The sequence below is a fragment of the Pinus tabuliformis genome, chromosome 8 (assembly GCF_031772625.1).
Source record: "Pinus tabuliformis cultivar Carrire ecotype Pingquan chromosome 8, CPIR1, whole genome shotgun sequence".
NCBI classification, from domain to species: domain Eukaryota; kingdom Viridiplantae; phylum Streptophyta; class Pinopsida; order Pinales; family Pinaceae; genus Pinus; species Pinus tabuliformis.
Genome location: NC_142294.1, coordinates 597,883,910 through 597,955,998, shown reverse-complemented (window position 1 = coordinate 597,955,998; position 72,089 = coordinate 597,883,910). Strand labels below are relative to the sequence as shown.

Sequence of the window (72,089 nt, the reverse complement as noted above, 5' to 3'; positions counted from 1 at the left end):
TTCCACTTCTCCCATGAGAAGTTAAAAAATCTGTTATTTCCCAAACACTTTCTAATTTCCAGAAAATTAATAATATTACTTTAATAAACAGAAAATAACAATATTGTTCAGTTTCGTTTTCTTACAGCGGTAAATAAAATATTTACATTTCTTCTGGGGTCATTACACTTGTCTAGAGGAAGCCTCGGTTTTCAATGGTCATGTTCCAATGAAGTTTCAATCTCTTTTGAGTATGTCCAAGTGTCTTGTCTAGAGGAAAGCCTCGGTTTTCAACGGTCATGTTCCAATGAAGTTTCAATCTCTTGATAGTGTGTAGAGTACTCGAGTGGACCAGTTATATCTGTATAACAGAATCAAACTAAATAGTTGGTTCAAATATAATACATGCTCCCAGATTAAAATCCATGTCCTGCTACATATATAACATGAATATGGATATAGAACCATGGAAATTTTGTATATTTCCCAATGCTTGAAAAAATTATGGTGTAAGAGATATATAATATTCCAAAGATGTCAGTTTGCAGGGAAAACATTAAGTTAGTTTGGTTGGATATAAGTTTGCAACAGAATTATAAATGCTAGATTGTTTATACTTAAACATTCACACTCTTATAACAATAGTCCCTTGAAAAGTTATCTTGATCCATGTAATCATTTTTAATTGACCCACAAGCTTGATCATTTTATCAGGCTAGAATTATAAGAAAATACTACTTGAAGAAAGATGACGTATATTAACTTGACATTTGTTAAGAAACAAATGCCAAAAAAAACAAATAGACTAAAAACTTCATTGTCAATATTGTTCGTATGAGCAGACATAACAGGTAGCATTCCTTGATATACTAAATACAACGCTTTGTATCTTCTCTTCACTTATAATTGCAAAACTAACACTATATTGCTTGGGCTTGACGAACCAAAACACAGAGTGACCAGAGATTTAAAAAATCTCAATCTTTGATGAGCCATGAACTTGAATCTCAAAGAAAACTTATTTTTCTCCAAACTAAATAATGTAGTTGTACACAGATATCTTCCATCATTCTAGAATTTCTTATTGATAAGCATTGAAATCATTCCACGATATGGACTTTGCTATTTTGTGATTAGGAATATGGAACCTAGGCTCCTTGGGAATGGTTGGAAGCTTTGATGATTTGTTCAATTTGTAATCACAAGAAGGTCTTAGTTTGTTTAGACATCTTGTTAACAGAAACATAAACATCTTGCTTAGTACAATAAGAAACCATACCTTTTGGGAATGAAAGGTCGGTCAAAGAAGGGCATTGGTTGAGCACGCGGAACCAACTCTTTTCTTAACCTCTTGATCTCCTCTTCTTTAGCTAACTGTTGAATTTAGTTGTAAAGTGCATGCCTCACTATGCTAATTTATAGGTTTCAGAAAAACAAGATAACAAAACGACCCAAGAATACATACCTTCTGCAATCTCTCCTGTTCTAGCCTTTCTTGCTCTATGGCTTTGAGTCTTTCTGAAATCTACTTGATTCACCACAGAAGAAGATGATTAAAGGTTGTGTACATTTAAAGGGCATTAAAAATCATAGAGAGAAAAAAATTATGCCTTACAATGCAGTCAAATTCAACACGGTCAACTGCCCTTATTTTAGTGTGAAGCTTCACATCCAATGGTTTAGTGCTTTCTTTCACAAGGGGCTTTATCAAACATTGTCATTCCAACACAGATGCAAAAGATTCAGATGATGCCCAAAGATCTTTTATCGATACAAATATACAAAATTTGGACTCTAGTAAACATATAACTTTAATTCAACAGTAACCTATGGCTCATCTGTTGTCCATGGCAACCCTTGTGCAACTGGAATTCGAAGTTTTTCCTCCTCACCGAGCATCTCTCAGAGCTTCTTCATGAACACTCTCTCTTTCATGAGGCCTCTTTGCTGCAAGTTGTTAGAACTCATTACATCATGGAAATTTATTTCCATTTTGGATAAATCCAAAGATGGATAGGCAAATGCATTTATTTCCAGGCGAAGAGAAATCAATAACAAGATTATGAGGAAGGTTGCAGAGCATGCATTATGGGCTAAGAGCAAGAGTATGAAACATGCACACTACTAAAAATACCACTAAATTAAAACATTTCTAGAATGTTAATCTGGTTATTAGTATGTTTGTTTAAGAGATTTTGTCACGCCCCTATTAAACTAGGACACTCCAACATGCAACAATCAACCCAATTCCAGGGGATTGTTAATTTGACTGGGGGACTCAGATTACTGTAGTTCCCTTCATATTACCTTACATAATATGATTCACACTGTGAGAAGCATATTTTTAAGATTACGGTCAGGATCAATTATAGAACTTGTGTCAAAAAATTAACAAAAGGAAGAAAACAATTGTTATTCATAGACAGGAATTAGGATACGTCCAACTGTTTACAAAAAGAAATAGATCAAAAGTGCAAAGTTAGTTCTAGGGAACCATTTACAAGGAAATCATAGAAACAATTATAAGGAAGTCAAGCAAGTTCTAACCCTAGACAGGGTTGAAATGAAAGAGAAGGAAATGAACGTTCTATTCTTAATGATCTCCTCTGATACAGTACATGCCTACATTATAAATAAATGTAAATGTTCCTAAACAAGAAGTGATCAAGGAACGCTACATAAAACTACATGTGTGAGAAATGAATTACCCACAAAAACTAAACAAATTGGCTAAGTTTTGTGTTTGCATTTTACATCCATTTGGAGCTTGAAAGGTTGTGCAGTGATGACCTTAAGTTGCCTCTTCCATCGCTGCATACCATTTCTCACTAGAGATCCTTGTCCACTGGAATCCAAGCTCTGGAAAGAAGCATAGTGTTACAGTTGTGAGAGGTTACATCATGTTAACATCTTCAGAAAAACTAATGTACAAGCAGTAAACTACGAGTCATGGGAGGAGAGTGTGTCAAGTTAAAATTGCAGAATGCCAAGGCTTCAGTAGATTGGTAAGTAATTTTCCTGTCATTTTCCCCTTTTTTAGCAGAACGATTCAATGTTGCATTTCCTGGCTTTTATTTCATCTTTATTTGTCAAACAATTTGTCATCTATCAGTGCATTTCAAGCATTTTAATGTATGAAGTAAAGCTTAATGTATTGAACACATCTTTGAGCAGGTCCCTTCAGCCAGAGGGTTTTTCTTACTCTCGAGGAAAAACAGGTCCCATGCAACATGAAGTTCATTGATACCAGTAACAAACCTGACTGGTAACTTTCTGGTTCCGAGGCCCATATATTATTTTTCGTTTTCATTGTAGGCCATTTCTTTATGGCTATGGTTAAAACCGATTACGAGTGTGAGACTGTGCCTATGTTTATGTGGGAAATTAGGGGGAGCTAAGTTGAAGATGTTGGTGCACAGGTTTTTGCATATGAACCCTCAAGGAAAAGTTCTTGTCATCAAGATTGATTATAAGTGGATTCCAGACTCTGATGTTATAACCCAGATATTGGAGGAAAAGTACCCGGAACCACCTTTGGCAACCCCACCTGAGAAGGAAACTGTGTATGTATTCTCAACTCTTTTCAATGTTACATTTTTCCATAATCTATAAGTTAATGCTAGAATTATGGATCTATTGCTTCAGAAGTGAAAATGACGTCACAAACCAATCAGAAAACAACCCAAAAAATCTATGTACTATTTGTTGCTCCATAAAACAACCCAAAAATCTACATCCATACATCAAAATACGGTTCCAGATTCCATAGCTGCAGATAGAGTATTATTGTGGGTAAGATCACTGCAACGTGATCAATATAACAACCAAGAAATGAAGCAAGTCCGCTCTAATGATTTTGCTACACAACATTTACTGGGGAGGGCCAACAACTGAGTCCTTTCATATAACTCTTGTGTATTAATTTCTCCCAAGTTTGCTGAAAATGCATCCGCTCCGTCTATTTTTGCACTTGCTACTGTTGTTCTCACTGGCTGCTCCTTTGGGATACTTGCAGGTTAGAAGATGTATCGTCATCTGTGATAGACTGATTAATTGCTCCCAACTGCTCCTTGAACTCTGAGTCTGCAATTTGTCTATTTTTTTTACTTTATCCATCATCTGTGATAGACTGATTAATTGCTACAAACTGCTCCTTGAATTTTGGGTTGGCAATTTGTCAATATTTTTTGGTAGCATAACCAACTCTTCATGCCACTCGAAGCCGGATATTCATATGATATATGGCTTTAATTCGCTCTGCCATTCTCTTTATCCAACTGTTACTGACACAGACGTTCATGGTGCTCACTGCCCATCTTTATAAACAATCTATTCGTTGTTGCATGAATCACTACCATCAAGATTTCCTCACCTTGGTTGCTTTCACAATGCCTTTCCACATAATTTTTCTGTTCAGAGGCAGGCATAGAGTGTGAGAAACTCTTCGTCTATTATTCTTCAATAGCCATTTCAAATCTTAACAGTTGCCTCTATTATTCCTCAATAACCATTTCAAATTTTAACTGTTGGCCGATAAGGATAGCTGCTTCCAAACAAAGACTCGTTTTTCTCCATAGCATTCATTTAGGAGGCCTAAAATCTGAGTCCTTGCATATACACCCTTGTGTATTAATGTCTCCTTAATTTCCTGAAAATATTTCTACTTCGTTTGGGTTTGTAACTACTACTGTTGTTCCCACCATATGTTATTTTTGGATATTTGTAGCTTCGAAGATGCATCTTCCTATATGATAGATTTATTAATTGCTGCAAACTGCTCCTTAAAATTCTTGATTGGGCAATTTGTCATCATGTTTTTCCTTCACTGTGGTTAAAGGATTTATCCTTCAGCATACCCATATCATTTATGTTACTTGAAGGTATAGATCTTATGATATATCTCTAATTCACTCTTCTATTAAATTTCTTTCAACATAAGTTGCGAGAACACGCAACAGAGTGGGAGTGTCATTTACCAAAAAACCTCATAAGTAGAGTGTCACAAGAGCATCTATTTTATATTTATGTGTATATTTATATTATATTGCATTTGCATTCAAAAGAGGCATGTAGAATGCTAAACTAGTTACCCCAGGGCAACCACCTTGAAGCCATCACTTGTATGCATAAGACCACACTACATAAGACTGAATAGTTATACACCACTAAAATTTAAATTTGTCAATATATATGGCATACATATTTACAAATGCATTCCTCATATTATTTTAACAATTTAAAAAATCTATCAGCCTGTCTTTGCACCTTTTGCGGCAATTGCTAGTAGACCAGATTGGTGATACTCCGCACTACCAACACTCCAGGGGAATGCAAACCACCAACCCTTTTGAATGAAGATTCATTCTGCTCAACCTCTCTTCATTGAACTCATTTTCTCATGCTTCCCAACTCATTATTGTAATAAGTAATGGCATTTGTGGGAGAGTTCTCTCTGTGATTTACTGCAATAGCCAAAGTACCATCCAGTTGAGTAGTTCGCTGGGAAGGAGGACATTTATTATGTTTTGAACCAACTTGCCTCTTCTTTATTTGATGTTTTCCAGTTCAATCACCACTTGATCTCATGTCATCTGGCTAGGTGGAAGACTTCACTTCTCTCTCCCCTATCTCCTCATTTAGGGAAAATCCCATATGATTGTTGAGTATTAATGTTGATTGAGATTCTGCAAGTTTTAGTCAGAGATTTTGTTCACTCTTCTAATAAGAGCTGTCAAATACTTCCCATCCCACTGCAGAGAAAAATAGGTGATGTACTTTCATTTTAAAAGGGTTTGAAACTTACCTAGTATTTTCACTAGTATTCATGACATTTTTGGGCTTTTATTGGGAACAAACAGTGCTACCAACCAAAAATAGAGATGGTATCATCATTAAAATTTATGTTTATATTAAAGAGTATATTGATTTTGTTTTTGAGCCATTTTTATATTGAGAGTTTAATAAGTTTGCAGAATTTTATTTTTATTTCAATTATTAATTATTATAAAGATGGTAGGGGTTTTTATTATAAAAAAATAAAATGACTCTACTATTGCATTTGCAGGTGCTTCGGGGAATCAGGCAAGGCAAGGCAAGTGATAATGAAGAAATACTAAGAGTGCACACATTTCTATTTCAGGTACGCACTACATTTATTTTATTTTATTTCAGTAAGTAGCTCTCTTGGAAATGGTTGAGCAATGGTATAAAACTTGCCTTACAGGAATTTATTATTTTATTCTTAACAGGAAGAAGGATGGGTGGTTTGGTGTGCCTCCAAGAAATGATTAACTGCCCAGAAAAAATCTAGTGATAGAGACTTTTCTACAACTTCAGCTTGTTATGAAGTTGATCATAATAGTTCATTACCCGAATTAGATTCATTGGATATGAAGCTTCCTCGAGAACTATATCACCACCAATTTGGATACCAATTGCAGCAATTCTTGGGCTGCAATAGGAGATGGAGCCAACTCGAATTGTGAAAGCCAATAGTGGAGAAGATAATTATGTAGGCCACCAATAGATTGAGAATTGGCCTATATCATGTTGCCAGGAACTATGTCAATTTTTCATCTTTTGTAAAACCTTCATGAAGACAGAATTTCCAATCAATTGTAAATTCAAATTCATATACATTATTACAATTCTTTTTTATCAAGGAAGCCAATTCCAATTATACAAGGGTATTGAAATTGTGGTTTAACAACTGGATATGAATTTAATTTCCACCATTTAATGTGATTGAAGCTTTGAATTTCTATGTTAGAGAGTAAACCCTCTTGTAGGATGGAGAAATCTAGAACATTTCTTTTTTGACTCATAATATGTCTTAAAATGAAGTTCCAACTGAGGATCCTGCATGTTCAAATGACGTGAATGCATTTTCAGAAAATATAAGTGTGTTGCCTTATTATTTTCAATGTTGCTTTCGAGAATTGTTTTTTCATTTAGATTTAAAATTACTTTGTTGTTAGCATTAAAAATAATGGATTTATTTATTTTTTATTATGTTGGTATCCATAAACAACAAAGATTTAAGGTAATTAAAATCACTATTTGGGAACTTTGAATGTGAAACTACTTTGAAAGAACATTCAAAATGATTTTATTTATTTATTTTTAAATATTTTTTTATATTGTCTCTAGAGAGACAATAGTTTGAATTATGGACATATAGTCTCTATAGAGACAATATGTTTTTAATCTCAGCTATTGTCTCTAAAAAGACAAAAATGTAATTGTCTCTAAAGAGACAAAAATGAAAGTGTCTCTACAAAGACAAATGAAATTGTCTCTAGAGAGACAAATGAAATTGTCTCTTAATAGACAATAATTCTTGTCTTTATAGAGACAATAATAATATGTGTTCTATATTGTCTTTATAGAGACAAATTTTTGAGACATTATATTTTGAGACACCTTCTTAAAGACAATATTTAAGACAACACACAAGATTCTTTTTGTCTTAAGTTAAAACAATTGACTCAAATATTGTCTTAAAACCCCCTACATGTAGTAGTGCCAGCATCTCCAGAAAAAACAGATTGACAATAGAAAACACAGAAATGGAGAGTTGAGGCCGGATTTCTGTTCGATGAAGACGTTATTGCTGCTTAGGAAACACGGATCCCGAATTGATAACTCCTGCACCATCTAACCCTTAGGGTATTTGGGACCACTGGTGTTTATGTTATCATGGAGAGACTGGAAAGGAATAAACGTACTGCTATTATATAGTTGAGGGCAATAACTGTCAGGGGCAGAATGGAGGTGGGGCACACAGTTCATATTAAGGTCAAGTAATGGCTTATAAGGTTAGGGCTTGCCCAATAGCTGCCAACCCTGCTGGGTTACATGTGCACATAAAGTAGGGTTCACGGATGAATATCCAAAGGGGGTTTCAGGAATACCCGTGAAACGCTGCACCATGGCCCTGAAATTTGAAGTATCGGTGTTCAGCAGCGTAGTAGGCGCTCTCCTGGAGGCCTTGGATCGTTTCTTGCCCACCTTGGCAGCTCCTCCGGGATTTACAGAGAGACTAGCCGAGTTACTTAGACCTACGATTTGAGGAGGCCATGGCTCCGTGGTTGTCACCGGCGTCGCCTCTGCGAGCTTGGAATTGGTGGACATGGGTGCGGAGACGTGTCCACGTGGAAAATCATGCGCGCCATTGCTTGATATCATGAAGCTCTGTGTTTCTCAGTGGCCGCTGTCGTTGCTTGCCGGCTTCTGCTGAAATTGCGCAGAGGTATCAAACAACTGAGAACTGCCCGCGCTGAGCATTCCAAACGGCGGAGCAGACAGATCCGGAGGCCCCAAGCTGTTGTTCAACAAGAGGGCGTTATAAATGTAATCCTCCCCGGCATTTAACATAAACTCCATTGTTCTGGAAAATTTCTCTTCACGACAAAATACTGTAACGTAAAGAAAAACTCTAGTGCCGTCAAGTCGGATATATAATGTAATTCGTGTTCCTCTGGTTTGTGTGAGGCAGCGTGTTTATACCTCATACCATACGCTTTGTCAACCGGCACTAGGTCACCGCATACTGCGGAGCGTTCACATGAGCAAAGAAAGTTGAAACTTATCGTTGTCGCGAGTGTTCACATTTGACCCGCAATGTAATATAAACAATGCTCCACAAAACATGCGGTAGTTGGACTGCCGTAATCGGACACTTCTATCTGGTGTTTAGCAACCGACAGGAACTTGTCATGAACAATATTTTAGCAATATAAAAAATTGTTACATTTATGTATTTTATAAATCAAGTAAAATAAGAATAATAATTATAGGATCTGAGGTATAGATTAATGTGTTTATGTATTTTATAAATCACGTAACATAAGAATAATAATTTTAAGATCTGAGGTATAGATTAATGTGTTTATATGGTTTTTAGTTCATATTAATTTTTATTTTAGATTCGCTGGAAAATCTCTGAAGGTGGGAGTTAATAGTCGGATTATATTTCTGAACATCGATATTTTATTCACTATTGCATAATTTTTAGAGATGATATTTTATTGTTGAGATATTTGATTTTTTAAAATATATTATTTTTTCATCCAATATTAATATCATGTAATTATAGTCAAAATAGATATATTATTATTTTTTATTTAACATTAAAATTAGTCTTAATCTATATATAATCTAAATTAAAGAAAGGAAAAATAAAAAAATAAAAAAAACATTTTCATTTTAAGATAAAATTTTGATTTCTATTTAAAAAAAACAAAAAACATTTTTTCTTTAATATAAATTTTTATTTTTTATTTTAATACAGGAAAAAACATATTTACTTTTACATGAAAATTTAATTTTTATCATTATTTCAATATATTACATTAAAACATTCTTAGCCACAAATTTCCATTAACTTTTAATAAATATTTGATCAAATCTCTTAAGACACAATAAAGTTGGCCTACCCTAAACTTAGTTTAGCATTAAAAAGAGAAAGATCAAACAAATTTACTCAAGGGTAGAGGGGATCAAATGTTTAAAAACGCAATGATAGTGAGTACTACCTCGGAACAACCTAAATTGGAAATAAAAAAATTACTTTAAGATAAAATATATTTTTTAAATTAGTTTAATATACCATCTTAGATTCTTCTTAACTCTTAATCTGTTCATCCCCTACAATAATTGTTGAAAATGAAACAAGAACATCAAGAACATCATGATTGAGTTGAGGGTCTCACTTGTGTCATGTAGAGTGTCTCCTACATAATAGCAACCCTGGTTGAGTTTATTTTGAGCTGTAATTAATTAATTCAATTTAATTGAGCTAAGGTCAGTTACACTAGTTACAACTGATGGAGGAACTAGCAAGAGGTCATACAGTAGGGTGTTTCTTCATGTGTTCAACCAGTTAACTGATAATTCACTCATAAATAACTCATGTATGTCATATCTGAAAGTTACCCATTTGACATTGGAGTTCGGGGACAATGTACTATCAGTTGTATAATCATTTGAATTCTATAAGTAGTGCATGCAGCCAAAGGAAGACGGCTTGTGAGGAATGCACAATTCATATTGAGGAATTTCCTTAATTAATAGGGGGCTAATTCCCAAGGAAATAACGCAAGGAAATAGGGACTTGGGCAAGCCAAAATTTGGTTAAGTATTGGCCTAGGCTTGTCTAGGAAGCAGTGAGGTAGATAGAGATAATGCAAAGGTTGCTCGAGCTTAAGCAAAGCATTGTAATATTCTCATATTTTCTGACCAATGAAATATACATATAAGAGGGGTTTTTATTATGGATTTCCCTAGGAAATCATTGTGTAATGTGTTGATTCAATTCTTTCTCTTATATGCTTCGTGATTTTGCGATCATTTAATTGTTTTTGCTTATCAGTAGAGTAGATTCAAGTCTATTGTTTTAGTAAATTACAATTACCAATTTCAATCTACAAGGAATTTCTACATGGTATCAGAACAGAAATCACTTTAGAAGAGGAGAATACCAGTTTTTTTTTTTTGCAGGTGAAATCAAATTTGTAGTATTATTCTTCAGAACCATAAAGTTATCGTTCTATGGATTGAGACTTGAATATGCCCTTAAGCGTAGTTCAAACTATATTGCTTGGAAGGACATGATCGAGGCAGTGTTGGAAGACAATCGGCTGAAGGAATTCATAAACAAAGATATTCCTAAGCTTCTAGCAACTGATGCTCAAGATCCCTTAGAGTGGAGGAAATGTGTTGCAAAGGCAAGAAGGATCATACTAGAACGAGTTTGAGATCATATTGTCTCAAACCTCCACGAGAAGGAGACCCCATATGCAATGCGAATGACCTTAAAAAATCTATTTCTGAACCGTAGTAACCATAGGAAGTTGACACTAAAGGACAAGCTCAGGAAAATCAAGATGGAGAAAGGCGACACAATACCAAAGTACTTGACCAAGTTCACCAAATGTCGGGATGAGCTTGGAAATGTTGGTGTTAGAGTTTTTGAGGATGATATGGTCATCTTATCACTTCTAGGCCTTACCAAGAGCTCGCACAACTACCAAGATTCAGTAAATGGGAGGGAGAAGCTACCAGAGTTGTTGCGTTTGTGGTCTGACTTGGTGCAAGAAGAGAATCGGTGGAACACCAGAGATGGATCCTCATCCAAGCATGATGATGAGGAGAATTATACCTTGGCTGGAAATGCAATGAAAGGGAAAAGGAAGTCATCCCATTCCAAATCAAATTCTAGTCCGGCAGGCAATAAGAAGAACTTGTCTAAGGTAAAATGTTTTCACTATCACAAGGTCACACACTATGCTACGAAGTGTCTGCACAAGAAGGTCGACAAGAAGCCCTTAGGAGGAGCAACAAGTGAAGCTATTGCTTCACAATTAGAGTTGGATTTCACCCTCATTGCATGCATGGTGACATCAATGATGGGCAGTGTGTGGTAACTGGATACTGGAGTCTCATTCCATATGACCAGAAACAAAGAATTCTTCAGTGACTTGGAGGAGAATGACCTCCATAGGCACATCAAAATGGGAGATGATGGAAAGTATAGCGCAACTGGCATCAGTACTATTACTTTTCAGAGGGAGAATGGTTCTCCTCTCACATTAAAAGTTGTCATGTATGTTCCAGGTCTGAAGAAGAATTTAGTTTCAGTTGCTACTTTGGAGGATTGTGGCTACGATGTGATATTTAGCAAAGGAAATGTTTTCCTTCATCACATAGCCTAAGGACAAGTGAAGCAGCTCGGGGTTCGGGTGAAGAACCTCTACAAATTGGATGTAGAAGAATGTGATTCTTTGAGCACAAAATCCGAGAAAGTGCAGAGTCGAGACATCGATGAATTGTGGCATAGAACATTAGGCCACTAACACCACGAATCTTTGAAGATAATGTAATAGATTTCTACAGAACTTCCCAATGGTGCACTAGAGCAGAGAGATACATGGAAAGGGTGTACATTGGGGAAATACACCAAAGCCACCTTTCATGATAAGGACAGTCGAGTACAAGTGATCCTTGAAAGAGTTCACTCAGATGTGTGTGGACCATTCTCGACAACCTCCATGACCAAGCACAAGGATTATGTAATATGCGTAGATGATTTCTCACGTAAGTGCTGAATTTTCTTCATGCAGAAGAAAGATGAGATGTTGTATAAATTTTTTGAATTTAAAGCACTTGTTGAGAAAGACATTGTAAGGAAAGTGAAGTCACTTAGGAGTGATAACGGTGGAGAATATGTGTCGAATGAATTCAATAACTTTTTTGCATCAGAAGGAATTCGACGTGGGTTAATAGTACCCCATAACCCACAACAAAAGGGGGTGGTAAAGGAAGAACAAAAGTATTGTGGGAGTTGCAAGGGAAATGTTACATGATCAGGTCCTACCATTTCACTTGTGGGTTGAAGCATGTGACACAACTGTATATGTGTAGAACAAGAGTCCTCATCAGATTCTCAGGATGATTACACTAGAAGAAGCTTTTTCAGGTAAGAAACCAAATATGGCACACTCCAGGATCTTTCGTTCATCAGTTTATTGTCATGTTACCAAGGATGCAAGGAAAATGCTAGAACCAATAGTTGAGTTGGGCATATTTGTGGGGTACACTAATACACCTCACAACTATATATGTACCTTCCACCTCACAAGATGATAGTGGTTCGTAGAGATGTGAATTTCGATGAAGAGAAGGCCATGAGATGTTCACTTGAGAGGGAGCTTCAATTACATGTTGAGGAGGAGATTTCAGCTCCAAAGGAATAACCTTAGGATGATGTGGAGAAACCACATGTAGAGGAGAAGAGAGTGGAAGAACCCACTCATCCAGAGACTTCCAGAGATGGAAGGAAGTGCATTAGAGAGGCTGATAGATTGATGCATGATGCTAGAGAGAATGTGGGAGCACCCACATCATAACATACATAGAGGAGGTCACAAGATTGGTACGCTAGCTATATGGCTCTAATGAGCAAGAGTGTAGACATTGAGCCATCCTCATTCGAGGAAGCAGTGCAACAACCAATATGGGTTGATGCCACGGTAGAGGAGTATGACTCCATTATCAGAAACAATGTTTGGGAAGTTGTCCCAAGACCAACAAACAAGTTAGTGGTGAGTTCTAAACGACTTTACAAGGTAAAGAAAGTATCAGATGGGAGTGTGGGGAAACACAAGGCCATATTTATGGCCAGAGAGTTCTCTCGGGTGGAGGGAATTGACTACAAGGAGGCATTTTCTCCAGTAGCAAGGTACTCTTCAATCAGATCTATTCTATCACTTTTAATGCAGACGGGATGGAAGATACATCAAATGAATGTGAAGACAACATTCCTCAACAAAGTGATTGAGGAAGAGGTGTACATTGAGCAGTCAGAAGGATTTGAGACCTTCAACAGAGAGTCACATCTATGCAGACTCAAGCGAGTGTTCTATGGATTGAAACAAGCACCCTGTGCTTGGTACACCAGGATTGACAGCTATTTCACTAGGTTGGGCTTCACCAAAAGTGAAGCAAATGCAAACATTTACCATATTGTGATTGAAGGTAAATTGTTGATTATATTATTATATGTCGATGATTTAATTCTAAGAGGTGATGAGAAGCTGGTAAAATATTTCAATGAAGATCTTACAAGAGAATTTGAGATGAAGGACCTAGGGCTGATGCATTATTTCCTTGGTATAGAAGTATGGCAAGGAGATGAGGAAATGTTTGTCTCTCAGGGCAAGTATGCCAACGAGATACTGAAGATGTTCCACATGGAGAGAAGCAAACCCATGGAGACTCCTCTAGCAAGGGAATTGGAGGAAGGAAGATGCTACTTCAAGTGAAGTAGTGGAGGTTACTATTTACAGACAACTTCTGGTTTCACTTATGTATTTGGTGAACAAACAACCAAACATATGTTTTTCTGTTAGCCATCTTAATGAAGAAATGGTTAATCCAACCAAACTCTATTGGAAGGCAGCTAAACATGAGTTGAGATACCTCAGAGGCACCACTGAGTTTGGTCTTTGGTACAGATGGACAAAGGGAGTAAAGCTAAAAGGCTTCATAAAATGTAGATTTGGTAAGGAGTTCATCCGACAATAAGAGCACATCAGGGGGAATCTTCAGTATTGGGTCAACAACAGTTTCTTGGTAGAGAAGGAAGCATAAATCAGCTACACTCAATTCGACAAAAGAAAAGTACATGGCTGCAAGTCAAGCACCCTGTGAAGCTATCTAGATGAGGAGGATCCTTGTTGGGTTATTTGGTCAGCAGATGGATCCTACAGTGATTTACTATGACAATCAGAGTTTTATCAAGATCTCAGAGAATCCAATTTTTCATGATCGTTCTAAGCATATCAACATCCAGTATCACCATCTACAAGATTGTGTGCATAGGAGAATCATGTTGGTAGAGTACATTCCTATAGAGGAACGAGATGCAGACATCTTGGCTAAGGCACTGTCAAGAGGAAAATTTGAGTTCCATAGCGGAAGGATCAAGGTAGCAAATAATCCCTTTCTTGTTGAGAGGGAGTGTTGAAAATGCAACAATAAAATCATGATTTAGTTTTTCCCTTGAATTAAATGACGAATTAATTTGTAATTACACATCACAAGACAATTTGTACAAGTTAATTAAGTTAAATTGACTTATTTGGCTCAGTTAATTCAATTTGAGGGTATAACTTGAGTCATGTAGAGTGTCTACTACATTATAGGAGCCTTGGTTGAGTTTATTTTGATTTGTAATTAATCAATTTAGTTTAACTGAGTTAAAGTCAGTTAAACTAGTTCCAACTAATGGAGGAACTAGTAGGAGGTCAGACAGTGGGGTGTTGATTCATGTGTTCAACCAGTTAACTGATGATTCACTCATAAATAACTCATGCATATCAGATCTAAGAATTATCCTGTTGAGATTGGAATTCAGGGACATTCTACTATGAGTTGTATAATCATCTAAATTATACAGGTGGTGCATTTAGTCAAAGGAAGGCCTATAAGGATTACACAATTCATATTGAGGAATTTCCATAATTAATAGGGGCTAATTCCCAAGGAAAAAATGCAAGGAAATAGGGACTTGGGAAAGCCAAAATTTGGTTAAGTATTAGCCTAGGCTTGTCTAGGAAGCAGTGAGACAGATAGAGGTAGTGCACAGGTTGCTCGGGCTTGAGCAAAGCATTGTAATCTTCTAATATTTTATGACTAATGAAATATACAGATAGTAGGGACTTTTAGCTATGGCTTTCCCCAGGAAATCATTGTGTAATGTGTTGATCGAATTCTTTCTATTGTATGCTTCCTGATTTTGCGATCATTTAATTGTTTTTGTTGATGACTAAAGTAGATTCAAGTGTATTGTTTTAGTAAATTACAATTATAAGTTTGAATCTATAACGAATTTCTACAATAATCGAATCTTTGAAGGTACAAATATCTTTTGAAGTGGAAATATCTCTTATAAGTGCAATAAAGTTGGCCCAATCTAAACACAACCTAGCCTTTAAAAAGAAAAAGAAAAAAAAAACATCCGGAGATCCATCAAATGTTTTGAGGTGCAATTAGGGTGGGTTTGGCCTACACACAACCTAAATTGGAAAAAAAAACATCTTTACTTTTTTTATATATATAAATCAAGGTTATATTCATTCATCAAAAGTAGAGTACATAGATATAAAAACACAAGTAGTCTCACCCCAATCGGGTATGTTGACTAAAGCTAGTAGCATGTGACAAATAAATAGTAGCAAAGTAAAGCAAAAACCCATAGCTTGATAGGTCAAAAGCACCAAAAGATAAAAAGAACTAGAAGAACACCTATAACCATGCTCAATCATTAGAATTAAAAGACGCAAGGTTTTTTAGTCCAGTTCTAGGAGGGAGAGGGGCACGATAAGTATACTGAACATGTTGCTTGAGGTGAGCCATCCATGTTTCCAGCTTTTCCACCTTTTTAGATAGAAAATTTTTTCCATGTCAATCCTTTCTCTGACATGGCATTGAAATTAATGCAGTTTGTTGAGCGTGGCGATTACAACCTCATGTTCCTCCTTTCTAGCCTTATTGTAAGCTTCCATCCACTCCATAATAGGCTAGAATAGGTCACGACAGACCTCAGAGAACAACTGCCGACCAACAACCCCTGCACGCATTGGTTGCATGTGCCATAGTAGAAACGGAACTCTCATTGCACTGGTACAATGCATAACATATATTCGTCTTTTTTTTCCTTTGGCCTATTATTATCCATTAGTGATAATTTTCCATCATTTTTTCTTTCTAGAGACTTTTTGTTTTTAGTAATTCACTCAAGTTGAATAGTTCAATAGTGATTAGTCATTAGTGATTTACATGCATTTAAATAATCAGTTAATTACTTTGCAAGAATTGATGTATATTTTCCATATAGAAGAGTATGATTGTAATTAATTAGCATTTGGTCACTGCATGGAGGAGAATACTTGATGTGTGTGAGCATATCTATCTTATTCTCAATACAATTAGAGTCCATTAGTTGGAGAAATACTCTTTTCTAATTTGAGATAATTTTGTATACATGGACAATCTTTTATTCTAGAATAAGAAATGAAAAGAGCATTACAAGCAAGTATACATTTTAATTATTATTTCATTCTCAATAAAAAGTATTGTGCATATTGCTACATATCTGTTGTAATTTAGCAAAAAATATGCATTAGTTGCAAGTAAAGAAAAACAACAAATAAACTACATAATCATATGCAATGAAAAAAAAAGAAAAAAACACAAAGTAATAACGAAAAAAATAAACATTTATTTTATAATATCTTTAACGATAAAAAAGATAAACATTTATTTTATATATCTTCAACGATCAATCAAGATTAGTACATAGAATCAAGTAAAAACATATATGTAATATGTATGAACGACACTTTAATCGTCTGAACTGACTTTCCCCAACCGACTCGGTTGAATCAACTAGTGATTCAATCCACTTACAATATAATATTCTATGTCAATTTGACTGGAATCCACTTACAATATAATATTCTATATCAATTTGACTAAGTCAAATAGCCTTTGCACTCCACCCTTAATGCCTTCCTTCTTTGTCCTAAAGACAAAGGGGAGATTTGGAGATATACAAAATTTGAGAAACCTAATACAAGGGATAGAAATATAAGTAGAAAGAGAAGAGTTTTTGGTTGGCAGGGAATCATTTTTTCTGGTGATGGCGCTGGTTGACACTTCCACTACTCGCAGGATGGCTGGTCAATAGATCCTGTAGGCTGGTCGATTGATGGTTCTTGTGTCCGATCGAGAGAACTTAAGATATGAATTTCGCATCTCGGTTTCTCTCCCGATAACTAGTTGGACCCTTCCACTTTGATTTCTGGTCTCAGAGTGTTGTTCAGGTGTCGGTTCGCATTCTGACATGCTTGATTTGAAAAAATGAAACTTGGGCCACGAAGGGGTCAGTTCTATCGATCATGCCTGGATAGGTGCTTCTACAAAAGCCATCTGATAGATGATTAGTGCAAGTGATTGAAACTGCAACCAGCACTGTAATAGCTGGTCCTCGTCAATGAGTAGTTTCAATCATCATACCCAGTTTCTCCAGACAAAACAGATTGACAATAGAAAACACAGAAATGGAGAATTGAGGCAGCCTTTCTGTTCGATGAAGACGTTATAGCTGCGTAGGAAACACGGATCCCGAATTGATAACTCCTGCACCCTCTAACCCTTGAGGGTAAGGGTATTTGGGACCACTGGTGTTTATGTTATCATGGAGAGGCCGGAAAGGAATAAACGTACTACTATTATATAGTTGAGGGCAATAACTGTCAGGGGCAGAATGGAGGTGGGACACACAGTTCATATTAAAGTCAAGTACTGCCTTATAAGGTAAGGGCTTGCCCAATACCTGCCAACCCTGCTGGGTCACATGTGCAGATAAAGTAGGGTTCACGGATGAATATCCAAAGGGGGTTTCAGGAATACCCGTGAAACGCTGCACCATGGCCCTGAAATTTGAAATATCAGTGTTCAGCAGCGTAGTCGGCGTTCTCCTGGAGGCCCTGGATCGTTTCTTGCCCACCTTGGCATCTCCTCCGGGATTTACAGAGAGACTAGCCGAGTTACTTAGACCTACGGATTGAGGAGGCCATGGCTCCGAGGTTGTCACCCGCGTTGCCTCTGCGAGCTTGGAATTGGTCGACATGGGTGCCGAGAGGTGTCCACGTGGAAAATGCTGCGCGCCGTTGCTTGATATCATGAACCTCTGTGTTTCTCCGTGGCTGCTGTCGTTGCTCGCCGGCTTCTGCTGAAATTGCGCAGAGGTATCAAACAACTGAGAACTGCCCGCGCTCTGCATTCCAAACGGCGGAGCAGAGAGATCCGGAGGCCCAAAGCTGTTGTTCAACAAGAGGGCATTATAAATGTAATCTTCCTCGGGATTTAACATAAACTCCATTGTTCTGCAAAATTCCTCTTCACGCCAAAATACTGTAACGTAAAGAAAAACTCTAATTGTGTCAAGTCGAATATATAATGTAATTCCTGCTCCTCTGGTTTGTGTGAGGCAGCGTGTTTATACTTCATACCCATTTGCTTTGTCAACCGGCACTAGGTCACCGCATACTGCGGAGCGTTCACATGGGCAAGGAGGCTAGCTCTCTCAAATGTTGGTCATGGGGTGCAGTAGATCGCAGTAATGTGTCTGCCGTACTTCGATCAGCTTCTATATGTGTCCAAATTCAGACTCAGAATGTTCTTTCCTTGAAGAAAGTTGAACCTTATCGTTGTCGGCAATGGCAGAGTGTTCACATTTGACCCGCAATATAATATAGACAATGCTCCGCAAAACATGCAGTAGTTAGACCTGCCGTAATGGAACACTTCTATCGTGTTTTTAGCAACCGACATGAACTTGTCATGAACCATTATCTTTATTCCAGAATATGTTAGCAATATAAAAAATTGTTACATTTATGTATTTTATAAAGCACGTGACATAAGAATAATATTTTTAAGATGTGAGGTATAGATTAATGTGTCAATATGGTTTTTAGTTCATCTTAATTTTTATTTTAAATTTGCTAGAAAAACGTTGAAGGTGGGAGTTAATCGTGAGATTATACTCTTAATAAATATCATACTTGATCCATTAGGTAATTTGAGGTACAATATCTTATTTAATAAACATCGATATTTTATGGAGTTAATCGTGGGATTATATTTTGAATAAATGTCATACTAATAAATATCTATCATACCATAGACATTTTATGGAGTTAATCATGAGATTATATTTTTAATAAATATCATACTTGATCCATTAGGTAATTGGAGGGACAATATCTTCTTTAATAAATATCGATATTTTATTCACTATTGCATACTGGTAAGATAATATCTTTAATATTGGATTTACTATTGCATAATTGCAAGGATAATTATTTTATTCACTATTGCATACTGGTAAGATAATATCTTTAATATTGGATTTACTATTGCATAATTGCAAGGATAATATTTTGTTATTGAGAGATTTGATTTTTCCAAGTATATTATTTTGATTTACTATTGTATAATGGTAAGATAATAATTTTAATATTGAATTCACTATTGTATAATTGTAAGGATAATAACTTGTTATGGGAAGAGATTTGATTTTTCAAAGTATAGCATTTTTTTATTATCATTTTGATGTTTGGAATCAATTTGCAGCAGTCTCACTGGTGTTAGTGTAGGAGGATACAAGTAATATGAAAGCAAGTCCCATCACCAATTCGGGCCTCTCCAGTTTTGGTGTTTGGAATGGATTTACAGTACTCTCACTTGTGTTCATCCAATTCTAATATCTTGTAATCATGGTGAAAATAGACATATTATCTTTCCATTTAACATTAAGATTAGTCCCAACCTATACATAATCTAAATTAAATAAAGAAAAAATAATAAGAGAAAACATTTTTTTATTTTAAGATAAAATTTTGATTTCTATTCTTAAAAAAAGAACATCTTTTCTTTAATATAATTTTTTTATTTTTTATTTTAATACAGGGAAAAAACATATTTACTTTCACATGAAAATTTAATTTTTATCATTAGTTCAATATATTACCTTAAAACATTCTTAGCCACGGATATCTCTTAACCTTTAATAAAGATTGATCAAATCTCTCAAGATACAATAATGGTGGCCTACCCTAAACTTAGTTTAGCATTAAAAAGAGAGAGAAAACAAATTTAATCAAGCATAGACGGGATCAAATATTTGAAAATGCAATAATAGTGAGCATGACCTAGGAACAACCTAAATTGGAAAAAGAAAAAAAAAAATTAAGATAAAATTTAATTCCTTTTATCTTTAGTTTAATATATCATCTTAGATTCTTCTTAACCCTTAATCTATCTATCCCCTACAATAATTGTTGAAAATGCAACAAGAAAATCTTGATTTAATATTGTCCTTGTATTAAATTAGGAATAAATTTGTAATTCCACATCTTGGACTAGTTAAGTAAGTTAAATTGACTTAATTTTCTTAGTTAATTCAAAAGTTAAATTGACTTAACTAGCTTAGTTAATTCGAGTTCAGGATCTTAAAGCTAGGTAAATTAGTTCCAATTGATGGAAAATTACTAGGAGGTCAAACAGTAGGGTGTTTCTTCATGTGATCAACTAGTTAATTGATGATTCACTCATAAACAACTCATGCATGTCACATCTCAGAATTACCCAATTGACATTGAAGTTCAGGGACCTAGGAGGTCAAACAGTAGGGTGTTGCTTCATGTGATCAACTAGCTAATTGATGATTCACTACAGTAGGGTGTTGCTTCATGTGATCAACTAGTTAATTGATGATTCACTCATAAATAATGTTAGGTAAAGTTGACTTGGGATAGAGTCAAAGTTGACCAGGTTAAATAGTGATGGTTTTGGGGCACATGGTATTGTGCACCCATAGTGTTCTGCCCATGGTATTATATGTAATGGAGCTTATAAAAGGCTGGAAGGATTTCATTGTAAAGCAATACCTGGAGGTGAGCGGTGAAGGTTCACTTGGTCGGATTGGCCAGGGTTTTGGCCAATGCTAACAAGATCTTATTAGGTTGGGGTTTTCCCAAGATTTGGGGTTTTCACGGATAAACATTTGTGTTTATGTGTTTATGGTTGTTGCTGGTTATTTCTATATTTATTCCTCTCAGTAATTTTTTATGTTATGCAGTAAATTTCTTAACAAGTGGTATCAAAGCCAAATATTGGCTTCAAAGGGATTCTTTGATGCCACGGGTTTATAGTGCCTGATGAGATTAATGTAGCCTTTTTACAGATCTGGGTCTGAAAATAATGGTGGAACAATCATACGCGGAAGAACCTCGAGGAGAATGTGCGGAATATAGTGCCGTAATTGCCAGGGATCGCAGTGCATTTGCAATATTTACCGGTTTGGAACATGCTGACAAATTGATCGGGATTCATGCGGCTATTTAAAGAAGGTTAGCAGAAGAAAATTGTTCATGCGGATTTGAAAATTGTTCGTTTTCTGCTACGTGAGGCTACCAGTGTTGGAATCTACAACGTTTTCGTCGGGCTCGCAGTTGGAGCAGTTTGATAGAAGTTTTTGAGCAAATCAAATTGAGAGAGGATGGGTCAGAATTGCAGCAGCAATAAAGAAAAAAAAAACTAATGAAGTCAAAACTATTGCATGTAAATGGGCATACTACTGTAAGACCTGGTAAGGCATGTGTACCCATGGGTAATCACGGATAAAGACTGGGTTAGACCTAGGTGATAGGAGGGATGTCCGGTTAACAATACCTGGGTAAAAACTCTAAGGGGGGTAAGGGCTAGAGTGAGCGGGACTGTCTCACTTAGCAAGTTTGGCTGGAGTTAGTCAAGGAACCCCAAGTCAAGTTTAAGGGGGGAATTGTTAGGTAAACTTGACTCGGGATAGAGTCAAAGTTGACCAGGTTAAACAGTGATGGTTTTGGGGCACATGGTATTGTGTACCCATAGTGTTTTGCCCATGGTATTATATGTAATGGAGCCTATAAAAGGTTGGAAGGACTTCATTGTAAAGCAAGACCTGGAGGTGAGCGGTGAAGGTTCACTTGGTTGGATTGGCCAGGGTTTTGGCCAATGCTACTAAGATCTTATTAGGTTAGGTTTTCCCCAGGATTTTGGGTTTTCCCAGATAAACATTTGTGTTTATGTGTTTATGGTTGTTGCTGGTTATTTTTATATTTATTCCTCTCAGTAATTATTTATGTTAGGCAGTAAATTTCTTAACAAATAACTCGTGCATGTCAGATCTTAGAGTTACTTAGTTGACATTGGAGTTCAAGGACAATGTGCTATCAGTTGTATAATCATTTGAATTGTATAGGTGGTGCATGTAGTTAGAAGAAGGCTTATGAGAACTGTGCAATTCATATTGAGTAATTTCCCTAATTAATAGGGGGCTAATTCCCAAGGAAATAACGCAAGGAAATAGTGACTTGGGAAAGCCAAAATTTGGTTAAGTATTGGCCTAGGTTCGTCTAGGAAGTAGTGAGACAAATATAGATAGCGCAGAGGTTGCTTGAGCTTGAGCAAAGCATTGTAATCTCCTCATATTTTCTGACTAATGAAATATACATATAGAAGGGGTTTTTAGCTATGGATTTATGTACGAAATAATTGTGTAATGTGTTGATTGAATTCTTTCTCTTGTATGCTTCATGATTTTGCAATCAATTAATTATTTTTCCTGATGAGTAGAGTAGATTCAAGTCTATTGTTTTAGTAAATTAAAATTAGAAGATTAAATATACAATGAATTTCTACATGGTATCAGGGCATAAATCACTCTAGAAGAGGAGAATACAAGTTTTCCTTTTGCAGGTGAAATCGAATTTGCAGTATCATTCTTCAGAGCAAGTATGTTGTTGTTCCACATTTTGAGACTTGGACATGCCCTTGAGGGTAGTTCGAACTATAATGCTTGGAAGGACAGGATCAAGGCAGTGTTGGAAGACAACGGGCTGAAGGAATTCATAAACAAAGATATTCCTAAGCTTCCAACAACTGGTGCTCAAGATTTGGTAGAGTGGAGGAAATGTGTTGCAAAGGTGAGAAGGATCATACTAGAAGGAGTTCAAGACGATATTGTCTCAAACCTCCATGGGAAGGATACTCCATATGCTATGTCTAAGGCCTTGACAAATCAATTTCAGAACCGCAGTGACCACAGGAAGCTGGCACTGAAGGCCGAGCTCAGGAAAATTAAGATGGAGAAGGGCGACACAATCACGGGGGCTTCACTGGGAGAGAAATACCATACCACGTGGGTTCATATTGGGGATATATATTGAGGAAAAAATGACATAATATATTGGGGGATATATAGGGGTAAAAGGTTTTTATATTGGCAGGTATAAAAAATGGATCTCAAAGTTAATGGAAAAATATAAAGGGGTATAAACAATGTTAATGAAAAAATGGATACCTACAATATCTAGTGAAAGTAGGGGCCTTTTAAATTGGGAAGATGTATTGGGTTTGTATTGGTAGGGTGTTAAATAATGTGAATTTTAGAGGTATTTTCCAATATGTAGTCAAATTAAGGGTAATGTTCAGTCTGCCACGAACGCACGTGATATGTCAGAGTTTCATTAAGTGACACCCTCGTGGACACAACAACAAATTACTTGACCAAATTCACCCAATATCGGGATGATCTTGGAAATGTTGGTGTTACAGTTTCTAAGGATGATCTGGTCAACCTAGCACTTCTAGGTCTTCCTAAGAGCTAGGACAACTACCAAGATTCGATAATGGGAGTGAGAAGCTATCAGAGTGGGAGTGTTTGTGGTTCGACTTGGTGCAAGAAGAGATTCGGCAGAACACCAAAGATGGATCTTCATCCAAGCATGATGATGAGGAGAATTGTGCCTTGGATAGAAAAGTAAAGAAAGGGAAAGAGAAGTCATCCCATTCCAAATCAGATTCTAGTCAGGGAGGCAAGAAGAAGCACTTGTTGAAGGTTAAATGTTTTCATTGACACAAGCTGGGAAACTATGCCATGAAGTGTGTGCACAATAAGGCCGACAAGAATCCCTCAAGAGGAGTAGCAGGTGAATCTCTTGCTTCACAATTTGAGTTGGATTTCACCCTCATTACATGCATGGTGACATCAATGATGGGTAGTGTGTGGTATTTGGATAGTGTAGCCTCATTCCATAGGACAGGAAACAAAAAGTACTTCAATGACTTGGAGGATAAGGACCTCTAAATGCACATCGAAATGGGAGATGATGGAAGTTATAGCACAACCAACATCAATATTGTTACTTTTTAGAGGGAGATTGGTTCTCTTGTCACATTAAAATATGTCATGTATGTTCCATGTTTGAAGAAGAATTTAGTTTTAGTTTCTAAGTTGGAGGACCCTGGCTATGATGTGATATTTAGCAAAGGAAAGGCTTTCCTTCATCACATAGCCTTAGGACAAGTGAAGCGGATCGGGGTTCAAGTGAAGAACCTCTACAAATTAAATTTAGAAGATTGTGCTACTTTGAACACAAAATTAAAGAAGGTGCAGAGTCAAGACATCGATGAAATGTGGCATAGAAGATTTTTCCACTTACACCACGGAGCTTTGAAGATCATGCAACAGATTTCTACAGAACTTCCCAATGGTGCAATAGAGAGGAGAGATACATGCAAAGGGTGTACATTGGGGAAATACACCAAAGACACCTTTTATGATAACGACAACCAAGTGCAGCCGATCCTTGAAAGAGTTTACTGAGATGTGTATGGACCATTCTTGACAGCCTCCATGAACAAGCACAGGTATTATGCAATATGTGTAGATGATTTCTCATGTAAGTGCTGGATTTTATTCATGTAGAAGAAAGATCAGATGTTCTATAAATTTTGTGAATTTAAGCATTTGTTGAGAAAGACAATGGAAGGAAAGTGAAGCCTCTTAGGAGGAAAAAGGGTGGAGAATATGTGTCGAATGAATTCAAGAATTTCTGTGCATCAGAAGGAATTCAACAAGAGTTAATAACACTACATAACCCACAAAAAAATGGGGTGGCATAAAGGAAGAACAAAAGTATTGTGGGAGCTACACAATAAATATTACATGATTAGGGCCTATTGTTGCACTTGTGGGTTGAAACATGCAACACAGTTGTATACGTGCAGAACAAGAGTCCTCATCAAATTCTTAGGATGAGTACATCAGAAGGAGTTTTTTCAAGTAAGAAACCAAATGTGGCACACTTCAGGATCTTCGGTTCAACAGTTTCCTATCATGTTGCCAACGATGCAAGGAAAAAACTAGAACCAATAGTTGAGTTGGGCATATTTGTGGGGTACATTGATACACCTCACAACTATTGGTGTACCTGCCACCTCACAAGATTACAATGTTTCGTCGAGATGTGAAGTTCGATGAAGAGAAGGCCATGAAATGTTCCCTTGAGAGGGAGCTTCGGTTACATGCCGACGAGGAACTTTTATGTCCAAAGGAAGAACCTTAGGATGATGTGGAGTAGCCACATGAAAAGGAGAAGGGGGCGGAAGCATCCACTCATGTAGAGACTTCCAGAGATGGAAGGAAGTGCACTAGAGAGGATGACAAATTGATGCATGATGCTAGAGAGAATGTGGGAGCACCCACATCGCAGTGCATGCAAAGGAGGTCACCAGATTAGTACACTAGATACATGTCTCTAATCAGAGAGAGTGTAGAGATTGAGCCATCCTCATTCGAGGAAGTAGTGAAGCAACCAACATGGGTTGATGCCATGGTAGAGTAGTATGACTCCATTATCAGAAACAGTATTTGGGAAGTGGTCCGAAGACCAACAGACAAGTCAGTGGTGAGTTCCAAATGGCTTTACAAGGTAAACTAAGCAGCAGATGGGAGTGTGGAGAAACACAAGGCCAGATTTATGGCCAAAGGGTTCTCTCAGGTGGAGGGAATTGATTACGAGGAGGCCTTTTCTCCAGTAGCAAGGTGTTCTTCAATCAGATCTATTCTAGCACTTTCAGCATAGATGGGATGGAAGATACATCAAATGGATGTGAAGACATCATTCCTCAACAGAGTGATTGAGGAAGAGGTGTAAATTGAATAGTCGTAAGGATTTGAGACATTTAATAGAGAGTTGCATGTGTGCAGACTCAAGTGAGTGTTTTATTGATTGAAACAAGAACCTTGTGCTTGGTACACCAGGATTGAAAATTATTTCACCAGGTTGGGCTTCACCAAAAGTGAAGCAAATGCGAACATTTACCATATTGTGGTTGCAGGTAAATTGTTGATTATAGTATTATATGTCGATGATTTAATTTTAATAGGTTTTGATAAGGTGGTAAAATATTTCAAAGAGGATCTTGCAAGAGAATTTTAGATGAAGGACATGGGGATCATGTATTATTTCCTTGGTATAGAAGTATGGAAAGGAGATGAGGAACTGTTTGTCTCTCAGGGAAAGTATGCCAACAAGATACTGAAGAAGTTTCAAATGAGAGAAGCAAACCCATGGAGACTCCTCTAGTAGGGAATTGGAGGAAGGAAGATGCTAGTTCAAGTGAAGTAGTGGAGGCTACTGCTTATAGACAACGTGTGGGTTCAGTTATGTATTTGGTGAACACATGACCAAACATATGTTTTTCAGTTAACCATCTTAGTCAAGCAATGGTTAAGCCAACCAAACTATATTGGAAGGCAACTAAACATGAGTTGAGATACCTCAGAGGAACCACTCAGTTTGGTCTTTGGTACAACTAGACAAAGGGAGTGAAGCTACAAGGCATCAAAAATTCAAATTGGGTAGGGAGTCCATCTGACAGAAAGAGCGCATAAGTGGGAATTTTCAGGATTGGATCAGCAACAGTTTCTTTGCAGAGCAAGAAGCAGATATGAGTTGCAATGCGTTCAACAAAAGCAAAGTACATGGTTGCTAGTCAAGCATATTGTGAAGCTATCTAGATGACGAGGATCCTTTTTGGGTTATTTGGTTAGAAGATTCCTACAGTGATTTACTGTGACAATCAGAGGTGTATCAAACTCTTAGAGAATCCATTTTTTCATCATCGGTCCAAGCATATCGACATCTGGTATCACCATCTACAAGATTGTGTGTATAGGAGAATCATGTTGCTAGAGTACATTCCTATAGAGGAAGGAGATGCACACATCTTAACTAAGGTATTGTCAAGAGATGAATATGAGTTCCATAGAGGCAGGATTGGGGTACCAGATAATCCCTTTCTTGTTGAGAGGGAATATTGAAAATCCAACAAGAAAATCATGATTTAATTTTTGCCTTGAATTAAATTAAGAATAAATTTGTAATTCCACATCACAAGACAATGTGTATAAGTTAAATATGTTAAATTGACTTAGTTGGCTCAGTTAATTCGATTTGAGGGTCTAACTTGAGTCATGTAGAGTGTCTCTTACATTATAGGAGCCCTAGTTGAGTTTATTTTGAGTTGTAATTAATTAATTTAGTTTAACCAGGTTAAAGTCAGTTAAACTAGTTCCAACTGATGGAGGTGTTATGCTCCTATGCCAATAGGTGTCATATTTCATGATTGACTAGTTAAAATCCCAAATATGTTCATTCTTTCTCTGCTGCAAAGGTTCCATATTTTGAAAAGATAAAAAAATTAGAAAATGAAAAGAGAGTATACCCTAAAAGAAAGATCAAAGGGTAAAAAGAATGAAATGGTCAAAAAAGAAAAGAAATGAACCCCAAATAAAGAAGACAGGAAAGTGTGCTAGTTCAAAATGCCACTATTATTCTGATTTTTGCAATAATCTGATGGTCTACAGTTTGTTAACTCTGGCCACAGTTGATGAGTGGCCAAACATCTTAACCTTGGCCACCTCATGTTTGAATTTCTTGTTTTAGAGATAGAGAATAAAATCTATCCAAACAATTCAATCTTGGTAGATAAATAGTTAGGTAGAGAAGCAAAGGAACTCAACAGTTAAATCTGAGCCCTTGGATGTGATAAGGGAAGACTTAGATAGGATTCCCATGAAAAGAAAAGAAAATTTGTAAGGTTTTGCTAGCCCAAGTGCACCCATGGAAGAAGAAGAAAAATGTTGGGTATAATAGGCTGGGTAGGCAGTTTTGGTGTTGCAGAAGCAGACTTATGATTAATTTTGTTTCTCAAAGATGTTCATATTATTGATATCATAAGTACAATGGCAACTGTTTGATTACAAATCAAGTGATGCATGACTGACTTCCCTTCACACTTCTTCCTAAAACACTTACTAACCTCCCCTCAAGGATCTTGAGATCTGCTCAATACTCCTAAATCACCCCATTTCATGAAAAACTTGAGGAAAATAACATTCTTGCTTTATGCAAAGAATCCACATTTCTTGTGTAAAAATCCTTTTGTTCCCTCAGCCTAAGTTGCCAAACTTTATAACTTAGCGTCTTTTTCATAAACCCATATTAACTGCTAACATTATTATATAAATCCCTTACAAATTCCCCTTCCCCTGTATTAATATATCTATACAATAAAACCCTCAATGTGTAATAATCCCGCCCCCAGTCGATTACGGCCATATTTCTGTTTAAACAGGGATTATAGGTTCATCAGGAACCATATAATAACCATCCCCCGCGCATTGTTTGAAATCAATTAACCCCATGTTAATTGATTAACAAATCACCCCGCCACCAACCATATCAAGCCCAAACCACATTAAAATATTTGATTTTATACGTGGGTCCCCGTGCCGTAACCCTCTGCCAGCTCCATTAAGCGCCAACCGTTGGATCTGGGCCCACTGATCGGACAGCTCATGATCATATCATGAGGCACTCCGCCACCGATGTTTACCGCCCGAGGAGCCGGCGGTATTGCCGCCATACCTGGGACACGTGACGCCCTCCCGCTGACCCCGCCCGCTCTTGTCATCGCCACATCAGCATCCCGTACTCCCGCATCACGACAAAACGTCACATCCTAATGACGTCATCCGACCGAAAAGCACCAAATAGCCCTGTGAAGCCAATTCTCGTTTAAAAAACTCGTAAAAATTGTCATTTTCACCCATTTTCATTCGTTTGTTTTACGATACTATTGCATGCAAACTACATCCAAGCAACTGCAAAAGCTCCAGTCTGCCAACCGACCAAGCAAAGACCAGCATTCTGTTGCGCAACTCGTCATTCAACCTACAAATTACACTGGTTCGCTTCCAAAACACAGGTATTTACCCTGTCTCACCTCTCGAACCTGTATTTTTAGTTTTCCTCTACAAATTATACCTGTAGGAGCCAAATTCAAGCTGAAGCAGTTCATAATTGCCATAGCAACCCATCCAGAACTGCTCTTTTTCCCTTTTTTAAACAGAAATTCAACCTCCAGTTTAAAAACACAGAGAACTGAACATGGAAGCCCCTGTAGCCCTCAATGTAACGACCCTAAATGCACCTCATATGGACCAAAATCATCTACCCTTGGCCGACAGAGATTTCCAAATAAAAGACCCGTCTGGTTGCCAAAATCATCTTCATACTTTCTGCCTAATCAGAAATAGTCATCTGAACAACTCTGATATCTATGGAATATGGGAATCCAATCTCCCCAGGTATTACCTTCCCTCAGTCAATGTGTTCCCAGATATTATTCGCCACTGCTATGCCAATTATGACCCTGTCAGTAAAGCAGTTATGACCCCATCACAAACTGTTCTCTTTTACATAACTGCTGAATCTATCAATGAGATGCTACACTTCCATTCAGTTCAGCATCTTGCTCCTCTTTCTATGGTATTTTTGCTTGAGCAAGGCTCTCAACTGTCCAGTGCAGAAATAGCCCGAATTGCTAAGTTATTCATGAAACCGGATTGCCAGCCCCAAGGCCCACCTCCTTATTTATATGTCTGGTTCAATGAGACTGGAAGAATTATTCTTGGCATGATATTAGTGATCTTGGGATTTAGGTCCAGTGAATATGTGGATGAGATGGTACTGGTTCTGTTATCCACCTTTACTCCAGGACAGCCCCCTGCTATTAAGTATGACTACGCCTCTTTCATTGCTAACAAAATCCATGCTTAATTTATGAATTTGGAAAGAGAATGAGTGTTTAAATACACAACTTTCATATACCATCTGCTGTTGTATTATCACCCAGACAGTTTTATATTTCCCATCAGGAAATTGGATTCCAAAGGAGAGAGGAGGTCTGTGATCTTTTGGACCTCGGTCTTCCACAAAATTGGTGAATCCCCTTATACTTACTGTGAATTCATTGACTTGTTTGTACATCCTGCCTCCACTCTATTGATAGGAGTTCCTCCTCCTAGGCTCTATGGTGAAATAAAGAAGATTTTACAGCTCTCCAAGAACTACAGGATAGGTGACTGGTACTTCTATCAGGATGACATTGAAATCAAGATATATGGCTGTGAACTGTGCCCTTATAAGTTGCCCAAATATGTGCCCATGAGACTATTTGCATTGGAATATTTCATGCAACTTATCAATGCAGATTTAACTCACTTTTGCAATGAAAAGAAAAAGGTTCAACTGAGGATAAGAAACCAATTAGGCCCTTTTATCATTAACAAGAGGGAAGCATGGGAAGATACTGATAAGATATTAGGAGAAGACCTTAAATTGAAGAAAAGCTTCTGGTGGGTGCCATATGACCCAAACAGCTTTATAAGTGACAGAAAAGTAAGAAACTGGCTTCAACTTACACACATCATAGGATCCCTGAAGTAGAACAATATGCTAATCAGGATGAGTAGGTAGAGGGTACATTAGTAGAAGAACTTACTCAGCAAGAAAAGATGGAACAAGCTATGAAATATTTAGAAAAGACCCTTGACCTGGACTCTTTTGGAGAGGTATCTTTCAAGCTGCCTCAGCAAACCGGAGTGGGCACATCTTTTGCTGGAACTTCACAACAACCTGTACAAGAAACCAGCACACCAGTTTCAGGCTCTTCTAAGGGCAAGGAAGTAGCAGGCACAGAGCAGCGAACAATGACTGACCAGCAGGAGCAAATTCCTCCAATACAAACCAAAGCAGCAGAGATTCATGCACTACAGACTCCTCTAAACGAGGAGAAAGGCAAGAAAAGAGACAGAGAAGAGGCCACACCCATCAGTGGACCTCCAGAACAGCTAGGTGCAAAAAGGCAAAGACTGAATCCTATATCTGAAGAAGAAATCATTGAAGAAACAATAGAAATCCTAAGAGGTGAGAGGGCAACCAGCCCACAGACCTCCCCAGTTATAGACACATCAACCAGCTCACACAGGCAGGAGCTGGAAAGGCAGCATAGTGTGGAAGTTTCATCCACTAGGCCACCAGGTAAACATATCTCTAATATCAAAAGAACATTCGTAGAGATAAAGGCTAGAAATGATCCATTGAGGCTGCAAATTTATAACCAATATCTTAAGATGGCCACCACAAAACAGCAAAGATTAATGTCAGCATATGACATAAAGGAGGGAAAAATGATCATGAGCTATTTCAAGCCCAAATTGTAGCAACCACAATCAGTAGATGACTATATCAAGACAAATATGGAGGTCTTCGCCAAAGACATTCATCCAATAGACTAGAATTAGTCGCACAAATACACTGGAGAGATGGTGTATTCCACACTAGCTGAGAAAGAAATGTTGGCTCATAAATTGAAAAATTCATTGGAGAACACCTCTGCTCAGCTAGACTTAGAGAAAGCTTATTCTCTATCAAAGGACAACAAGATCAAATCCTTGGAGGATATTATCATTGAACTGGGACATGATCCCGAAGATGCCAAAGGCATAAAAACACTAATGAGGAAAAGGGAAGAGGACATTGTTGCCCTCAGAAAACATCTCAAAATGCCTCCTTCTATACATCCACAGACAACAGATGTTGTACAGTAGAAGTCCGAAGAGGACATGATGGACCTGCTCATGAGGTTGAATGAGAGATTGAGTGAGACAGAGCAGGAATTGGAGAAATCACTACAAGAAAAGCAGGGAGAGTCGACCTCCCAGCCACTTGAAGTAGCTCCAACAATCACAACTGCCCCTCCCACAGTTATAACAGCAGTGCCTCCCACTGTCCCGGCACCTACAGCAGAAATCACCACAGGTACCTCAGCAACAGCAACAGCACTACTATGACCACAGAGCAACTAATAAAAGCCATGGAGGAGTTGAAACTTCAAGTATCAGAGCTAAAACAAGTCAAAGAAAAATTGGCAAAGGTTGAACAAAGCTATGATAAATCCAAGATGAATGTGGCAGAGAAAACAAGGGAGGTCAAAGCATTGGAGAACAAGGTAAGAGCCTTAGAAAATGATCTCTCTCTGCATAAGCCTCTGGCAGAAATTAGAGGATTTTTGTGGACCAACATCACTCAATCCCGTAGTGATGTATGGAGTTTATTCAGACCATTTATGAACAGATTGATCTGATAAGATTAGCCCAAGTTGAAATTCAGAAAACAAGAACCTTATTGGGACAGATGCCTGAGCAAGCTAACAGGCTAATACATTTTTTGAATACCATGACCAGTGAAGAACTGGAAGCACTAGATATTAGAGACAAAACAGGTACCATTTTGGACATCAAGAGAGTTATAACCATGAGAACTCTAATGCAAAACTTGGACAGAAGATGCCAGGACATGCAAGTAGAGATTGATTCTTTCACAAAAAAATTTACAGTCCTGCATCAAAAAGGTTTGCCAAGTCCTTTGGGAGATAATGATCGTCTCATGAAGCACAAGGACTATGTAAGTAACTTGAATACATATGTTGTCAATCAAGCTAATGCATCTTCAAGTACTTCATGAGAAAAAGCACTTCCATCTGGCCAGTCCCTTTATGACAGCCTGGAAAATCTATTCTACATAGATCATGAGGTGAAGCATCTATTCACCATCCCACCTAATTTCTTAAGGTACACAGAGACTGACGAGACTTTAAGGAAGCTGCAGAGACATAAAATACTAGGACCAGAGTGGTGGCAGAGCATGCTAGAGATCTTGTAAATTTAGCTTTGGACAATGAAAAATTGTGCACCATCTGCTATAATGTGGAGAACAGAAATAAATCACAGTCCTACGGGTCAAAGCGTATCACATCAGAGTTAAGAAAGTTCGCCCAAAGCAGGAAAATCAGCATAGAGGATTAGTATAAGACAGTTGGGAACCAACTTGCAGCACCTACCTCCAGTACATCTCATAAATACGAATCAACCAGCGCAACATGAATTTATTACATCTATTTATTGTCTGTCTGTTTTCGAGACTGTCTGTCTCTATCTATGTAAACGAAGCATTAATTATCAGCAAATATTATTTCTATCAAATATTTTGTATAATATCTTGACACTTTTATATAAATACCCCCCCAAACGAAGTATTTGGGGTTGGTTGGTGGTGGATGTTCATAGTTTTGACTGTAATACTGAACAATTTTGGAAATAAGAAAGCTATTGGAACCATATTTGTTAAGCTCATTGGATCAAGAATTGATACTAAGGACCATGTTGTAGAATTCTTGAATCGTTTTATGGATCAATAAGTCTCTTCTAACTTGTATTTTACAGTTTCTGTGTTTATTATATTATCTATGTTTCATGATCTAAATAATAGAGAAAAAGAATAACTCAGAACTTGCTTGTTTGTACTCCGTATTCAGTCTTTATTATTATTAATGTTTTCTTCAGAACTAGCATAAATAGTGAATTCTTAATTGCTCATGTTTCCCATGGTTTTTTCATCTTGAATATTAGCTGAGGAATTCTTAATTGCTCCTTAGCAATAATCATCCATTTTCCCCTTGTCAACATGATGAAGGATTCTTAATTGCCCTTCACCCATTAACTCCATTCCATTAGATTTCAGCCTATAAATTGTTCCATAATTGAGTACCTCTCTCTGTAATAAATCCTTTGATAAGAAACCTAACCCAGGAAGCCATCCTTCTTTGACTCCATCATGGCCAATGGAATGAAATGTTTCAGCTTTACCTCACTGTTCTTTTGAGTCCCCATCCTTCCAACCAAACTCAAAACAAACCCTTGCATTTCATAACTAGCCTAATATATCTCAAACATAGCTAAATCATAAAGAGAGAGCCCTCTCTGGATGTAGATTGGCTAGAATCTGTATCTAAAAGATTGGTATGTGGCTACCTCGGCCATATTCCCTTTCTTACAACTTTTGGGAACAACCTAAGTGATAACATCATTGGCGACTCCACTGGGGAACATAATAATTGTTTGTTACTGCTGTTTAATTTTTAAAGCTACAGATGGAGCCTGAAGTTGGCCAGGTAGCCTTTGAAACTGCGTTTGCTATGCAATTGCAGGAGTAAATAAAATCTGCTTCAATCTATATCCAGTCTAGCTTTAGGCTTTGAATAGTTGTTTCAAATACTTGATCAATTCCCTATTTCAATAGATCTTTAGGAAAATTCAAAACTCCCTTATTTTAAAAACTTCCTAGAAAGATACTGTCAAAAGTTGTATCCTTCAAATATTTCAAGAAAAACCAAAAAATACATTCAGAAGCTGGCTCCAAAGAAGAAGATCCATTACACTAGATCAAATCTAGATCCAAATCCCCCACCAGTGTTTCAAAATCCTAATCTGATTCCTAAGAACCTTAAAAGCCAGCAAAACCTTATTCAATCTGAGCTTACTCCTGGAAAAGCACCAGCCCTTTCTATCATTACTATTGCTTCTCCTAGTTCACCCTCAGCACTTCAAACCATCTTCTCCACTCCCCCATCCACAACACATATTTCAACTGGTATCCCTGCTCTTCCAGCTGTTACACTTATCTCTACAAATATGGCAAACCGATATGCTCCCCTGCAATTACCTGCAAATCCTGGGGCTATGCCTCAAGATTATCAAAGCAGAATCACCTATTTTTATGGTATTGTCACTTACACAGCTCAACAACACACCAAGAAAATGATGGATTATTTTGAAAACTATGAGATTGATGATGATGATGTAAGAATGAAAGTCTTTGTCCAAAGCTTAACTGGAGATGTTAGAACCTGGTTTAGAGCACTCCCTGCAAAAACTATCAATAATCCTGAAGCTCTTTATCAGACCTTCTTAAAAAGATGGGAAAAGAAAAAATATCCTCTCCACATTTTATCAGAATATGAAAACTTGAAAAGAAGTCCACAAGAAACTGTTCAAGATTATTGCACCAGATTTAACAATGTATACAATGTTATTCCTCAGAATCTCAGGCCTCCACCAGACTTGACCTTGATCAAATTCCCTGATGCGTTTGACTCTGACATGGCATACCAGCTTAGGGAAAGAGCTCCTCGAAGCCTAGAAGACATGCAGAGTATAGCTGTCAGTGTTTAGGCCAACCTGATTTCTAAACAAGCTCGGGCTAGAGCTGAAAGGAGGATACCCATCAAAGAAGAGCCTTCTTCATTTGAACAAAATTAGATGCTATCATTAAAAGAATGTACAGACTTGGTAATAGAGTAGAAATAATTGAGAGAAAATCCCCTTGAGATGGTCAACCGAACAACACTGGAAGAAACCCAAATTTCAGAAAAAATCAGAATCCCAATACTGGAAAGGTTGGCCCTGACCAAAACATTAGACCTCCATTCCAAGAAAACTATGTTGAAGCTTCAACTTCTAGTGAACCAACAAAAGACACTCAAATTAATTTAATGGGGCTCAGTAGTGAACAACAAATTTTCTTAACCCAAGAAGACCAAGAAGCTCACACTCTTAATTAGTTCCAAATCCAATCAGGGGAATCATTTGATTTTAGGGAGGGATATGACACTGCCATATATGAAGTCCACAAGAAATACAATCTAAGAAGCAGGAGAATAGATGTCCCTGATGAAAATAAACAGAAAGAAACTAAACAATCTACCAAAGCTAAAATCAAGAACCCTCCTATACAAACTCCTCCTAAAACAATTCCTAACCCAAACAGTCCAACAGTTGAAGATGTTTCAGATAATCAACAACCTAATAAACAGTGTTCAACTCCCATTCTTTTCAAAGAAATTGTGAGATAACCTCCAGGAATTGACATAGAAGCAACTTCAGCCCATAACACTACCCCTGATAAAGGAAAAAGCATTGAAAAAATAGTAGAAAAAGAAAATCTCACTGCCCGGAATGAAAAAATTCAAACAGAAAAACATTTCAACCTTGAGACCGAAATAGGTAAATTAAAGATAGCAATTCCATTGTCAGAATTGGCTAAGCATGATGTCTATAGAGAACAAATCAGCAGATCACTTCAAATCTCAGAAAACAAAGATGCAGTAAATGTCCTTGATGACCAGCCAAAATTAACTTTTGGCCATGAAGTAAACGGTAAATCAGTAGACGGAGGGGTCCCTCCTTTCTATGTAAGTCTGAATATTCATGACAAAATACTACACAATGCAATGTTTGATTCTGGAGCTTCCCATAATTTAATGCCCAAATCTGTAATGGAAAAGTTGGACCTACCAAAGTCCGCCACCCAACCAAGCAAAGACCAGCATTCTGCTGCGCAACTCGTCAGTCAACTTGCAAATTACACTAGTTCGCTTCCAAAACACAGGTATTTACCCCGTCTCACCTCTCGAACCTATATTTTCGGTTTTCCTCTGCAAATTATACCTGTAGGAGCCAAATTCAAGTTGAACCAGTCCATAATTTCCATACCAACCCATCCAGAACTGCTCTTTTGCCCTTTTTTCCACAGAAATTCAACCTCCAGTTTAAAAACACAGAGAACTGAACATGGAAGCCCCTGTGGCCCTCAGTGTAATGCCCCTCAATGCACCTCATATGGACCAGAATCATTTACCCTTGGCCGACAGAGATTTCCAAATAAAAGACCCGTTTGGTTGCCAAAATCATCTTCATACTTTCTGCCTAATCATAAATAGTCATCTGAACAACTCTGATATCTATGGAATATGGGAATCCAATCTCCCCAGGTATTACCTTCCCTCAGTCAATGTGTTCCCAGATATTATTCGCCACTACTATGCCAATTATGACCTTGTAAGTAAAGCAGTTATGACCCCATCACAAACTGTTCTCTTTTACATAACTGCTGAATCTATCAATGAGATGCTACACTTCCATCCAGTTCAGCGTCTTGCTCCTCTTTCTATGGGATTTTTGCTTGAGCAAGGCTCTCAACTGTTGAGTGCAAAAATAGCCCAGATTGCTAAGTTATTCATGAAACCAGATTGCCAGCCCCAAGGCCCACCTCCTTATTTATATGTCTGGTTCAATGAGACTGAAAGAATTTTTCTTGACATGATATCAGTGATCTTGGGATTTAGGTCCAATGAATATGTGGATGAGATGGTCCTGGTTCTGTTATCCACCTTTACTCCAGGACAACCCCCTGCTATTAAGTATGACTATGCCTCTTTCATTGTTGACAAAATCCATGCTCAATTTATGAATTTGGAAAGAGAATGAGTGTTTAAATATACAACTTTCATATACCATTTGTTGTTGTATTATCACCCAGACAGTTTTATATTTCCCATCAGGAAATTGGATTCCAAAGGAGAGAGGAGGTCTGTGATCTTTTGGACCTCGGTCTTCCACAAAATTGGTGAATAGCCTTATACCTACTGTGAATTCATTGATTTGTTTGTACATCCTGCCTCCACTCTATTGATAGGAGCTCCTCCTCCTAGGCTCTCTGGTGACATAAAAAAGATTTTACAACTCTCTAAGAACTATAGGATAGGTGACTGGTACTTCTACCAGGATCACACTAAAATCATGATATATGGCTGTGAACTATGCCCTTATAAGCTGCCCAAATATGTGCCCATGAGACTATTTGCATTGGAATATTTCATGCAGCTTATCACTTTTGCAATGTAAATAAAAAGGCTCAGCTGAGCATAAGAAACCAATTAGACCCTTTTATCATTAACAAGAGGGAAGCATGGGAAGATGCTGATAAGATATTAGGAGAAGACCTTAAATTGAAAAAAATCTTATGGTGGGTGCCATATGACCCAAACAGCTTTATAAGTGACAGAAAAGTAAGAAACCGTCTCTCAACTTACACACATCATAGGATCCCTGAAGTAGAACAATATGCTAATCAGGACGAGTGGGTAGAGGGTACATTAGTAGAAGAACTTACTCAGCAAGAAAAGATGGAACAAGATATGAAATATTTAGAAAAGACCCTTGACCTGGACTCTTTTGGGCATGTATCTTTCAAGCTGCCTCAGCAAACTGGAGTGGGCACATCTTCTGCTGGAACTTCACAGCAACCTGTAGAAGAAACCAGCACACCAGTTTTAGGCTCTTCTAAGGGCAAGGAAGTAGAAGGCACAGAGCAGCGAACAATGACTAACCAGCAGGAGCAAATTCCTCCAATACAAACCAAAGCAGCAGAGATTCCTGCACTACAAACTTCTCTAAATGAGGAGAAAGGCAAGAAAAGAGACAGAGAAGAGGCCACACCCATCAGTGGACCTACAGAATAGCCAGGTGCAAAAAAGCAAAGACTGAATCCTCTATCTAAAGAAGAAATCATTGAAGAAACAATAGAAAGCCTAAGAGGTTAGAGGGCAACCAGCCCACAGACCTCCCCAGTAATAGACACATCAACCAGCTCACACAGGCAGGAGCTGGAAAGGCAGCATAGTGTGGAAGTTTCATGCACTAGGCCACCAAGTAAACAGACCTCTGATATCAAAAGAACATTCACAAAGATAAAGGCTACAAATGATCCATTGAGGCTGCAAATTTATAACCAATATATTAAGATGGCCCCCACAAAACAACAAAGATTAATGTCAGCATATGACATAAAGGAGGGCAAAATGATCATGAGCTATTTCAAGCCCAAAGTGCAGCAACCAAAATCAGCAGCTGACTACATTAGGACAAATTTGGAGGTCTTTGTCAAAGACATTCATCCAATAGGCCAGATTGAGCTGCACAAACAGACTGGAGATATGGTGTATTCCACACTAGCTAATAAAGCAATGTTGGCTCATAAATTGCAAAATTCATTGGAGAACACCTATGCTTAGCTAGACTTAGAGAAAGCTTCTTCTCTAGCAAAGGACAACAGGATCAAATCCTTGTAAGATATTATCATTGAAGTGGGACATGATCCCAAAGATGCCAAAGGCATAAAAGCACTAATGAGGAAGAAGGAAGAGGACATTGCTGCCCTGAGAAAGCAGCTCAAAATGCCTCCTTCTATGCATCCACAGACAACAGATGTTGTATAGCAGAAGTCCGAAGAGGACATGATGGACCTGCTCATGAGGTTGAGTGAGAGATTGAGTGAGACAGAGCAGGCATTAGAGAAAGCACTACAAGAAAAGCAGGGAGAGTCGACCTCCCAGCCACCTGAAGTAACTCCAACAATCACAACTACCCCTCCCACAGTTATAACAGCAGTGCCTCCCACTGTCCCGGCCCCTACAGCAGAAATCACCACAAGTACCTCAGCAACAGCAACAGCACCAAGCAGCAGCACTACTATGACCACAGAGCAACTAATAAAAACCATGGAGGGGATGAAACTCCAAGTATCAGAGCTGAAACAAGTCAAAGAAAAATTGGCAAAGGTTGAACAAAGCTATGATAAATCCAAGATGAATGTGGCAGAGAAAACAAGGGAGGTCAAAGCATTGGAGAACAAGGTAAGAGCCTTAGAAAAGGATCCATCTCTGCATAAGCATCTGGCAGAAATCAGAGGAATTTTGTGGACCAACATCACTCAATCCCTTAGTGATGTATGGAGGTCTATTTAGACCATTTATGAACAGATTGATCTTATAAGAGTAGCCCAAGTAGAAATTCAGAAAACAAGAGCCTTATTGGGACAGATGCCTGAGCAAGCTAACAGGCTAATACATTTTTTGAATACCAAGACCAGTGAAGAAATGGAAGCACTGGATATTAGAGACAGAACAGGTACCATTTTGGATATCAAGAGAGTTCTAACCATGAGAAATCTAATGCAAAACTTGGACAGAATATGCCAGGACATGCAGGTAGAGATTGATTCTTTCACAAAAAAATTTACAGTCCTACATCAAAAAGGTTTGTCAAGTCATTTGTGAGATAATAATCATCTGACGAAGCACAAGGACAATGTACATAAATTGAATACATACACTGTCAATCAAGCTAATGCATCTTCAAGTACTTCAGGAGAAAAATCACTTCCATTTGGCCAGTCCCTTTATGACAGTCTGGAAAATCTATTCTACATAGAGCATGAGGTGAAGCATTTGTTCACCATCCCACCTAATTTCTTCAGGTACACAAAGACTGACGAGACTTTAAGGAAGGTGCAGAGACATAAAATACCAAGACCAGAGTGGTGGCATAGCATGCTAGAGATCCTGTAAATTTAGCTTTGGACAATGCAAAATTGTGCACCATCTGCTATAATGTGGAGAACAGAAATAAATTACAGTCCTGCAGTTCAAAGCGTATCACATCAGAGTTAAGAAAGTTCGGCCAAAGCAGGAAAATCAGCACAGAAGATCAGTAGAAGACAGCTGGGAACCGACTTGTAGCACCTACCTCTAGTACATCTCATAAATACGAATCAACCAACACAGCATGAATTTATTACATCTATTTATTGTCTCCCTGTTTTCGAGACTGTCTGTCTCTTTTGGTGTAAAAGAAGCATTAATTATTAGCAGATATTATTTCTATCAGATATTTTGTATAATATCTTGACACTTTTATATAAATACCCCTCAGACGAAGTATTTGGGACTGGTTGGTGGTGGATGTTCATAGTTTTGTTTGTAATATTGAACAATTTTGGAAATAAGAAAGCTGTTGGAACCATATTTGTTAAGCTCACTGGATGAAAAATTGATGCTAAGGACCATGTTGTAGAATTCTTGAATCGTTTTATGGATCAATAAGTCTCTTCTAACTTGTGTTTTACAGTTTCTGTGTTTATTATATCATCTATGTTTCATGATCTAAATAATAGAGAAAAAGAATAACTCAAAATTTGCTTATTTTCACTCTGTGTTCAGTCTTTATTATTATTAATGTTTTCTTCAAAATTAGCATAAACAGTGAATTTTTAATTGCTCTTGTTTCCCCTGGTTCTTTCATCTTGAATATTATCTGAGGAATTCTTAATTTCTCCTTAGTAGTAATCATCCATTTTCCCCTTGTCAACATGATGAAGGATTCTTAATTGCGCTTCACCCATTGACTCCATTACATCAGATTTCAGCCTATAAATTGTTCCATAATTGAGTACCTCACTCTGTAATAAATCCTTTGATAAGAAACCTAACTCAAGAAGCCATCCTCCTTTGACTCCATCATTCCCAACGGACTGAAATGTTTCAGCTTTACCTCACTGTTCTTTTGAGTCCCCATCCTTCCAACCAAACTCAAAACAAACCGTTGCACTTCATAACTAGCCTAATATATCTCAAACATAGCTAAATCATAAAGAGAGAACCCTCTCTAGATGTAGATTGGCTAGAATCTGTATCTAAAAGATTGGTATGTGGTTACCTCAGCCATATTCCCTTTCTTACAACTTTTGGGAACAACCTGAGTGATAACATCATTGGCGACTCCACTGGGGAACAGAATAATTGTTTGTTACTGCTGTTTAATTTTTAAAGCTACAGATGGAGCCTGAAGTTGGCCAGGTAGCCTTTGAAACTGCTTTTGCTATGCAATTGCAGGAGTAAATAAAAGCTACTTCAGTCTATCTCCAGTCTAGTTTTAGGCTTTGAACAGTTGTCTCAAATACTTGATTAGTTCCCTGTTTCAATAGATCTTTAGGAAAATTCAAAACTTCCATATTTTAAAAACTTCCTAAAAAGATACTATCAAAAGTTGTATCCTTCAAATATTTCAAGAAAAACCAAAAAATACATTCACAAGCTGGCTCCAAAGAAGAAGATCCGTTACACTAGATTAAATCCAGATCCAAATCCCCCACCAGTGTTTCAAAATCCTAATTTGATTCCTAAGAACCTTAAAAGCCAACAAAACATTATCCAATCTGAGCTTACTCCTGGAAAAGAACCAGTCCTTTCTGCCATTACTATTGCTTCTCCTAGTTCACCCTCAGCACTTCAAACCATCTTTTCCACTCCCCCATCCACAACACATATTTCAACTGGTATCACTGCTCTTCCAGCTGTTACACTTATCTCTGCAAATATGGCAAACCGATATGCTCCCCTGCAATTACCTACAAATCCATGGGCTATGCCTTAATATTATCAAAGCAGAATTACCTATGTTGATGGTACTGGCACTTACACAGCTCAACAACACACCAAGAAAATGATGGATTATTTTGAAAACTATGAGATTGATGATGATGACGTAAGAATGAAAGTCTTTGTCCAAAGCTTAAATGGAGATGTTAGAACCTAGTTTAGAGAACTCCCTGCAAACACTATCAATAATCCTGAAGCTCTTTATCAAACCTTCTTAAACAGATGGGAAAAGAAAAACGATCCTCTCCACATTTTATCAGAATATGAAAACTTGAAATGAGGTCCACAAGAAACTGTTCAAGATTATTGCACTAGATTTAATAATGTATACAATGCTATTCCTCAGAATCTCAGGCCTCCACTAGACTTGGCCTTGATCAAATTCCCTGATGCGTTTGACTCTAACATGGCATACCAGCTCAGGGAAAGAGCTCCTCAAAGCCTAGAAGACATGTAGAGTATAGCTGTCAGTGTTGAGGCCAACCTGATTTCTAAACGAGCTCGGGCTAGAGCTGAAAGGAGGATACCCATCAAAGAAGAGCCTTCTGCCTTTGAACAAAAATGAGATGATATCATTAAAGGAATGGACAGACTTGTTGATAGAGTAGAAACAATTGAGAGAAAATCCCCTTGGGATGGTCAATCAAACAACACTGGAAGAAACCCAAATTTCAGAAAAAATAAGAATCCCAATACTAGAAAGGCTAGCCTTGACCAAAACATTAGACCTCCATTCGAAGAAAATTGTGTTGAAGCTTCAACTTCTAGCGAACCAACAAAAGACACTCAAATTAATTTAATGGGGCTCAGTAGTGAACAACAAATTTTCTTAACCCAAGAAGAACAAGAGGCTCACACTCTTAATCAGTTCCAAATCCAATCAGGGGAATCATTTGATTTTAAGGAGGGATATGACACTGCCATCTATGAAGTCCACAAGCAATACAATCTAAGAAGCAGGAGAATAGATGTCCCTGATGACAATAAACAGAAAGAAATTAAACAATCTACTAAAGCTAAAATCAAAAACCCTCCTATACAAATTCCTCCTAAAACAATTCCTAACCCAAACAGTCCAACAGTTGAAGATGTTTCAGATAATCAACAACCTAATAACAGTCTTCAACTCCCATTCCTTTCAAAGAAATTGTGGGAGAACCTCCAGGAATTGACGTAGAAGCAACTTCAGCCCATAACACTACCCCTGATAAAGGAAAAGGCATTGAAAAAATAGTAGAAAAAGAAAATCACACTGCCCGAAATGAAAAAATTCAAATAGAAAAACCTTGAGACCGAAATAGGCAAATTAAAGATAGCAATTCCATTGTCAGAATTGGCTAAGCATGATGTCTATAGAGAACAAATCAGTAAATCAATTCAAATTTCAGAAAACAGAGATGCAGTAAATGTCCTTGATGATCAGCCAGAATTAATTTTTGGCCCTGAAGTAAACGGTAAATCAGTAGACGAAGGGGTTCCTCCTTTCTATGTAAGTCTGAATATTCATGACAAAATACTGCACAATGCAATTTTTGATTTTGGAGCTTCCCATAATTTAATGCCCTAATTTGTAATGGAAAAGTTGGACCTAGATATCACGAGGCCATACAAAGACTTGTTCTCTTTTCATTCAAGCCAAGTCAGATGTCTAGGATTGATCAAATATTTGTGTATCATTAGTTCAATACCCTGCAAAGACAATTTTAATGGATGTAGTGGTAGCTGATATTCCACCAAAATATGGCATGTTGCTGTTTAGATCTTAGGGTGCAAAGCTGCAGGGATATTTACAGTTGGACATGTCCTATGCTACCATTTCAGTATTTGGCAAAACAAAAAGATTGTACCGAGAAACTTTGATGAAATATGTGGTCAGCAGCCAAGAGAAACCCCATAATTTTCCCATCTATTCCATGCATTCTGATATGGATTCCTTCATCCTATACAATGCTGAAATTTATCGCCCAACTGATGTCAAGGCTTTAGCTTTAGAGCAGAAAAAATTCATAAATTAGAAATCTAGTGTTCAGATTCAAGAAATTGCTGTGAATAATGATATATCAGACACCCAAGGGAAACCTCATGAAACTGCAAATCCAAATCTCCCTAGTAAGAAAATTTCTAAGACGCCTGATACTCACTGTAATCATGAAATCTTATGGTATTTAGAGTTTGATGGATCAGTCAATAAACTAGGAGCCGGAGCAAGGATTTGGATACATAATATGGAAAATGATCATGCTGAAGGGCATGCATATAGGTTGAATTTTAGATGTACTAATAACATGGCTGAATATGAAGCTCTCTTGCTAGGACTCAAATTGATCAAAAGCTTAGGGGCAGTTAGGGTATCAATTTTGGAAGACTTTGATCTAGTTATTCAACAAATGAAAGGAAACTTCCTCACAAATGATCTCAGATTAAGATCTTATAGAGGGGTAACAATTGAAATATTCAATACCTTTCTTGAAACACAGCTTGCCAAAATTCCAAGGAAACACAATTTGCATGCTCACAGTTTGGCAACATTTACCAACACTTGTAAACTACCATTTGAGCCTAATCATAATTTTACAACTGAGATTAAACACAGGCCAACTGTACCTAACAATGTAAAACACTGGCAAGTGTTTGACAATGACACTCAGATTAATAATTTCCTAACCTTAAAAGAAGAATTTTCCAACACTAATATAGACACAGGCACTGTGGGAGAAGTTGATCAAATAGACAAAGTTGAAACATTCATTTCAGCTAAAACAACAACTCAAATACTACATCCAACAAAATTTACCAACAAAGAGTTGCAAGAACTTAAAGAAATAGACTTTGATGAAACTATTGGAGGAGAATCCGAAGTTATTGATTTAAAGGAAAGTTTTTTACCCATAGGATTAACTCCTCTGGAAGACATTTTTGATTCTAATGATATCCCAAGGAAGCTCAAAATGCATCCTTTAAACGCAGAAATTGAGTACTGTAACATAGGGCCTGAACAGAATCCTAAAATGATAAAATTGTCCAAAACTTTTCCTCCTGACCAAAAGCTTAAATATGTTGAACTGTTCAAAGAATTCCAGGACGTTTTTGCATGGAGTTATGAAGATCTCAAATCTTATGACACTTCTGTGATTCAACATACAATACCCCTTAAAGAAAATCAGAAACCTTTCAAGCAAAAACTCAGAAGGGTCAACCCTGTACTCCTCCCTCTAATTGAAAAAGAAATCAAAAGAATGTATGAAGCTGGGATAATTGCACCCATTAGATTTTCAGAATGGGTCTCCAATTTAGTGCCCACTAGGAAGAAAACAGGAGAAATCAGACTGTGTGTTGATTTGAGGAATCTAAATAAAGTCTCTTTAAAGGACCACTACCCCTTACCTAAGATGGACCACATTTTACAAAGGGTAGTAGGTGCCTCTAGAATTTCACTGTTGGATGGGTTTTCAGGCTTCAACCAGATTTTAGTTCATCTTGATGATCAGAAAAAAAAAAAAAAAAAAAAAAAAAACCACTTTTACAACTCCATGGGGAACTTTCAAATATGTGAAAATGCCATTTGAACTCAAGAATGCAGGGGCAACCTTCCAACGTGCAATGGACATAGCTTTTGCTAAGGAAATTCATGATTTTCTAGTCATATACTTAGATGATCTCACTGTGTTTTCCAAATTAGATTAGCAGCACCTAGATCATCTGAGACAAGTGTTTTTATTCTGCAGAAAATATGGTCTATCACTAAATCCAAAGAAGTCATGATTTGGCCTAGAAGAGGGCAAACTGTTAGGTCACATAATCTCAAGAGATGGCATCAAAATTGATCCTGACAGAATACAAGCCATTTTACAAATACCTCATCCCAGAAATGTCAAAGAACTGCAAGCTTTCCTAGGGAAAATTGATTTTCTAAGAAGATTCATACCCAACTAGGCTGAATTAATTAGATTGTTGAATAATATGCTGAAAAAGGATTCCAAGGTCAAATGGAAATTAGAAGCCAAACAGGCATTTGAAGAAATCAAGATAGCTTTAACCAAAACTCCGGTCCTTACAAGCCCAAAATTTGATAGAGACTTCATAATATTTTCATTTGCATCAGAACACACTATTGCTGCTGTTTTGCTACAGAAAGATGACCAAGGATGTGAAAAACAGATAGCCTTCTTTAGCAAAGTGCTGAGGGATGCACCTCTAAAATACCCAATTATGGAAAAACAGGCGTATGTTCTTGTGAAAGCCATCAAAGATTTTAGAGTCTACATACTATACTCTCATATAATAGCTTATGTGCCAAGCACTATTGTCAAAGATATCCTGACCCAAGAGGGGATTGAAGGCAAAAGAGGTAAATGGATTGCTACTGTATTAGATTATGATATTGAAATAAAACCTACAAAGCTCATAAAAGGACAGGGATTGGCTAAACTCATGACTGAAACCAATTGCCAAGCCCTATATATTAATGAACTAGATAATGAACAGGAGATGACGACTCCACAAATCAACCAGGCCTTCCTTGAATCACCTTTGTATGCTGATATATGTTATGTATTATTAAACCTGCAAGCTCCTCCAGGGTTCTCCAAAACAAAGAAAAGGTTTATAAAAATGAAAGCTTTAAAGTTTTGTATTTTAGATGGTGCTCTCTTTTGGAAAAATCATGAAGGTGTTCTATTAAATTGTCTAATAAAGGATGAAACTGACAAGGTGCTCAAAGAATTTCATGTAGGGGACTGTGGTGGACATTTGTACTGGAAATCAACTGCTGATAAAATCCTAAGGGCTGGATTTTACTAGCCCACCTTGTTTGCTGATGTCAAAAAATTTGTTACTACTTGCCATAAATGTCAAATCTTTGAAGGCAAGAGGAAACTTCTGCCTCTACCCCTTAGACCAATTTCCACTGAAAGACCATTTCAACAATGGGGTTTAGATTTCATTGGGGAAATTCACCCTCCCTCTTCTGGCCAGCATAAATGGATTTTCACTGCCACAGATTATTTCACTAAGTGGATAGAGGCCATCCCTTGGACAAGCCAATGATTCAGTGATCATGCATTTCCTAGAAACCAACATCCTATCTAGATTTGGCTATCCTGAAAAGATTATAACAGACAATGCTGCTGCTTTTAAATCCAAGAGAATGATCAATTTCTGTCACAAATACCACATTACCTTAGGCCACTCCATAGCCTATTACCCTCAAGGTAATGGTCTAGCTGAGTCATCCAATAAAAGCTTGATGAATATCATTAAGAAAGTATTGGGAAAAAACAAGAAAAATTGGAATAAGAAGCTTATAAATGCATTATGGGAAGACAGACTGGCTACCAAGAGATCCATTGGAACTAGTCCTTATGAGCTTGTATATGGTATGGAGGTTGTATTTCCCTCCTCCTTGGGAATACCTGTAATGAAATTGTTGCAAGAAGTTCAAATACAACCAAATGACATCCAGAGAAGAATAAATCAGACAATACATCTGCAGCAGACTATAGAAGAGGTATATCAAAGATCTCAAGTGTTACAAGAAAAACTCAAGAAGATATTTGATAAGAGGACTAAGGCAGAGGATTTTTTCATAGGAGACAAAGTTCTGAAATGGGATTCCAAAAGAGAAGATAAAGGAAAACATGGGAAGTTTGACTTCTTGTGGAAGGGCATTTTATTATTCAGGCCTCACAAGGAAACAATACCTACTTTTTGAAAAGCCTGGATGGTACAGAAGTAGAAGATGGACCAGTTAATGGTCGGATCCTGAAACACTATTTTCATCCAGTTTGTTGATATGTCAGGACTCTAACTTGTATATAACGATGCTTAGTTTCTGTAGTTTATTACAACAATAAGAATGGGAAGGAATGTGTAGGAAATTTTGAGGAACAGTCAAGGAACTTTACCACCTTTTTTTGTGTTACCTTTTTTTACTTTAACAGAAGTTGAAGAAGAAAACTTGGGAGCTGAAAGTATGAGAACAAACTTTCAGACAAACTACCCAAAACAAAGGTGTAATTGTTTGGATCAGCTCATGAGATATGTGTATATTTCACATCATCCTCTGTACAGTTTGTTTACTTACAACAAAGGAAGATTTCAGAATGCAGCAAGGATTGTTCATAAGGCCATCTGACCTACTGTTCTTGACTTTTCACCAGAAAAATCCATCCCCAAGTGGAGCCAATGTTATGATCCTATGCCAATAGGTGTCATATTTCATGATTGACTGGTTAAAATCTCAAATATGTTCATCCTTTCCCTGCTGCAAAGGTTCCATATTTTGAAAAGATCAAAAAATTAAAAAATTAAAAGAGGGTATACCCTAAAAGAAAGATCAAAGGGTAAAAAGAATGAAATGGTCAAAAAAGAAAAGAAATGAACCCCAAATAAAGAAGACCAAGAAAGTGTGCTAGTTCAAAATGCCACTATTATTATGATTTTTGCAATAATCTGATGGTCTGCAGTTTGTTAACTCTGGCCACAGTTGATGAGTAGCCAAACAGCTTAACCTTGACCACCTCATGTTTGAATTTCTTGTTTTATAGATAGAGAATAAAATCTGTCCAAACAGTTCAATCTTGGCAGATAAATAGTTAGGTAGAGAAGCAAAGGAGCTCAACAGTTAAATCTGAGCCCTTGGATGTGATAAAGGCAGACTTAGATAGGATTCCCATGAAAAGAAAAGAAAATTTGTAAGGGTTTGCTAGCCCAAGTGCACCCATGGAAGAAGAAGAAAAATGTTGGGTATAATAGGCTGGGTAGGCAGTTTTGGTGTTGCAAAAGCAGGCTTATGATTAATTTTGTTTCTCAAAGATGTTCATCTTATTGATATCATAAGTATAATGGCAACTGTTTGGTTACAAATCAAGTGATGCATGACTAACTTCCCTTCACACTTCTTCCTAAAACACTTACTAACCTCCCCTCAAGGATATTGAGATCTACTCAGTACTCCTAAATCACCCCATTTCATGAAAAGCATGAGGAAAATAACATTCTTGCTTTATGCAAAGAATCCACATTTCTTGTGTAAAAATCATTTTGTTCCCTCAGCCTAAGTTGTCAAACTTTATAACTTAGCGCCTTTTTCATAAACCCATATTAACCGCTAACATTATTATATAAATCCCTTACAAATTCCCCTTCCCCCGTATTAATATATCTATACAATAAAACTTTCAATGTGTAATAATCCCGCCCCCTGTCCATTACAGCCAGATTTCTCTTTAAACAGGGATTATAGGTTCATCAGGAACCATATAATAACCATCCCCCACGCATTGTTTGAAATCAATTAACCCCATGGTAATTGATTAACAAATCACCCCGCCACTAACCATATCAAGCCCAAACCGCATTAAAATATTTGATTTTATATGTGGCTCCCCGCTCCGTAACCCTCCGCCAGCTCCATTAAGTGCCAACCGTTGGATCTGGGCCCGCTGATCGGACGGCTCATGATCATATCACGAGGCCCTCTGCCGCCGATGTTTACCGCTCGGGGAGCTGGCGGTATTGCCGTCATACCTGGGACACGCAGCGCCCTCCCTCCATGCTCATGCCCCCTCCACCTGAAACCGCCTTGGCCCATAAGCAGTGCTGGCCAATACCACTTACCGCCATCCAGCTGACCCTGCCCGCTGATGTCATTGCCACGTCACCGCCACATCAGCATCCCGTACTCCCGCATCATGACAAAACGTCACATCCCGATGACATCATCTGACCAAAAAGCCCCGCGAAGCCAATTTTCGTTTAATAAACTCGTAAAAATTGTCATTTTCACCCATTTTCATTCGTTTGTTTCGCGATAATTTTGCATGAAAACTACGTCCAAGCAACTATAGAAGCTCCAATCGGCCACCCGACCAAGCAAAGACCAGCATTCTGCTACGCAACTCATCAGTCAACCTGCAAATTACACCAGTTCGCTTCCAAAACACAGGTATTTACCCTGTCTCACCTCCTGAACCTGTATTTTTAGTTTTCCTCTACAAATTATACCTGTAGGAGCCAAATTCAAGCTGAAGCAGTCCATAATTGCCATACCAACCCATCCAGAGCTGTTCTTTTGCCCTTTTTTCCACAGAAATTCAACCTCCAGTTTAAAAAACATAGAATTGAACATGGAAGCCCCTATGGCCCTTAGTGTAACGCCCCTCAATGCACCTCATATGGACCAGAATCATCTACCCTTGGCTGACAAAGATTTCCAAATAAAAGACCCCTCTGGTTGCCAAAATCATCTTCATGATTTCTGCCTAATCAGAAATAGTCATCTGAACAACTCTGATATCTATGGAATATGGGAATCCAATCTCCCAAGGTATTACCTTCCCTCAGTGAATGTGTTCCCAGATATTATTTGCCACTGTTGTGCCAATTATGACCTTGTTAGTAAAGCAATTATGACCCCATCACAAACTGCTCTCTTTTACACAATTGCTGAATCTATCAATGAGATGCTACACTTCCATCCAGTTTAGCCTCTTACTCCTCTTTCTATGGTATTTTTGCTTGAGCAAGGCTCTCAACTGTCCAGTGCAGAAATAGCCCAGATTGTTAAGTTATTCATGAAACCAAATTGCTAGCCCCAAGGCCCACCTCCTTATTTATATGTCTGGTTCAATGAGACTGGAAGAATTATTCTTGACATGATATCAGTGATCTTGGGATTTAGGTCCAGTGAATATGTGGATGAGATGGTCCTGGTTCTGTTATCCACCTTTACTCCAGGACAGCCCCCTGCTATTAAGTATGACTATGCCTCTTTCATTGCTGACAAAATCCATGCTCAATTTATGAATTTGGAAAGAGAAGGAGTGTTTAAATACACAACTTTCATATACCATCTGTTGTTGTATTATCACCCAGATAGTTTTATATTTCCCATCAGGAAATTGGATTCCAAAGGAGAGAGGAGGTCTGTGATCTTTTGGACCTCGGTCTTCCACAAAATTGGTGAATCCCCTTATACCTACTGTGAATTCATTGACTTGTTTGTACATCCTGCCTCCACTCTATTGATAGGAGCTCCTCCTCCTAGGCTCTCTGGTGATATAAAGAAGATTTTACAGCTCTCCAAGAACTACAGGATACGTGACTGGTACTTCTACCAAGATCACACTAGAATTAGGATATATGGTTGTGAACTGTGCCCTTATAAGTTGCCCAAATATGTGCCCATGAGACTATTTGCATTGGAATATTTCATGCAACTTATCAATGCAGATTTAACTCACTTTTGCAATGTAAAGAAAAAGGCTCAGCTTAGGATAAGAAACCAATTAGACCCTTTTATCATTAACAAGAGGGAAGCATGGGAAGATGCTGATAAGATATTAGGAGAAGACCTTAAATTGAAGAAAATCTTCTGGTGGGTGCCATATGACCCAAACAGCTTTATAAGTGACAGAAAAGTAAGAAACCGGCTCTCAACTTACACACATCATAGGATCCCTGAAGTAGAACAATATGCTAATCAGGATGAGTGAGTAGAGGGTACATTAGTAGAAGAACTTACTCAGCAAGAAAAGATGGAACAAGCTATGAAAGATTTAGAAAAGACCCTTGACCTGGACTCTTTTGGACATGTATCTTTTAAGTTGCCTTAGCAAACCAGAGTGGGCACATCTTCTGTTGGAACTTCACAGCAACCTATACAAGAAACCAACACACCAGTTTCAGGCTCTTCTAAGGGCAAGGAAGTAGCAGGCACAGAGCAGCATACAATGACTGACCAGCAGGAGCAAATTCCTCTAGTACAAACCAAAGCAGCAGAGATTCCCGCACTACAGACTCCTCTAAACAAGGAGAAAGGCAAGAAAAAAGACAGAGAAGAGGCCACACCCATCATTGGACCTGCAGAACAACCAGGTGCAAAAAGGCAAAGACTGAATCCTCTATCCGAAGAAGAAATCATTGAAGAAACAATAGAAAGCCTAAGAGGTGAGAGGGCAACCAACCCACAGACCTCCCAAGTAATAAACACATCAACCAGCTCACACAGGCAGGAGCTGGAAAGGCAGCATAGTGTGGAAGTTTCATCCACTAGGCCACAAAGTAAACAGACCTCTGATATCAAAAGAACATTCACAGAGATAAAGTCTACAAATGATCCATTGAGGCTGCAAATTTATAACCAATATCTTAAGATGGCCCCCAAAAAACAGCAAAGATTAATGTTAGCATATGACATAAAGGAGGGAAAAATGATCATGAGCTATTTCAAGCCCAAAGTGCAGCAACCACAATCAGCAGCTAACTACATCAGGACAAATCTGGAAGTCTTCGCCAAAGACATTCATCCAATAGACCAGATTGAGCTGCACAAACAGACTGGAGAGATGGTGTATTCCACACTAGCTGATAAAGCAATGTTGGCTCATAAATTGCAAAATTCATTGGAGAACACCTCTGCTCAGCTAGACTTAGAGAAAGCTTCTTCTCTAACAAAGGACAACAGGATCAAATCTTTGGAGGATATTATCATTGAAGTGGGACATGATCCCAAAGATGCCAAAGGCATAAAAGCACTAATGAGGAAAAAGGAAGAGGACATTGCTGCCCTCAGAAAACAACTCAAAATGTCTCCTTCTATGCATCCACAGACAGCAGATGTTTTACAGCAGAAGTCCGAAGAGGACATGATGGACTTGCTCATGAGGTTGAATGAGAGATTGAGTGAGACAGAGCAGGCATTGGAGAAATCACTACAAGAAAAGCAGCGAGAGTCGACCTCCCAGCCACTTGAAGTAGCTCCAACAATCACAACTGCCCCTCCTATAGTTATAACAGCAGTGCCTCCCACTGTCTCGGCACCTACAACAGAAATCACTACAGGTACCTCAACAATAGCAACAACACCAGGCAGCAGCACTACTATGACCACAGAGCAACTAATAAAAGCCATGGAGGAGTTGAAACTCCAAGTATCAAAGCTGAAACAAGTCAAAGAAAAATTGGCAAAGGTTGAACAAAGCTATGATAAATCCAAGATGAATGTGGCAGAGAAAACAAGGGAGGTCAAAGCATTGGAGAACAAGGTAAGAGCCTTAGAAAAGGATCTCTCTTTGCATAAGCCTCTAGCAGAAATCAGAGGAATTTTGTGGACCAAGATCACTCAATCCCTTAGTGATGTATGGAGGTCTATTTAGACCATTTATAAACAGATTGATCTAATAAGAGTATCCCAAGTAGAAATTCAAAAAACAAGAGCCTTATTAGGACAGATGCCTAAGCAAGCTAACAGGCTAATACATTTTTTGAATACCAAGACCAGTGAAGAACTGGAAGCACTGGATATTAGTGACAGAACAGGTACCATTTTGGACATCAAGAGAGTTCTAACCATGATAACTCTAATGCAAAACTTGGACAGAATATGCTAGGACATGCAGGTAGAGATTGATTCTTTCACAGAAAAATTTACAGTCCTACATCAAAAAGGTTTGCCAAGTCCTTTGGGAGATAATGATCGTCTGATGAAGCACAAGGACTATGTACATAAATTGAATACATACGCTGTCAATCAAGCTAATGCATCTTCAAGTACTTCAAGAGAAAAAGCACTTCCATCTGGCCAATCCCTTTATGACAACCTGGAAAATCTATTCTACATAGAGCATGAGGTGAAGCATCTGTTCACCATTCCACCTAATTTCTTAAGGTACACAAAGACTGACGAGACTTTAAGGAAGGTGAAGAGACATAAAATACCAGGACCAGAGTGGTGGCAGAGCATGCTAGAGATCCTGTAAATTTAGCTTTGGACAATGAAAAATTGTGCACCATCTGCTATAATGTTGAGAACAGAAATAAGTCAGTCCTGCAGGTCAAAGCGTATCACATCAGAGTTAAGAAAGTTCGACCAAAGCAGGAAAATCAGCATAGAGGATCAGTAGAAGACAGCTGGAAACCGACTTGCAGCACCTACCTCCAGTACATCTCATAAATATGGATCAACCAGCGCAGCGTGAATTTATTACATCTATTTCTTGTCTCCCTGTTTTTGAAACTGTCTGTCTCTTTTGGTGTAAAAGAAGCATTAATTATCAGCAGATATTATTTCTATCAGATATTTTGTATAATATCTTGACACTTTTATATAAATACCCCCCCAGACGAAGTATTTTGGGTTGGTTGGTGGTGGATGTTCATATTTTTGACTGTAATACTGAACAATTTTGGAAATAAGAAAGCAGTTGGAACCATATTTGTTAAGCTCACTAGATGAAGAATTGATGCTAAGGACCATGTTGTAGAATTCTTGAATCGTTTTATGGATCAATAAGTCTCTTCTAACTTGTCTTTTACAGTTTCTGTGTTTATTATATCATCTATGCTTCATGATCTAAATAATAGAGAAAAAGAATAATTCAGAATTTGCTTGTTTGCACTCTATGTTCAGTCTTTATTATCATTAATGTTTTCTTCAGAATTAGCATAAACAGTGAATTCTTAATTGCTCCTGTTTCCCCTGGTTCTTTCATCTTGAATATTAGCTGAGGAATTCTTAATTGCTCCTTAGTAGTAATCATCCATTTTCCCCTTGTCAACATGATGAAGGATTCTTAATTGCCCTTCACCCATTGACTCCATTCCATCAGATTTCAGCCTATAAATTGTTCCATATTTGAGTACCTTGCTCTGTAATAAATCCTTTGATAAGAAACCTAACCCAGGAAGCCATCCTTCTTTGACTCCATCATGCCCAATGGACTGAAATGTTTCAGCTTTACCTCACTGTTCTTTTGAGTCCCCATCCTTCCAACCAAACTCAAAACAAACACTTGCACTTCATAACTAGCCTAATATATCTCAAACATAGCTAAATCATAAACATAGAGCCCTATCTGGATGCAGATTGGCTAGAATCTGTATCTAAAAGATTGGTCTGTGGTTACCTCGGCCGTATTCGCTTTCTTACAACTTTTGGGAACAACCTGAGTGATAACAAGAGGAACTAGTAGGAGGTTATACAGTGGGGTGTTGTTTCATGGACATTGTACTATCAGTTGTATAATCATTTGAATTGTATAGGCGGTGCATGCAGTCAAAGGAAGACCTATGAGGATTTAAAAATTCATATTGAGGAATTTCTCTAATTAATAGGGGGCTAATTCCAAAGGAAGCAACACAAGGAAATGGGACATGGACAAGCCAAAATTTGGTTAAGTGTTGGCCTAAGCTTTTCTAGGAAGAAGTGAGATAGATAGAGATAGTTCAGAGGTTGCTCGGACTTGAGAAAAGAACTGTAATTTTCTCATATTTTCTGACTAATGCAATATACAGATAGCAAGCGTTTTTAGAGTAGATTCAAGTCTGTTGTTTAGAAAATTATAATTATCAGTTTGAATCTATAAGGGATTTGTACAATAATCGAATCTTTTAAGGTACAAATCTTTTTTGAAGTGGAAAATGTTTCTTATATGTACAATAAAGTTGGTCCAATCTAAACACAACCTAGCCTTTAAAAAGAAAAAGGAAAAAAAAGCATCCGAAGAGCCATCAAATGTTTTGAGGTGCAATTAGGGTGGGTTCTGCCTACACACAACCTAAATTAAAAAGAAACATGTTTACCTTTTTTTTGTAAATCAAGGTTTTATTCATTCGTCAAAAGTAGAGTACATAGATAGGAAAATTCAAGTAGTCCACGATGGATGCTCGGTAGTACATTTCGTCAATGCCACCTTTGACACCTTGTTGTACCCACCCTGATTGGTCAAAGCTCCTCTCCATTGAGGCTAGGAGTTAGAATTACACGGCACGGGTCGCATAGTGAGGGCCCAAACATTCTTTTAAGACAAGAACAAAAACAAACCACGACACCTCCTGACGCACTGTGAACCACAATAGAGCAACAACCAACCTTGAATTATCCACCACTCTTCTACTTCTCAGAACTGTCGACCTTCTCTCGCCAGCGTAGTGAGTTGCAAGAGAAACCACATATAAGAAAGTCACCAACCAGACTAAGATCTTGTTGTTGCTTCTACCAAAGAAGGTACCTAGGAACAGAATTACAAATAGAAATATGTGACACCTAGGCACAAACACAGAAGATACAAACCCAAACTAATTACCAGTCACAACAGACACCTTCAGACCATTTTTTCACTACCGAACCCAATTTATGCTTACCCAATAATGGGTCTCAAGAATCCAGAGAAAAGCCACAAAGATAGGAGGAACCAAAAGATAACCGATTGACAGGAAACTCAAACTCACTCACAAGCACTGATAACATCCAGGAGGAGAACTAGGAAGCAACACAAGAGTGGGCTCTAGAGCTGACCAAATTATCCTGCAAAATTCACTCAAACCTCTAAAAAAATCGAGAAACCATGCGAAGGGAGAGAAACTTAGTGCTTTTGTGAGCCGAACACAGTGGATGAGATGAAGGCGGCGAAATATCCACCATTCCCAAACTAACCAAAGGCCAAAGAGACCCGTCAGACTACTAGAGCTCGGACCATGAACAACTAGCCACCAAACTACCACAACATAAAAGCAATCCTAAAACTAAATAAGTGCCATAAACCCACGTGCCTCTCCTGCTCTGAATCCCAAAGAGAAGGAATGAAACATTGCACGTGACACTGTTAAATTCATCGTACACCATAGGTAATGGGAGGACATGGTGACTGTCCTCCTTACCACCCACCAAATGTTCACATTCATGACACACACATTTGCATGACCTTAGTGTAATCTCACAATTATGTTTATTATCAAAACAATACAAATATTAAACTTGTGAACCATCATAGCGTGAGTAGTGAGATATGGTTTCCAATTTTTGAACAACGAAAATTAGGATCCAAACACCACAAATATTAATCTCACAAACATCCCATCTTGAGAACTGAAATGGAAAGCTTCCAATTTTTACATTTGCAACTTTCAATTTTAAAAAGATATTTTATCCTTGTAATGATTGTGGGTATTTTACCATTACAAATGTTGATCTTACTAGCCACTCTATCTAGAGTAATGAAGTGGAAAGTTTCCAACTTTTATGCTTATGACTTGTGATGCTAGAAAACCTCTTCAAGTAGGGATATGATGTCTTGGGTTTTGTCATAATAGAAGTTGAGCTTACTAGCTACCCCTAAGAGAAACAAATTATAGGTTTCCAGCTTTGATACTTGTGACTTTCGAAGTTGAAATGCTACTTCAATCCCACAGATCTAATTGTCACAAAATTGAGCTTTGTAGCTATCAACCTAGCTTAAGCAACAAAAAGATAAATTCCTTTTTGAGGCAAAAAAGCAATCTTGACTCCAACAATGAGGATTAAGCGAATTCATTCATCGTACACTGTCAACATGTTGGGGATTGAGCTCTCTAAATACCATTAATTGTTACCCAATTATAGACTCCAATCCTATTGAGATTCATTTGTGTTTGACCCCAAAATGGTGTAATGGCATTTACTCTATATAGGACTCCCTACTATGGCATGGTGAATTTTTCTATTTACTTATACTTCATACAATGAGCCAAAGTGAATTTGTATTTTTACCTATGCTTATGAAAAGGGCCCATGATGGTGTTTGATTGTATTTATTTTTTCTTTTCTATTGTGCTTTTCAATAGGATTTATGGTAATTTTTTATTATTAGCAAGTGTCACTTTTAACATACATGCATTTCAAATTTGGGAAATTTTGAATTTTTATAGTGCTTATAATGTTATATTTGTGGCTTATTTATACCCTAGATAACATCATGAGTTGTTACCTAACTTTAGACTATGGACCTATTGTCATTGATTGAGGTTCACTTCCAAAATACTACAGTGACATTTTTCCTATATTAGACTCCTTCCTATTATGTCATGGTGACAAGGGCTCTCCGTGACTTGTCTCTTCACTTATGCTTAAAAAGAGGGTCCTTGATGCCTTTATCTCTTTATTTATAGTTACTTTGTATCTTTACCTATGCTTAAAAAAAGGGTTTGTGTAAATGTTTTCTCGTATTTTGATTTATATGCTATTTAAATTTGACTTTTGATATATAGGCAATTTAAATTTGGTAACTTTACCTTTACTTCAAATCTTTACGTGTGCTTGACACAAGAGCTCGTGTTAAATTAAGTTTCATTATATTTATTTTTTCTTTTTTGTCATGGTTATTGATAAAATTTATGACCATTTTTTATAATTAACCAGTATGACTTTTGACATCTAATTTCTTTAAATTTAGTAATTTTTTAGTTTTGATAGTGCTCAGGGGTTGTGTTTATGGCCTTATTTATATTTCAGATGACATGATCAATTGTTACATAATTCTAGACTCTTGTCATATTGCTATTGATTGTGATTGGTCCAGAAATATGGTAATGACATTTTTTCCTTATATTGTACTCCTTCCTATTATGACTTAGTGATTGTCTCTTTACTTATTCTTAAGACAAAAATCAATGACTTTATTCTTTAAGTATACTTAAAACAACAATCTATAAAAACCTTGTATCCTTAATTAAGTTTAAAAAATAGCCTATATAAATATTTTATTGTTTTTATTTTTATTTCTTACTCATGATTATTAATATAGTTTATGATTTTTTAATAATTAATTAATTTAAAATATTTATAAATTAAAATTATTTTAAATTTAATTAATATTGAATTTTAATAATATTTTATAGTAATTATATTTTTTTAATATAATCCAATTTATATTTTAATAAATTTATTAATAATTTTTTATTAATATATTAAGATATATAAATCCTATTTTTATATTAGCAAAAAAATAAAAACTACTTTAATATAAATAAATTTAATATAAAAAAGAGGGAAATCTGAATATTCTCGCTAAGAGCAAAACCTCGACCATATATATCATATTCATGGTACTCACTCGATGATAAAATAAATATTCTAATATTTCCCTTTTAGTAAAATTTAATTTAAAAACCACGTACATATACACACAAATATCCGAAAATATCATCGTCGTTTTGTGAGTTAATTTAAATATTTCATTGAATCAATACCTTGTAGCAAGGAGCCCAATGTCCTTGTAAAGATGTAAAAAAAAATTGTTTTTTTAAATTGTCGATTCAAATACAAATTACAAAAATAAATAGAATATATAAATTTTCTCGAGGAAATCTTCTATCTCATAGATGAAAAAAAAATTCTCATCCATTGGTTAATTATCTGAATCAATTAGAATTGTTCTTATTATTAGTTCCATATTTCAGCTCACTTGCATTTATACCGAGACATATTTTGCTCAATGGCATGATTTTAATTTTCCTTATGTTAATTTTGGTGTTTGTGCTTTGATTATTAAATTTCCAATTATATTTACTTTGGTATTTGTGCTTTGATTATTTAAGGATTTTATTTTTGTGCTTTGATTATTTAATGTTCAATTATATTCACTTTGGTGTTTGTGATTTTGATGGCCTCCCGCCGTTTATGAGATATCTCCGCTCGACTGTACCCGCGTCCTGGATGAACTTTATGGTTGACTTTAATGAACTGTACGCTTCCTTGGTATTCGGTTTAGGGTTTCGCCAGGCTTCACCAGTTACCCACCTACACTTGCCGGTTCCCTTGCATATACCTTACCCTTTTGTCAACTCTAATCATTCCATTTGTCACTTTCGCTCCTCCTGCGCCGAAAACGTTAGCTCTGCAACTGTATGGGAACTCCTGTTCTTCGTGGTTCTGGTTTCGAATGCCTGTTCATATGGATGTCTCTGGTTCTTGACTGTTATGGAGGTAAGGTTCCGCGGCCTGTGAGAGCGCCCTCTACTCCGCACGATAATGGTCTTATTTCTCTGCGTTTTTAACTGATTTTTCTGTATGCAAATGCGATTTTTATTGTTGGGTTAATGGATTTATCTTGTGACAGGCCCTCCTCCACGTTTCCGCGCTTCACTTCGTGTTTCAAGTAAACAATGTTTCCCTGTTGTATTATTTGTAGACCTTCTCCCTCCAGCTCTGACGTGCTTGTTACAGGTCTTTCAGGTTGTAGTCGTTATGGTGGTCTTCTATATGTTTCCCTTAGCTCAGGTAAGGGTTTTACTCCAACCCTGTTCAGATTTCGATTTCCAAATGGTTATTTACGTTTTCACAGCTTCTAACTTATTCTTGTTTTTGTGGTAGGCGGTTCCAGGTAGCTGGGTCTGTGACTCAATGTGCTCCTCGCGTCTTAGCAAACGTTCGAGCTCCTTCTTCACGGGTAGTGTCTCCCCATTGTAGTCGACTGTAATTTATTTGTAGTTTTTAGGTATGGTGCTGTTGGTGGTCCGTTTCCTGAACGGAAAAAGGAATGCCTCCGTTGTCTGTGCAACCCTCTTCGTTATATTTTGGTCTCGGCCTGAACTCTGTAATTTGTCACTTCGCTTTTCTTTAAACCCTTTATGGGTATGCCATGGCTTCAAGCCTTGCACTGTTTGGTACTTGTCTGGTCTATTCCTTTAATGAAACTTTTATTTGCAAGAAATGTGCGTCTCTTGGACTGTATTTAATTATTTACAGTAGGTTAAAGAAATATTCCAAATGCTTATTTGCTACAGCCGTGGTTTGCTCTGTTCTCAAATAAGATGTGAGGGTTTGATTTTCTTGGTTACCTGAAAATGTATTTGAATGCCGAACTCTCGCTCGATTCTTCCTGGAAACGATGTTTGTATAACTGTACTCTACGCTGTTGGTTATTTGCTCCGTATGGGTTCTATCTGCACTCGCAGTCCTTCGTTCTTCTATGCCTGTAGGTGATAATTTGTGGCTCTCGCTACTCTTGTTTACTCGTTGTTCTGTTACTCCGATACCAACTTGTCACACAGGAATTAGGTTATGATGCATGAAAAATTAATTATACAGTGGTGCAATAGTTGTGAAATTGAATAATGAAAAATGTGAATTTGGAAATGACTGTATTTCTCTTTCTTTGTCTTGCTGGGGAATCCCCTACAATGTTTATCGTTTCTCTTTTAAAACCCCTGAAACACTACAGTGCTGTTAAGGTGGAACTACCCCAACAGAATGGATAACTGCCAGCAACTTGTAACTGTTTTTAACTAATACATTTCATAAAGACACTAACTAATTAACAACCTACTTTCTGATGCTAATTCCAAATTAAAAATAACAGTTCACAGTTTCTAATTTACCGGGTCCTATCGACCTTCTGGAAAATAAAACAAGTAAATAAAATAAAACAACTGACAAGTTTTGACTCCTGTCCAACTATGCATATGTGACTGTGTGTTCTGGTCTCTCCATGAGACTGTCAACCACCTTCTGTCTCCTCAGAGCTGGATGCTCCTGCATCAGGCTCCCGGGGTGGCAAAAAGTCATGGCTCCGTTCCATGAGGTCGTCGACAGAGTAGCCTGCCTTCTGTATTTGCGTCGCGTTAAGCCACGAACTGTCCTCTATTGGACGGTTCTTCCATTTCACCAAATACCGCAAATACTCCTTCCTGCGTGTGCGCTTAGCTACCTGTGTGTCCAGAATTCCTTCGATCTCAACGGGTGGTGCCATCGGCATCTGTCTCGTCCACGAATATCCTTCACATTTGGTGTCCCGCGGTGGCTCTGCTGCTGCATCATCTGCTGAACCTGTGACATAAGGAAACAGATCTGCCACGTTAAAAATAGGGGAAATACCGATCCCTGGTGGCAACTGTAGTTCATAGGCGTTCGCAGAAAATTTGCGAATGATTTTGCAAGGCCCGATTTTCTTGAACTTCAGCTTGCTGTACTCTCGCTTTGGAAACCGTTCCTTACGTAAGTACGCAAGGACTTTGTCCCCTACGTTGAACTGAACTTCCCAACGCTTTGTATCAGCTCGCTGCTTATACCTCTGACTGCTGTCCTGTAATTTCAGTTTAACCTGTTCATGCAAATTGCTCATAGCTTGGGCGAAATCTTCCCCATCAGCGCTCTGTTTCTCAAGCTTCCCCAAATCTCGTAACTCATGCACTCCTCGCGGATGCATGCCGTACAGAATCTGGAACGGACTGTATCCTGTGCTGCGGTTAGGGGAATCATTGTATGCGAATTCCACCTGAGCAAGTACACGGTCCCAAGTCCGGGAATTTTCACCTGTTAGACTTCTAAGCAAATTTCCCAGACTTCGGTTTACTACTTCCGTCTGTCCATCCGTCTGCGGATGATAAGCGGAGCTGAACTGCAACTGGGTATTCAACTTTTTCCACAGAGTTCTCCAAAAATGACCAGTGAACTTTACATCTCTGTCAGAGATAATGGATCTTGGAAGTCCATGCAACCGCACAATCTCTGTAAAGAAAAGATGTGCTATGTAAGTAGCATCGCTGGTTTTCCTGCATGGTACAAAGTGCGCCATCTTTGAAAATCGGTCTACCACAACCATTACTGAATCAAAGCCTCGTTGTGTCTTCGGCAAACCAAGTACAAAATCCATACTAACTGAATCCCAAGGTCGACTAGGGATGGGCAATGGCATATAAAGTCCAGTGTTCTGACTGTGACCTTTTGCCAATTGACAAATTTTACACCTAGTCACATACCTCTGCACATCCCGCCGCAACTTTGGCCAAAAATAAAAATGTTGTACTTGAGCAATCGTTTTGTCAATTCCAAAATGTCCCGCCAGGCCTCCACTGTGTTTTTCCTGTATAATGTTCTCCCGCATAGAACAGTTGGGGATACACAACTGCCCTCCTTTAAACAGCAATCCTTCCTGTAGATTATAGTCTAGCCACTTGCTGTCATTTCGTAACAGCGGGTTTTGGCAAGCCTCATAGGCCTCCATAAACTCGGTGTCGGTCGGATACAGCTCTTTCAAATGTTCAAATCCCAAAATCTGCATCATGCTTTCCTGTAGAAGCAACGTTCTCCTGCTAAGTGCATCTGCTACCTTATTTGATTGCCCACTAATGTGTTTTAGTACAAATGTGAAACTTTGCAAGTACTCAACCCAAGCTGCATGCTTATGGTTCAATTTATGCTGCTGCATAATGTACTGTAACACAGAATTATCAGAAAATAAAACAAATTCGTTACCTAACAGATAATGTCGCCAATGTTTTAAAGCTTGCACAATGGCGTAGAACTCCTTGTCGTAGGTTGAGTATTTCTGTCTGCTCTCATTTAGCTTTTCGCTGAAATAAGCAATCGGCCTGTCCTCCTGGCTAAGGACTGCCCCAATGGCTGTACCACTGGCATCGCAACGAACCTGAAAAAGTTTGTTGAAATCCGGCAGTCTTAACACTGGTCTTTCAGTAATCTTCTTTTTCAAGATCTGAAAACTATGTTCTGCTGCTTCAGTCCAGTGAAATGGCTGATTTATTTTCTTGATCGTATCCAACATTGGTGCGCAAATCTCGCTGAAATTTCTGATAAACTTCCTGTAAAAACTGGCTAGTCCATGGAAACTTCGAACTTCAAATAAACTTTTCGGAGAAGGCCAGCTAACTATAGCTGTCACCTTTTCTGGGTCCATTTTTAGTTCATTTTCTGCAATGACAAAGCCCAGATACACTAGTTCTCGCTGAAAAAAGGTACACTTCTTCAAATTAATTAACAGCTTGTTCTGCTGTAACTTCCTCAACACGCTCTGCAAATGTCTGAAATGTTCCTCCTTAGTCTTACTAAAAATCAGAATATCATCCAAGTAAACTATTACAAACTTACCATTAAATTCCTTCAGCACTTCATTCATCAGACGCATGAACGTGCTGGGAGCGTTGCTCAAACCGAAAGGCATCACCAGCCACTCATATAAGCCTTCGTTCGTCTTGAAAGCGGTCTTCCATTCATCTCCTTCCCGAATCCGGATCTGGTGATATCCACTCTTCAAGTCAATCTTCGAAAAATAAGCCGCTCCACTCAAACAATCCATCATATCGTCCATCCTAGGTAAAGGAAACCTGTACCTAACAGTAATTTTGTTAATAGCCCTGGAATCCGTACACATTCTCCACTCTCCTCCTTTCTTTGGAGCCAAAACAGTTGGTACTGCGCATGGGCTCATGCTCTCTCGAATCAAACCTTTGTCCAACAACTCCTGGACCTGTTTCCTAATTTCTTCATGATCTTTAGGACTCATGCGGTAAGCTGCTTTGTTTGGCAGGCTTGCTCCTGGTATAAAGTCGATGCAGTGACTAATACCTCTCCTTGGTGGCAATTCATCTGGAAGATCATCTACCACAATGTCTCCAAAATCCTGCAGCAACTTCTGAACTTCTTCAGGCAAATCTGAAACCTGTGTATGAAGTACCACTGCCTTTGGTCTCCTTATGACAGCAAAGTTTATCTCACTATCCTCAATCTGTTTTATAAATTCTTTTCCGCCTAACAGCAGTGCTTTCACTCCACTAGCTTCTGCTGTATTTCCCTCCTTGATGGGTACAAGCGTATGCTTGATCCCATCTTTCACAAACTTATAGCAGTTGGTTTTTCCATCATGAACTGCACTTCTGTCAAACTGCCAAGGTCGTCCCAACAGTAAGTGACAGACATCCATTGGCATAACATCGCAAAGGATCTTGTCCTTATACTTACCAATCTGAAACTCCACCTCACACTGTTCGTCAACCAACAGTTGATGCCCTTTCTGCAGCCACGATACTTTGTAGGGAGTAGGATGTTTTAACTTCTTTAATCCTAGCTTTTCTACCATCTCCACAGCTACTAAATTATCGGTACTCCCACTGTCAATGATCAACTTACAGCACTTACCCCGCGACTTGCAAACAGTGCGAAACAAAGCCTTTCGCTGATCTGGTTCTGCAACTTCTTTTGCTGGTTTTAACAGCACTTTATTTAACACCAAGGCTTCGCCTGTTTCTGGTGTATTCTCTGCTTCTTGAGGTGTCTCCTCAACATCCTCTGGCTGAGCAACATAAGCTCCTCTCCCACCTGCTGGTTCACCTTCAGGACATTCATACGACTTGTGTCCCCATTTGTGACAGCGATAGCACTGGACAGCTCCCCTGCCCCAACCATATCCTCGCCCCCGCTGAGGTGGTCGTCCTCCTCTAGTGCTATTGTCTTTTTCTGCTGCTCCAACAGATTTAGAGCTGCTGCTTTCTTCACCTGAACCTGCACCTCGGCCTCTTCCAAACATCTTACCTTTCCCCCTGCCAGTTCCACCTCCTCTTCTGGCATTTTGCTTCCGGTTAATTTTTTCTTCTGCCTTCAGCGCAAACTGATAGGCTTCATCCAATGTCCGGGGTGAAAGGATACCAATTTCATCCAAGATTTCCCCCCTTAAGCCATTCACAAATCTGGCTATTTTCTCCGGGGTGTCTTCCACATATCCTGCTCGTAAATTCAACTTATAAAATTCCTCTGTAAATTCTTTAACAGTCATTCCCCTCTGCTTCAAGTTCTGTACCTGTCTGTACAACATGATCTGGTAATCTTTTGGCAGGAACTTCTCCTTCAGTTTTGCTTCCATTCTGGCCCACTTCTTTATAGGCTGTTTGTGTAGCCTTTTCCTTTCCGCCTGAATGTTGTCCCACCACAAGGACGCATGTCCCTTCAGTTTGGTGGCGGCGAACTTCACCTGTTTGTCCTCACTGGTTTCCTCAAACTCAAAAAATTTATTGACTTCACTCAGCCAATCTAATAACACATCTGCAGACAAACTTCCGTCATAAGTAGGTAACTCATGCCTTGGCTTATGACTGGACAGCAAAACTGACTTCAACAATTTGAGTTCCGGTGTTACCCCTTCGAACTCATCCTCTGGTTCAACTTCTTCTTCATCACTGTCATCTGCTGGGTTTCTTCTTCCCCCAGCCTCCACCACTGCCAATCTTTCACGCAAAACTCGAATCTCCTCTCGAAGTCCATCATCTACTACCCTACGGACTACTCGTCCTCTTCCTCTTCCTCTTCCTCTTCCTTCACCTTCACCTTCTACCTGTTCCATTGGTTCTAACTCAAGAAACTAGCTCTGATACCACTTATGATGGCCTCCCGCCGTTTATGAGATATCTCCGCTCGACTGTACCCGCGTCCTGGATGAACTTTATGGTTGACTTTAATGAACTGTACGCTTCCTTGGTATTCGGTTTAGGGTTTCGCCAGGCTTCACCAGTTACCCACCTACACTTGCCGGTTCCCTTGCATATACCTTACCCTTTTGTCAACTCTAATCATTCCATTTGTCACTTTCGCTCCTCCTGCGCCAAAAACGTTAGCTCTGCAACTGTATGGGAACTCCTGTTCTTCGTGGTTCTGGTTTCGAATGCCTGTTCATATGGATGTCTCTGGTTCTTGACTGTTATGGAGGTAAGGTTCCGCGGCCTGTGAGAGCGCCCTCTACTCCGCACGATAATGGTCTTGTTTCTCTGCGTTTTTAACTGATTTTTCTGTATGCAAATGCGATTTTTATTGTTGGGTTAATGGATTTATCTTGTGACAGGCCCTCCTCCACGTTTCCACGCTTCACTTCGTGTTTCAGGTAAACAATGTTTCCCTGTTGTATTATTTGTAGACCTTCTCCCTCCGGCTCTGACGTGCTTGTTACGGGTCTTTCAGGTTGTAGTCGTTATGGTGGTCTTCTATATGTTTCCCTTAGCTCAGGTAAGGGTTTTACTCCAACCCTGTTCAGATTTCGATTTCCAAATGGTTATTTACGTTTTCACAGCTTCTAACTTATTCTTTTTTTTGTGGTAGGCGGTTCCAGGTAGCTGGGTCTGTGACTCAATGTGCTCCTCGCGTCTTAGCAAACGTTCGAGCTCCTTCTTCACGGGTAGTGTCTCCCCATTGTAGTCGACTGTAATTTATTTGTAGTTTTTAGGTATGGTGCTGTTGGTGGTCCGTTTCCTGAACGGCAAAAGGAATGTCTCCGTTGTCTATGCAACCCTCTTCGTTATATTTTGGTCTCGGCCTGAACTCTGTAATTTGTCACTTCGCTTTTCTTTAAACCCTTTATGGGTATGCCATGGCTTCAAGCCTTGCACTGTTTGGTACTTGTCTGGTCTATTCCTTTAATGAAACTTTTATTTGCAAGAAATGTGCGTCTCTTGGACTGTATTTAATTATTTACAGTAGGTTAAAGAAATATTCCAAATGCTTATTTGCTACAGCCGTGGTTTGCTCTGTTCTCAAATAAGATGTGAGGGTTTGATTTTCTTGGTTACCTGAAAATGTATTTGAATGTCGAACTCTCGCTCGATTCTTCCTGGAAACGATGTTTGTATAACTGTACTCTACGCTGTTGGTTATTTGCTCCGTATGGGTTCTATCTGCACTCGCAGTCCTTCGTTCTTCTATGCCTGTAGGTGATAATTTGTGGCTCTCGCTACTCTTGTTTACTCGCTGTTCTGTTACTCCGATACCAACTTGTCACACAGGAATTAGGTTATGATGCATGAAAAATTAATTATACAGTGGTGCAATAGTTGTGAAATTGAATAATGAAAAATGTGAATTTGGAAATCACTGTATTTCTCTTTCTTTGTCTTGCTGGGGAATCCCCTACAATGTTTATCGTTTCTCTTTTAAAACCCCTGAAACACTACAGTTCTGTTAAGGTGGAACTACCCCAACAGAATGGATAACTGCCAGCAACTTGTAACTGTTTTTAACTAATACATTTCATAAAGACACTAACTAATTAACAACCTACTTTCTGATGCTAATTCCAAATTAAAAATAACAGTTCACAGTTTCTAATTTACCGGGTCCTATCGACCTTCTGGAAAATAAAACAAGTAAATAAAATAAAACAACTGACAAGTTTTGACACCTGTCCAACTATGCATATGTGACTGTGTGTTCTGGTCTCTCCATGAGACTGTCAACCACCTTCTGTCTCCTCAGAGCTGGATGCTCCTGCATCAGATTTGATTATTTAATATCCCATCATGAGACAAATTGCCCATTGATTGTGTATATTTTTAAAGGTTCCTAGAGGCCTTTCCCACACTTTGGCTTTTTGTGATCTTATTAATTATTTATATTAAAGCAGGAAAACCACCTTCCTCATGATGGTGTATTTTAATTTTAATTTTTTTTTAGCTTTAGTAGATTCTAGTTGGTCTGTCTCGTGTTAGGGACTTTTGCGTATTAAATTATTTAATGGTTATTTTACTCACACCTCGTGTGAGGAAAGGGATGCACGAAGGAAGGATTTAGTAATTTCGAGTGAATCATCATAGGTCTCTTAAAGCAAAGACAACCTTCTATTCATACTACGTTGAAATCCACTATTATCGTCTTATTTGAATGGGCACTTTACTAGTGAATTGTTTTGTAACATTAACTGTAAGTGATATCCACGTAGGATCCTTACTCTCAATCACCATTTATATCCGGTTGCATAAACAATGCTATCTTAGTAGTGTGTGACATCCTCGTTGGACTTTAGTAAACTTGGATAAGCTATGAGAGAATAATTTTATCAACCTCTTCGATAGAGTATTTTATAATAACAACATTACGGCATCGATCCCATTTACAACCTATATGTGTGTAGGGGAAATGTGTGATTTCGATTCTGTCTAAGATCAAATTAATTAATTTTCATTATAATCCAAAAGTATGTTTAATAATTTATTTTAGTAAAATATACTAATAATTTATTACTTAGAAAATGTTGAATTATTTGTAGATACATCTATATTTTTATAGTTTTATTTTTGAAGAGTGTCTATCTTTCTAACCTTATCACAATGAACCAAGTTTTATTGGGGAATTTGAAAATTGGGGGTTAGTGCAAGACCTACCTCCCCACCATTTAAACTGTAAAATTTTGTCATAAGGCTCAAGGAGTAGGCTCCCTCACCGTGATGGAGTCTAGGTTTTTTCTAAGTCATAAATTCTTGGTATATCTAACTTATGAGCTATTGGAAATACTCTTGTTCTTATAGTGTCAACCTCTAGATTTGATCTTAGGCCTCACCGAGATATCTTCAACAAGTTACCAATTCTTGGTATATCTAACTTATGAGCTATTGGAAATACTCTTGTTCTTATAGTGTTAACCTCTAGGTTTGATCTTAGGTCTCACCTAGATATCTTCAACAAGTTACCAATTCAGCATAGTAAAATAAATAGAGAAAGAACATAAAGGAAAAAAAGAACTCATGGAAGATTTATATTAGTTGCATGTACCATAATTGAAATAGAATGCTGATTGCAATGGTACAACTCATAACATATGTTAGTCTTTTTGTTCCTTTAGCCTATTATTACCCATTAGCGATAACTTTCCATCATTTTTTCTTTCTAGAGACTATTTGTTTTTAGTAATTCACTCAAGTTGACTAGTTCATTAGTGATTTACATGCATTTAAATAATTAGTTAATTACTTTGCAAGAGTTGATGTGCATTATTCATATACAGGAGTATGATTGGAATTAATCAATATATGGTCACTACATAGAGGAGTATACTTGATGTGTGTTAGCATGTCCATCTTATTCTCGACACAATTAGAGTGTATTAGTTGCAGAAATACTATTTTCTAATTTAGGATAATTTTATATACATGGACAATCTTTTATTTTAAAATAAAAAATGAAAGAAACATTACAAACAAATACACATTTTAATTATTATTTCATTGTCAATAAAAAATATTGTGAGTATTGCTACATATCTATTATAATCTAGCCAAAAGTATGCATTAAAATATGCATGGGTTACAAGTAGGAAATAACCAGAAATAAACTACATAATCATATGCCTTAAAAGGCGAAGAAAAAAGACGCAAAATAATAGAAAATCAAAAACTATATATTTATTTTACATATCTTCAACAACCAATCAAAATTAGTACGTAGAATCAAGTAAAAACATATATATAATATATATGAACAATTACAACTCTCTAATGGTCTGAACTAACTTTACAAAGCTGACTCAGTTGGTTGACTCAACTGTAATTTTATCCAATTAATTAACTCAACTGGTGATTCAATCCACTTACAATATAATATTCTATGTCAACTTGACTGGGCTAGTAGACTAAGTCAACTAGCCTTTCCCACATCTTCTCTGCCTTCTTTGTCCTAAAAAAGAAGAGATTTTGGAGACTTACGAAATTGGAGAAAATTAATACATGGGATAGAAATATGAGTAGAAACAGAAGAGTTTTTGGTGTGCAGGGAATCATTTTTTTTGGTGATGGCGCTGGTTGAGACTTCTACTACTCGCAGGATGGCTGGTCAATAGATCTTGTAGGCTGGTCGATTGATGCTTCTTGTGTCCCATCGAGATAACTTAAGATATGAATTTCGCATCTCTGTTTCTCTCCCGATAACTAGTTGAACCCTTCCTCTTTGATCTCTTGTATGTCAGAGTGTTGTTCAGGTGTTGGGTCCCATTGTGACATGCTATCGATCGTGCCTGGATAGGTGCTTCTACAAAAGCCAGATAGATGATTAGTGCAAGTGATTGAAACTGCAACCAGCACTGTAATAGCTGGTCCCCGTCAATGCGTAGTTTCAGTTAAGATACCCAGTTTCTCCAGAAAAAACAGATTGACAATAGAAAACACAGAAATGGAGAATTGAGGCAGGCTTTCTGTTCGATGAAGACGTTATAGCTGCGTAGGAAACAAGGATCCCGAATTGATAACTCCTGCACCATCTAAACCTTGAGGGTATTTGGGACCACTGGTGTTTATGTTATCATGGAGAGACTGGAAAGGAATAAACGTACTACTATTATATAGTTGAGGGCAATAACTGTCAGGGGCAGAATGGAGGTGGGACACACAGTTCATATTAAGGTCAAGTACTGCCTTATAAGGTAAGGTCTTGCCCAATACCTGCCAACCCTGCTGGGTTACATGTGCAGATAAAGTAGGGTTCACGGATGAATATCCAAAGGGGGTTTCAGGAATACCCGTGAAACGCTGCACCATGGCCCTGAAATTTGAAGTATCGGTGTTCAGCAGCGTAGTCGGCGTTCTCCTGGATGCCCTGGATCGTTTCTTGCCCACCTTGGCAGCTCCTCCGGTATTTACAGAGAGACTAGCCGAGTTACTTAGACCTACGGATTGAGGAGGCCATGGCTCCGAGATTGTCACCGGCGTTGCCCCTGCGAGCTTGGAATTGGTCGTCATGGGTAAGGAGGGCTGTCCACGTCGAAAATCCTGGGCGCCGTTGCTTGTTATCATGAAGCTCTGTGTTTCTCCTTGGCTGTTCTCGTTGCTTGATGACTTCTGCTGAAATTGCGCAGAGGTATCAAACAACTGAGAACTGCCCGCTCTCAGCATTCCAAACGGCGGAGCAGACAGATCCGGAGGCCCAAGCTGTTGTTCAACAAGTGGGCGTTATAAATGTAGTCTTCCCCGGCATTTAACAGAAACTCCATTGTTCTGGAAAATTCCTCTTCGCGACAAAATACTGTAACGTAAAGAAAAACTCTTGTGCTGTCAAGTCGAAGATATAATGTAATTCCTGCTTCTCTGGTTTGTGTGAGGCAGCGTGTTTATAGTTCATACCCATATGCTTTGTCAAAAGTTGGTCATGGGGTGCGTGTCCGCCGTACTTCGATCACGTTCTATGTGTGTCTAAATTCAGACTCAGCCTACTCTTTCATCAAGAAAGTTGAACCTTATCGTTGTCGGCAATGGCGGAGTGTTCACATTTGACCCTCAATATAATATAAACAGTGCTCCGCAAAACATGCGGTGAGAAACAATGCTCCGCAAAACATGCGCTGAGGATACTGCCGTAATCGAACACTTCTATCGTGTTTTCAGCAACCGACATGAACTTGTCATGAACCATAATCCTTATTCCAGAATATTTCAGCAATGTAAAAAATTGTTACATTTATGTATTTTATAAAGCAAGGGACATAAGAATAATATTTTTAAGATGTGAGGTATAGATTAATGTGTTTATATGGTTTTTAGTTCATCTTAATTTTTAT

The 72,089-nt window shown here is 37.9% G+C and overlaps 2 protein-coding genes across 2 annotated transcripts; both read right to left on the bottom strand.

The window, feature by feature from the left end:
• Window positions 1-17,641: 17,641 nt before the first annotated feature.
• Window positions 17,642-66,125, bottom strand: LOC149236893 (uncharacterized). Its single transcript, XM_089369066.1, has 5 exons — window positions 63,881-66,125; window positions 63,251-63,607; window positions 61,669-63,169; window positions 39,362-39,552; window positions 17,642-18,459 (listed from the first exon to the last, which is right to left on the bottom strand). The coding sequence occupies exons 1-5, from the start codon at window positions 66,123-66,125 to the stop codon at window positions 17,642-17,644; spliced, it is 5,112 nt and encodes a 1,703-aa protein (XP_089225192.1).
• Window positions 66,126-69,983: 3,858 nt separating this feature from the next.
• LOC149236892 (uncharacterized) lies at window positions 69,984-71,642 on the bottom strand. Its single transcript, XM_089461657.1, has 2 exons — window positions 71,055-71,642; window positions 69,984-70,567 (listed from the first exon to the last, which is right to left on the bottom strand). The coding sequence occupies exons 1-2, from the start codon at window positions 71,425-71,427 to the stop codon at window positions 70,428-70,430; spliced, it is 513 nt and encodes a 170-aa protein (XP_089317783.1). The 5' UTR covers window positions 71,428-71,642; the 3' UTR covers window positions 69,984-70,427.
• Window positions 71,643-72,089: the final 447 nt, after the last annotated feature.

Coding starts and splice junctions, on each gene's coding strand:
- LOC149236892 (XM_089461657.1), bottom strand. CDS start 71,427: ATGCTGAGAGCGGGCAGTTCTCAGTTGTTTGATACCTCTGCGCAATTT. Junction 70,568..71,054: donor CATGGTGCAGCGTTTCACGG/GTATTCCTGAAA, acceptor TGGCTTTTGTAG/AAGCACCTATCCAGGCACGA.
- LOC149236893 (XM_089369066.1), bottom strand. CDS start 66,125: ATGGAACAGGTAGAAGGTGAAGGTGAAGGAAGAGGAAGAGGAAGAGGA. Junction 63,170..63,250: donor TTGGCGACATTATCTGTTAG/GTAACGAATTTG, acceptor ATAAGCATGCAG/CTTGGGTTGAGTACTTGCAA. Junction 39,553..61,668: donor CGCAGGAAGGAGTATTTGCG/GTATTTGGTGAA, acceptor GACTTGTTTCAG/CTCTGATACTTGGAGTTTCA.